General features: G+C 31.2%; 2 protein-coding genes across 5 annotated transcripts; one reads left to right on the top strand and one right to left on the bottom strand.

Moving 5' to 3' along the window:
* The first annotated feature begins 15565 nt into the window (after window positions 1-15565).
* On the top strand, window positions 15566-38802 carry LOC148614243 (uncharacterized). 4 transcript variants are annotated; one of them, XM_088588217.1, is made up of 11 exons: window positions 15566-15885; window positions 19077-19280; window positions 28546-28617; window positions 31206-31277; window positions 32030-32098; window positions 33671-33733; window positions 34847-34924; window positions 35232-35365; window positions 36099-36173; window positions 37217-37440; window positions 38407-38802. In XM_088588217.1, exons 2-11 carry the CDS (start codon window positions 19087-19089, stop codon window positions 38539-38541), a joined length of 1116 nt encoding a protein of 371 aa, XP_088444343.1. In that variant the 5' UTR covers window positions 15566-15885; window positions 19077-19086; the 3' UTR covers window positions 38542-38802. The 4 variants fall into 4 exon arrangements, with proteins under 4 accessions (XP_088444343.1, XP_088444344.1, XP_088444346.1 ...); XM_088588218.1 differs by lacking the exon at window positions 28546-28617 and having other exon boundaries at window positions 15573-15885; XM_088588219.1 differs by lacking the exons at window positions 15566-15885; window positions 19077-19280 and adding an exon at window positions 27288-27971.
* An 18083-nt stretch (window positions 38803-56885) lies between these two features.
* On the bottom strand, window positions 56886-62671 carry LOC148614242 (uncharacterized). Its single transcript, XM_088586172.1, has 3 exons — window positions 62614-62671; window positions 58317-58402; window positions 56886-57259 (listed from the first exon to the last, which is right to left on the bottom strand). The coding sequence occupies exons 1-3, from the start codon at window positions 62667-62669 to the stop codon at window positions 56901-56903; spliced, it is 501 nt and encodes a 166-aa protein (XP_088442298.1). The 5' UTR covers window positions 62670-62671; the 3' UTR covers window positions 56886-56900.
* Between the last annotated feature and the right edge of the window lie 9418 nt (window positions 62672-72089).

The raw sequence follows: 72089 nt of genomic DNA, 5'->3' as shown, positions 1-72089 counted from the left end.
AACAGTGCAACCAAGTCTGAGATCATTAATAAAAAAAATGTTTACATGTAATATTAGACTAGGAGCTTGAAACTAGTATTTCTATATTAAAAATTAATTCTTTAAAAAAAAAAAAAAAATGACAGTTTATGTCGATTGTGCCAAAACCCTGTTGTCCGCTATTTATTTTAGTTAATCGGATTCCCTGGGATAAATCCACGATGATATATATATATATATACTTATAACTTAATTGCAAATACATTATGTATCGGACTTCATTTGTACATAATTCAAGAGGCAATTTTCGCTCAATTAAAGATAGCGTGGGCAGCTTCTTTTATCTTTTCACGGTTAGAGAATCTGTTGACACAGGTGTGTTCTTGCAAAGATATTAGATAGTTATACACGTAGGACTTCATATGGTGCAACATGATTATTTAATTATGAAACAAGTTGCAGAGTTTTTAAATCAGGAAAACAATCAGTTTTAATCTACCACAGTGGTATAGTGTAAATGTTGCATAACAAGAACATTTTACAAGATGTTTGATATGTTTTGGGGATAAACAAAATTGTCACGCAAAATCTCTCACATAAAAGAGTTGAAATCAGGGGAATCTCCGCTATACCGACTGCCAGGGTTTACAAGACCTAAAGTTAGGGAACTATCCCTCATATGGCAGTTTTTAAGCCAATTGTAAAACTTTGTAGTCATCTAAATATATGCATGCGGTTTGTTAAAAAGTGGGATTATATGTGTAATTTTAAGTAACTTTTGAAAATGAAGTACATATTTATTTTCATTAATTCATAAGTTACAGGCCCAAGTAAAACGCATTTTTTCAAAACCCACAACTATTTAGATATATCCGGGGTAGAAAAATTATGAATATTATGTGTTTAAAGTGGCTCGAATAAAACGTTAATTACAATATAGAATAAGTGAAAAATAACCATTTTTAAAAGGTAAAAAGGAACTACATAAAAAAGTATAAATTAAAGTTACAAAATTGACAAAATGACAATATGTCGTGAAATGTTAAAGGTATACCTAATATTTAGATATTAAAAAGTATCTTTATTCAGAAACATATACTTCAAATACAACAAACATTCCCAATTTAAAATAAATTAAGATAATTTCCAAACATTCTAATGTTATAATGAATGAATAACTCATGTCGAGACTAATTAGGTTGTTGGGAGCTTTGAATTAAATTGTTGAAACAGTTTAAGACTTAGTCGAGACTGGTTGATACTAAGTCGAGACTATTCGAGACTGGTAAGACTGTTTGGGACTGGTCGAGACAAGTTAAAACTTGTGAAAACTTGGTCAAGACAGGTCAAGACTGTGTTAAGACTGTGTCAAGACAAGTCGAGACATGGTCGAGACTAGCTAGTTGAGACCAATTTGGACAAGGTGAGACACGGTAAAGATAATCCAAGTATTTTTCAGACATATTTAGAAAAGTTAAGACAGAGTTAGCACAAGTTAGAACACAATGTTAGAACGAGACAAGACATGAAATCTGTGTGTGTGTTTTTGTGTTTTTTTTTATTGTTTTTGTTTTGTTTTTGTTGCTTGTTCGTTTTGGTTTTGTTTTTCTATGTTTTTTTTTATATCGCAACTGGGGGCTATTAATTAGCATCAACTATTATGGTAATTGATTGAAGAATAAAACACAACATTCAGTAATATATACGTTTTTGTTCCATGTTATAGTATAAACTGCAATTTTTCACAATTGAGGGCCTCGATACTGCCATTGGTATCTTAGGTTCACTTTCGTATTTTTTTTAAATGTTCAACATCCTAATGATCAAACAAAAAAGAAACAAAACTTTAATATGTCGCCTGACAATAATGTCAAGTCATCCGTACTCCTTTTCAACGGTGGATAACTTTAAAATTAACGGGCGCTAAAAAATTCTAATATTATGATTTTAAAATGATAGTTGTGATTATATTGCCAAAGAAAGATAACTTAACTTCACTAAAATCTCAATTTCAAACACAACAAATTAGTTATGTAACAAGTAAACTCGGACCTCATTGCTTTTGTAGCTTAAATTTCTATTACATTTCTTGACACTCTTCAAATATTTCAGGTTGCATTGTCTAGAAAAAATGAAAATGTAATATTCATTTTAAACGTAAGACATGTTTTCTGTGAATTGAGTCTGTTTTAATGAATACATAAGCTAATCATATCTGGTGTTGTAAAATACAAAAGACACATAACCGAAGTGCACAAAGAAACTCCACCCATCCACTGCTTCCAATCACGTAAATAAAAGGCTGTATAGTAATCGTTGTGATTATGTAAAATACAAACATTAATTACACCTGTTGCTATGTTTTATTGAGCTGCATCTGAATATGATAACTTAGAAGTTCTAAGTAGTGACCGAATGGTCAATACCGATGATCTGGTATTCTCATAATTAATGTTCACTTCCGTACTCATACAAATAAATATGTACAAATTACTTATAAAAAACAGATTTCTTTGTGCTTTACACTGTCGGAATAAACTTTTATAAGCACTATTAGATCAAACTCAAAGACAGATAGAGACAAAATTGTAATCAAGAAATACTCAGACGATAAAGATCGAATTAGATGCTTAATCTGATACCGAGAGAGAATTTCTTATATGTACGGATTTTGAATTTTGTGACTTTGCAAATTTCAGTAAATTTATATATTATATAATACAATTCACCAGTTTGAATACTAGGCTAATAAATCCCCTTTAGTCTACCAGCACCAGCATCAAAAGCGGTTTCTTTAAATAAAGATTCAAATCAAATGATGTCCCAAATTTCGCTATCCTGAATTATTTTTTAAAGGAGTAAACCTTCACAATCACCATTACAGTCCAGTACAAAAGAATATCGATGAAATAAAGGAAAGCTTAAGTACACAATATGATCTTATCAAATGATATCTTACATCATCTTTTGATAATACATGACTTTTCTGACATAACCAATTTTCGTTCTAGCACAACGTATTGAATATGAAACATATAACTTCAGGAACATAATATATAATACAGACGAAAAAATTCAAACTGTGTATTTTGAGATGATTTTGAGATAAAGGTCAGGGTGAGAAATAGACTTAAGGCTATTCATTTTTTTTTAACACACACAGAATCCAATTGATACCAAAACATTTTCGGCAGCCATCATTTTAGGAATGTTTTGTGGCAAACCTATACAAAATGAAACATTGGACTGTCTTGATCTTTTTCAGGTATTAAATTTAATTTACTTTCATATCAGTTTTCATTTTCCATTGTACTTACAATTGTTGACCCCAAAAATCAAATCAATAGGCCTGGCTATAATAAAAAAAGATTGATTAAAATTGTAAATTTGTTATTATTTTTTTATCAAATTGTACGAAACTGTATCTTATATCTTACATCATTGTAATAGACAAAAATATTTTCCTTATTGTTATGCAGGAAGGTTTAACGGACGAAACACTTTAACGGAAATAGAAATAAGTATATCCCAAGGATAAAGACTAGACTTTGAAAACAGACAAAAAACAAACAAACAAACAAACAAACAAACAAACAAACAAACAAAAAAAAATCAACAAAACAATATGAAAATAATCAAAATCAAAATGAATAGTCATGATTTTTCCGTTGATCTTTAAGTTAAGGTCAAGATAAGGGTCGGAAGTGTCTTTTGTGTGAAGTGTTGGGGGTGTAGATAAGATGTATAAAATGACTAAAACAAGGATTGTGTAAAGACAATACGTCATCTACATAACGGCAACTCAGATCAAAGAATCTGCCTAAACGATGCTTCTCCATAACAGTAAAGATAGGTCTGGATTTAGCGAATCATAATTTGTTCCCTGTAGAATTCTGACCGTCTGTTGAGAAATGCGTCCAACATAAAATGGGCAAATATGTTGTCGATAACAAAACATTCGAGCATTCTAACAGCATCTATTTTGTACAAAATATGAGAAATCTCTACCAAGTATTGCGTTTTTATATGTCGGTGTAAAGTCTTTCTTTTGTAGGAGTATCAAGTTTAGTGTGTTTAAGTGTCAACTGAGTATGAGAACTAGCAGTATAAAGGGTTGACATAGTCTTGGTGCTATTATATTATGATGATAATATAGCATTACTGGTTTCCATAAGATCTCTTTAATGTTTTGAGTATAAACTGTAGGTTGATACCATTTCGGGAGTAACAAATGCCGTGGTAAGACTTCAGACCCCATTTCACAGCTGTGGATATGGACGTTAATGTTTTTGGAAGAGGCTTGGCAGTAAATTTTGCTGAACTAGCTATGAAGTGTTGTTTGTATGAATTCTTGTAGAGTTTTAGAATCCAGTACATGAAAAGTAGATGACAATTATCGTCCTTAGTAGGTAGAAAAAGTGTCTGTGATAATCGATATCCAAAATGATTGCCACTAGTCTGTTGCAATGTTGAGGAAGGTTCAGAAACTGTTAACATTAAATAATTTCAAATTGGTGTGAACAATAAATCACAGATATGTTCATGTTAACACCTAGCAAAACATTTCATAGAACGGTTTATTTCTAATTGATGCGTCTTTTATGAATCCGTTTCCGCTCGAATATTGCTTCCCAAATTTCTCCGATGAATTGTTCATCATAAACGTGACATGTGGCTTGAAAAATAAGGTTTTTTATTTTATACTTCGTACTTGCATAAACCTTATATGTGTTTTTTGTTGCTTTCAAATAAAAGTGGGTATGGGGAAACTTACGTCAACACCAACTGTTAAAAAACCTGTTGTTGGTTTTTGACTTGACGATCCCCAATTCTGAAACAAGTTCTCATAGTACAAAAGATAGATGGCAAATTTAGAATTTATTGATTTCTTTGGTTGTTGTCGGTAATTACTGTAATGATTGCCGATTCTTGAATACGTTCTTATATTAGATTGATTCAATGCATTATGTTTGAAATGCCTGTTCCAAGTCAGGACCATTAATTGCGGTACTGTACTATATCTGGGACGATGTGTATTTTTAAAAGAAGAACAGAATCGACTGCAACTTTTATTGAGATGTAATTGAATTTGACATAGATATTTGTTATGGCCATTTAATCCACTTTACTGATTGATTAATTGACCCATTCAATTGTTTATATACAAGTATTTCTTGACATTTGTCTAGTTAATGGGTATAATTCCTCTGACTTGTTTTATTACTTATTTTTCACCGAGGTATTTTATGGTGCGAATAATGAATTTGTATGTTCATTTGATTAACATTTTCATTGTTTATCCCTACGTTTTGTTGTTTTAAAGATAATTAATTTCATAATAATACATGTATGTTCTTTTAATTTCTTTGTTAGTTGTTTTTTTACCCCCTTTAGTACATATAATTCAATTAGTGATTAACATGAATTATAATAATTCTTAAGTCATATAATGTCCTAACATATTCTCCCCTTTCTCAAAACTAACAATTGTAATCATTAATGTCTAACCACCGTTCTATCACAGTACCAGGTGCAGTGGTGGTATAATTTCTGTTTTGCCAGGTTTATTTTTGACTTGATTTGCTCATGGATCGGATTAGTGTTCGTACAGTTTGTTTGTATTCTTATTTATTAAAAAAAAGGTATTGATTTAGCTAGTCCTTTTCTTCAAAGTTGCACATTGAAAACTATGAAGGATATCCACCTTATCAGATAACAACAAAAACAATAAATGTGGCTTATGTCTGCCATCCGCCCACTTTTATAATTAAAAGCATTTTCTTTATGAAAGTTCAGAATGTAAAGGAGATATTTCCGAACAACGACGCTTCAATTTAACAACCCAGTTCCCCTTGACTAAATTTAAAAAAGAATGATTTGCATGCAACGAACTAACAAAATGGCTTTCGAAACGCAGATTTGTTTTACCTGGAAGTAGCTTGCTGCAGTACTAACCGAAAAAAAACGCAGAAAAAAGTGTTCTTTGTATAGTTAATTGCCACCCGACTCGGTGAAAAAATTCCAGCATAATAATAACATATCGAATAAACATAAGAGATAGCCTGACTATCTCATCAAAGAGCTGTTTCTTATAGCAAAATATTCTTGTTCCAGAAGCCTAATTGTACAAATGTAAGATATCTAGCGCGGTAGTTACGGCATAACATATAAGTTGTGATATGCGCAGTTGCCTACCGGAAGTTTCCAAAGATGAAAGGAAAGTTGACAATACGGAATGAAAATTCATCGCGTTTGACGTATATTTGGGTCAATAGTTTTTCTTTACCATCGATCTTTAAGTGTAGGTCAAGACATGAGGCTGACTTCACGGTGTCCAACAATGATTTACCAAAAATAATAACAACGTTCCCACCTTTTTTAAAGTGATACTTCAAATTCCAGCAAAACGGGTTGTCATATGAAAAATGAAATTAAAAAAAAAACCTGGATTTATCGAAACTCAATTTATCACTGAACGGAGATGGCTCACAAGGAAAACAAATCACCCGTTATACGCCCCACTTTTGTTGAATACGACTTTATCTTACTTGACCTAGATTAAACTAGTAGCCCATTTATGATATTTTGAATGGACCGCCGTTTTTTCCGTAACTTTCAGCGGTAGGGGTCAAACATATTAATATCATAGTTATTTCATATTTATGACTAAAATTCTGTTGAGTGATATACAGGAACAAATATATAGAAATGACTAATGAAAAGTCACGATAACAATTAGAATTGTACAGTGTTGAGTACAAAATATCAAAAATTAATTCATACAAACAAAATAAACACATAGTTATACGCCCAAGCACTATGTTGACGGATTCTCATTTGTACAAGGAGCTGGGAACACATTGTATAACTGCAATATATAAAAAGGAGACACTATTGTAAAACCCCTTTTCATATTCGTTGCTTTTCATTTATGTTAAAACCATAACATTTAAATAATAAGCCAAGATAAATTCAAAATATAAAATTGAATTATTAGCCCACACCCATTCCTCCGAAACAGGAACACAAAACGAATATATTACAATAATGAAAACGAGCTCATTCAATAACAACAACAAGAAAATAAATTATTGTTTCACCTAGGTAGAGCAGAGTTCAAAATGATTCAATTATATTCATAAAACATTCTTATATGTCGGTTATTGATCTTACCTCTTTTACCAATTTTATAGCAGTAATAGGCTTAAATAAAAATGATGAAAACTGGTATGAATATAAAACTGTAATTACCTATTATGCACATAATCATTATAATATATATAAATCATAATGCAGAAGAATATCTATTTAATAAGTGTTTTGCATGTAAAACATCAAATGAAAAAAAAAATAAAAACTGAAATATTGCTTAGTTTGTTATCATTTAAAATATAAAAATACAACTTTAGAAATACATGGGCAAATATCAATTTGTCAATGTTAAAAGGGGCTCTGCATGCTCTATAAATATTTTAAAAAATGTAAACAATTAGATGAATAATTGTGCAACACATGCCCATATGAAATTGAATCTATTTAAATTGTTTTTTCAATGCACATGATTATAGAATAATAAGTTATTTTATTTCGGAACAAATACATTTAAAGACAAGATCAAATAATGAACTTACCCCTTTTTCTTGAGTCTATCTTGAGGCCATCTTTTATAAATTTTTGAATATTGTTTCAGTCAATTTTAAGGTTGGACACAGAGTTCATTTTCGAGCGATTATAGCAACATATTAATTACTTATTGGAAAATATTGGTTGTGACACACATAATAATCCATTAATTGTTCAATCAACATGTAATTCTAATTTCTCTACTTCCTCAAACACACATTTTACATACTTGAATTTTCTGGGTTTTGGAGAGTATTTTCATAGTAGGACCAGTTTCTTGATGTTGTGGATTTTGAGTATTTAATGATTATCTACCGAAAGTTCAAAATGTCAACCTTCACCCACAAAAGTAAAAGGTAATGTATAAATTTGTCTAAGATTTGAATGATAAAATAAACCTCATCTACACACACAGTATGTTGTCGCCTAATGTATTAAAATCATTATTATAAAATGAAGCGTGCCTTAACAGAACCAGGCATCGAAATCACAAAAAAAGTCTTAAGTGTAATGTTGATCTTAAGTAATGACGTCACAACCTAAATTAGCATGATGACGTCATAATTTACGATCAATTGCACACTTTCTGTGACATCGACGCCTTGATAATAAGACTAACCTGTCGTTAAAACAATACACGTTTTCAAATCCCTATATATCAATTTATATGTATTTCAACTCTTAGCCAATTGTTAAGTCTAAAGAAGGTTATGTTTCACTGTGCCAAAATTCTTGCAGAAGTAGATTGCTTTGATTTAATACGAGAGTATAATGCTATATCATATAAAATTGAAGAACAAATTGGCTAAACAGTACATTTGACACATGTTTGAATCAAAGTTTATTTTTTGTGCTAAAACGTATCATTGAGGCAAACACAAGCGTTACACTTTACAATTTCCGATTTATATCATTTTGCAGAAAAGACAATGATGATTTTTAACGATTTCTAAAATCATAGACAAAATTATTTATTAAGTAGGTTGACTTTTGGACAAACGTTTGAAGGCACAATTAGTTCATATATAATATACATGAATTAATTAAATAACGTACCAAATATGTACTACGCATATATTTCGTTCAGGCCAAAATCTACACGGATTGAGCCAATAAAGGTAATCGCTCATCGCTGTTAAAAAAATGGACTTTCTCGTTATCTGCCGTTATACAAGATCTACAGCAAGGAAACTGATTGGTTTTCCGTGTCATAGTGTTCCTTTCCCCTTTCGTCTACTTAAGACGGGAAATGTTATGAGCAACTTAGTGTACTTTTCATTTCTTTGTTTTTTGTTTTGTTCCTTTCTGTTTTGTTTTCTTGCTTTGATTTTTGTTTTGTTTTATTTTTATTACTATTTTATTTTATTTTCCTCTTCCGTCTGCACTGGGCAACGAACAACTGGGCGGATGTATATAGAAAGCAAAGGATGCTTACCCTACCAGTGCACCTTGTCCTTGCTCCGAGTTTTTAGTTGAGTCCGAGTTTCTCATTTACCTTTGTTACTTTGTATGTATTATATTGATTATTTTATGATATTTATTGTGGGTGTATGTTTCCCATGTCTCTTTCACTAGATTACATTCTTTTTATTCCCGAAAAAGTATATACAGAATGACATTGTCCCAATGACTGTGAATGTTAAGTTCTGTTCAAAGCAGACACATTCATCACTGCATTACTGCATACAGACCTCCCTTTGCAAGTACGCACAAAATCTAACTATGAGCCTAATATCAAGATATATAACGAAAAAGTGTGGTAATACCGAGTGTATGCCTAAAACAATTATTAGACCACACAAATAATAAATAAAATAAAATACTAATAAACAAAAATAAATAAACTAATGTGGTTTCCATATACAATGAAGACAACAATAATAGACCACTATAGCATTGCAACTGAAGATAAGGAAAATAATACAGCACACAAAAAGCTTCAGCACACTCAAAATAAAACCGAACCTAAAAAAAATGACAGTAGTAGATCAACTGTGAAATGTATACGCCATATGTTGGAGATTTTAGTATTTTGATACTAATATTTGTAAGCCATAAACACATATTGGCATAAAAACTTTTATTTCAGAAATATTCGCTATTCTCAAGCATTCCTGAGATATTATTTTCTGGAACACACGAAATGTTTCTTGGCGGAACACGATAGGTCATTCCAGCCACCTTTTGATTCTTCTACGGCGCAATGCTCATCATTATATGCATTATTCGGTTCACCTGGATACCATTTTGTGAAGCGTGGCGGTTTCATGGAAGTTGCAGTAAGCCAAAGACCTTCTTTAAACATGTCAGTCAGTCCAATCCAGAAATGATTGACTCCTATTATCAAAAAATAAGTTTATCATTAATATGGTATATCACAACGTCCGTGTTTACAGAATATTAATAATTAATTAATTAATTGTCATCGTCATGTGCAGAAAAAAAATGAAATGAATTCACGTGAATCTGACCAACAAATATTTTTTTTTGCTATTATATAATGATTATTTTAAGTCTAATTTATAATTCAAATACCTCTTCAATCTGGTACTACTCCATAATCTGAAGGGTCTCGAGAAAGACGAGTCGAAACTATTCATTGAAATATCCAATTAGACTTACACTTAATGATCGTTCTGGAAAATGTGCAACAACTCAAACGTCACAAACCAATGCGATAAATATCAATAAGTAGAGTCAGGGCGTGTGCGAATACTCAAACTATTACATTTCTTACAAATTGAAAAAAAGTTTTTATGAAATAATTATCGAGGTAAATTTTGTAAACAAATATAAAGATTTAATTACTTAAAAGTCTAATAACGAACCCAAGATTGATTCGGAATCAGGACTGGTGGCAGGATTCTTAGTCCCCGTATAAGTAAACTACCAATTATAATGGTTTAATCTCATAACACAATGGTTCTGAAGTCTTTATAAATATTAGACGCTGTTCATGCAATTAAAAATACCCACAAAATACATTTTAATTTCTCATTCAGGAACAAATACGGTTTACATAACCAGTCTCGGTGTTTTATTCAGTTGTCTTAAATTTAAGATGTAAAATATATAGACTGTTTATGTAATAAAATTTTCGTTCCTGATTTGATTAGTTCAATTAGAAGTTGTGCGTTCGGTTGTTTTTTAAAAGGAGATATTTGTTGAAATGTAAGTAATAAATAACTATCATTACATAACAATATTCAAACATTTGCAAAATGTTTTATTTGTTCGGTTAGCATTTCTCTCTCATTGACAATGCATAAATGCGATCTGAATAAATATTAACATGCATTTTTTCATTGTGATGTTGGATATTCCGCGGTATACTATACTTTAAGAGGAAAACATTAATCTACGGTCATATGTGTCATGCCAATCTTATATAATGCCATTTTCAAGAATAAATTTCACTCAATGATTGTATCATAATGTAATGCATTCGGTTGGCAATGTATAAACTGATTCTTACTTAATTTCATGTGTTAATGAAATGCTTATAGCAAACTAATGGTATCTGCAAGGCAGTTGTTTTTGTTTATTGATTTTTCAACTCCAATCAGCCACATCGATATTATATATATATTTGTAATGTCGCAGAGTTCATGATCTCTCGAAAAGGATCATACATTAGTATTTTTATTGTTTCGTTAAATGTGTCGATTGTTTTCACTCATAGACAGGGGAAAGAAACACGAAAAAATCAATGATTGTCCATTCCATACGCAAATTGTGAAGCTTTAAATGAACACCTGAGGGTGATGAAGAGTTTGTGGTTTTATCAAGTATAAAAATAATCCGGTTACAATTTCATTGATTATCATGATGATATCTGAAAATAAGGATACACGACTATTTTATGGGGTAAACGTTCCACTATTCCAATTCAATTGGCCTATCCCCCCATCGCCAAATTTGCTATGCCTCATACCCCATATATTATTATTCATCAGTATATTAATATAATTCATTATAAAATTATTAACGTATAGCAGTGCCTAAAAACCAGGTAAAAAATATAATGGGTGATTTCCTGCCAGAATTTTTACACTATAACCAGTCAAAAACCTTTTCGATATATATATCGTCACATTCTGAGACGTTTGTATAATATTGATTTGTTGTGACATGCATCATTAATTTGATCCTCTATCCTACATAATAACATCTAAATGAACTGTCCCGTACTACCATACATCGTGTACTAAGTTACAGCTCTAGATTAATCCTACGAGGAGGAATGACCCTGCCAGCGAAAGCTATATTTTTATATAGCCTAGCTGACCGAGTATATATATATTCGCCCTTGGCTTTTTGGGTGAATACGATATTTTCCGACGTTAGTAGAATTTGTTTGGTTGAAAATATTGATTAAGTTATGAGGCATTTTTTATATATATATATATATACAGGAGAGCATATTTTTTTCATTGGAAATCATTCAGTAGGCCTCATAGAAACTGTATTAAAAAATAAAAGTGTAATTGGAAATTGCCTACTGGAGATATTAACACTCCGATTTTAGTTATGTTCTAATAGAGAAAAAATACAGGTTACCGTCAGAATTTTCAACACTTAAATCAGTCAAAATATATTTCACGATAAGTAGCAGATGGAAGGACATGAGTATAGTTTCATTAATTTTCTGATAATATTAATTATTGATCACCCTTGCGTGTCTTTTATGCAGAACCATATTTAATGCAATAATTAACGATTTAATCGTTGTTAATCATCATTGAGTACCATTGTGTCTCATTCCCTTTTGTTGCATGCGTCATTTCAATTTTTTCATTGCCTAAGTTTCCATTGAACCCCTGACAGGGAACTTTTCCCAAATATAGGGTCTTTAAAAAGAAGGTTTAACTTGGTATCTGACATACAACAAAATTGTTTCAAATACCTCAACTCTCGATTGAACAAGCATTGAAAACTAATTTGTTCAACGTGTCATACTTTTCCTTTCATCTTCCGTATACCCTGGACTTGACTCTTTGAAAGCAACTTGGCGGGTTTTTTCTAAAAAGTCAGAGGACGCTTCCTGAACCGGTGCTTCCGGCCCATGCTCTAAGTTTTTAGTGGTGTCCAAGTTGTTGATCATTCACTTTTGTTACTTTGTATGTATCATTTTAGTTACTTTATGTTCTTTATTGTATTTGCCTGTTTTCCATTTCTGGTTTTTGTACCTAGATTACATACTTTTGATTTCCGCAAGAATCTTGGTTCCCTTGATTAATCTTTCACTTTAAATTCACTTTCATGACTAATTTATGCTGGCCTGTCCAAAACCTGTTCCGATTTGACTGAACGTCTAGCGTTAGCCTTAGTTGCGATGCTCAGTATTATTTTATCCTGACCTTGACACACGATCACCACAAAACGCAACACTTTTTGAAAGTCGGGTCTTGGATTTACATATTTTTATTGCATTTAGTTTTAGAAGTACTGTTTATGCGACTGATTTTACCTATTTTATCTGTTGGCAATTTTATGCTGCCATTTGTATTGAAATATATCAGAAATAATATACCATAATGGAAGCGGGAGGTTTAGCGCTATAAAACCTGGTTTAACCATCCTTTCATTTTGAAATTACTGTACTAAATCAAGTCTTGCACGATACATTTCAAATTAAATGTCTGCGTAATTCGGCAAGCTCTTAAATAACGTATGAATTGTGATATGAAAACGCCATACCCAGGTGCTGAAGGGATGTTGCCATAGTTGAAAGGAAATTTGACAATACGGAATGAAAAGTCATGGAGTTTCTCGTGTTTTTCGGTCAATAATTTTCTTTACCATCGATCTCTAATTGTAAGAGAAGATATGAGGCTGACTCGACAGTGTTTTTAGTATCCTTTATCTCAAGCTCTTTTTTGTAGATACGATGTGTCAAATCCCGAAACTAGAAATTGCAAACACTTGAAGATGAAATGAAAATGCGGAGACGTTGCAAAATGTGTAAACCGTTATGTCGATAAGTTAGTTTTTTGATATCTTGTTTTACTAAATTACCAAGTACACAATTAACAATGACGCATGCTATTGATACAAATATAATGATTGATGGTAAAAAGAATAAATTTGAAACAATATAAGTAATACAAGTGGAATAGCAATAATGCATTAAACATAGTATGATATGTGAGTCAAAGTCGAACATTAAAATTACATTTATCAATATCATTGCATGATACGCTGACATCTGTTTCAAAAAATCGAATTAATTTGTACATGAAGTTATTAAAGCAGCTAAGAGAAGGAATGGATTTTATATGACAGATCATTAAGTTATATAGTATGGATTTGTTGACTACAACGAGGCATTGAAATCCTTTACACATAAACACATTACAAAACAGAAAAAAAAGGAAATATTGAACAACTGAATCATGAGTAATATGTATGAATCTTTATGGACATGGTTAATGTATGTTTTAAGTAGCTTTTAATTTTATGGAGTTTTTTAGATTTAGTTACAAGTATAACTTTTATAGATATATTTCAGTTAAATATTAAGAATGCAAGTTAACTATAAACGCAATTCGGAGGTAGTTAAGCACATTTGGTCGCTTTAGCCGATTAATTGACCACATGTATTCCTGGTCCATGCCCCCAGTTTTTAGTGGAGTCCGTTGCTCATTTGCTTTTGTTATTTTGTATGTATGACTTTAGTTACATTATGTTCTTTGTTATACATGTCTGTTTTCCATGTCTGGTCTTTGTTCATGGATTACATTCTTTTGATTATCGCTATAACCTTGGTTCCCTTGATTACCCTTTCAAAATCATCTGTAAGAGATTTTTTTTTTAATAATTTGGAGGGAAATTAAATAAAATAATATGGATAAATATTTAACAACAAAAAGGTATATATTTTAAAATAGATGTAAATAATATTGAGAATCAAAATGACCTATTAATTATATTTAAATAGAATTTTCAAAACAGCTTCACGAATAATGTCCTATGGGGATAATTCATGTTCACAATTTTATGACTTTACAAGTCTAGACGCGATCTTACAATATCTGGGAATTTTCATACAATCTCAAATGATCCAACAAAGTCTGATAAACTTTTACACCTAAGCAACAATCTACCGCTAACATCATGCTTCCACTTCCCAGCAAATGGGCATAAATCTTTCTTGTTCGTTCTTTCTGAATTGTTTAAATGTTTTTGTCATTGTTCATTGACAGTGCATTGAATCTTTTTTCTTTAAAAATTAATTATGAATTAGATACATCACTTAGAATGTACACATGCATATTAGTTTTAAGAACAACGATAACAATTTAATTAATAACATGCATAATTAAGTAAACACGAAACCGATTACATATTTAAAATAACCGTACTCTCTATTTTACTCATTTTTTTGTTTTTGTTTTTTGTTTTGTTTTGTTTTGTTTTTTTGTTTTGTTTTTTTTTAGCTAAATTATCATTATGATAAAGAAATTAATTCAGCATTGAAACTTTCCATCAATATAAATTTAACTTACCAAGAAGTAACATTTGTTTGTGTTAGAAAGATCCGTACTTAGATATATAGTATCATCACTACATTTGTGTATAAAATTAAAGACACATACAAAATCAAAATGTTTAGATGTAAACATTACTTTTCCTCTGTATTTAGAGAAAAATACTTGCACCAGTGTAATATTTAACCTTAGGGCCGATTCTATTAAAAATAAAATTGTAACAATATCTTACGCGATATGCTAGTTGCAAGTACAGGTAGAAGATTAATTATACATGTACATTTAGTTACACCTAACATCATTCCCCAAGAATGTATTCTGAAGTAAATTAACACATGTATAAAAGTATGTACATAAACTTATCAATTCATCAAAGCACAAAAACATTTGTGAAGCCTCTGTTTAGCTTTTTATTTAAATTGAGTTATGATCAGTGTTAATACACCAACATTTCTTATGATATCTTAAAAAATTTAAAAATATACAAGAATCGTAAAACTAACACGAAGCCTTTTGAATCAAGCCACTTTTACGAGTGATTTGCAGGTGATTTATGATTGGTTGGAAGTAGATGTACGAACGATTATCTTACAATTCATTTAGAATAAATGTGTTTCACGAAATTTGGCTCGATCATTTACGATTTATTACGAACAATATACGAATAGACATGATATTGTTAACAGTAATTGGGAGTGCAGTGCAAATTGTTACAATTTTGGTTCAAGATTTTTACAGATAACTACGATAACCTAACGAGAATTGCGATTTGATTACAAGGGTCTTACGCACGGTAAGGATTTTTTGATAGATTTGCATTTGGTTATATAAATTCAAGCCGTATATCCTCGTATTTTTGACAGTTGAACATTTGTCATGTTTACGAATGAAGTAATTCAATATTATTCTTAAACTTCTGTTGACTGCAGACTGACACGACAACCCAACCCTCTCCGTCTTGGACAAAGTATTCGTATATATTCAAACAGTGCTCACTTGAATCCGTTGATCAATCGAAATCTATCCTAATGTTTCACAAACAAATCGTAAATGAATCGTAATAAAAATCGTAATAATCGTATAAAATAGCAAACCAGAATGTTTTTGCGAATATTATGAGTTTTAGCGATTGGTTAACGATGCCTTACAAATGGTTAGGAATGGTTTGCGAGCTCTTTACAAGTAAAACTATAAAAACGAAGATTCATGGAGTTTCTTGTAAATATTTTGACATGTAAAAACACATCTACTTTGGAGAATCGATATAAATGCTTGCAAATGTCTACGAGTTATTAAAATTTATGTACGAATACCGTCGAGTTAAAGAAAAAGGTTTGCGAATGTCTAAGAATTGATTTTTTGTAATGGATTCGTTAGAAAAATTCGTGTATTTTTTCGAGTATGCCCTCACTCTTATGATCTGATCCAAAGGGGAGAAAATCGTTTAGCTAGATTCTTTAATCTCAGTTTCCGCCATATAGATGACGTATATTTGTTAAACAGTACTAGTTTTGGGAATTGTATACAACACATCTATCCAAAAGAACTTGAGGTAAAAGAAAACACATACACTGAGAATTCAGGCTCATATCTTGACCTAAGAAATTTATTTTTGTAATGGATTTGTTAGAAAAGTTCATATTTTTTCGAGTATTCCTTCACTCCTATAAGGCTGACTTAATAGCTTGTCTGATCCAAAAGAAGGACAATCGGTCGTTCAGCTAGATCCTTTAATCTCAGTTTCCACTATAAAGATGACGAATTAACCGTTAAACAATAGTAGTTTCGGATATTTTATACATCAGATCTACCTGAAAGAACTTGAGGTAAAGGCAAATACATACACTGTGAATTCAGCTTCATATCTTGACCTACACTTTGAGATCGATGTTCAAGTAAAACTATTGACCCACTTCACGACAAACTTGTTGACTTTCCATTCTCGTATTTTTAACTTTCATCTCATTTGAGGCAACATTCCTTCAGCACCTGCGTATGGGGTTTTCATATCATAATTCATACGGTATTCCAAAGCTTCCCGTAGCAACGCAGACTTTTTGTATCGCGCCAGACTTTTAACAGTTAGGCTTTTGGATCAGTAGTTATGTTGCAATAAGATTGAAGTCATCACTACCAAAGATTTATAGTCGTTATCATAAACTCGTGGATCATTACGGTGTATCCATCTGCATCATGAATACTGATTTGTTCAATGTGCAATAGTTTTCCTTTCCTCTTTTGTGTGCCCTGAACTTGATTTTGTTATGAACAACTCGGTTGGTGTTGCTAAAAAAGCTGAGGTTGTTCACCCGACCAGTGCACCTGGTCCATACTCTCAGTTTTTAGTGGAGTCCGAGTTGTTGCTAATTTATTTTAGTTCCTTTGGATGTATTATTTTAGTTATTTTATGTTCTCTTTTGTGTTTGTTTGTTTTCCAAGTTTGGTCTTTGTGACTTTATTGCATTATTTTGATTTCTGTTAGAATCAAAGGTCCCTTGATTACTCTTTGTAAAGCTATTATCGGTTATCATCGAAATGTTAAGTCCCAGTCCATATAAAATTCAGATGGAAAAGTGATTCATGATGTTAAAAAACCCACCGAACAGTATACATTTGCTATATTTTTACATAACAATAATCATTTGCGTATTAGATCTGCGCTTACAAAAAAATCTTTTATTTATTTTCGACGAAATCCAACCAAATCAAGAAATATAATTCTTGCAAAGTGCTTATTTCGTGTACATTCTATATAAATTTTATTTCAAAAGCGTAACACCAAAAAAAAAAAATAAATAAATAATTAAATAAATAAATAAAATAAAAAAAAAATTAAAAATTAAAAAAAAAACAAGACTGGTTACGTGGTCTAGATATGTATCTGATTCTGAATAAGAAATATAAGTAAATGTAATGGCTTTAATAAAAACAGGTTTTTTACATTAACAACTTCAAATCAATGTAGTTAGTTGAAACCTTGTATTGTTCGTCAAATAGGCTTCTATAGTTAATGTTGTTGAATTTAAAAAAAAATAGATGGAAAGTTTAAATCTTACTTTTAACCATGTTTGCCCAAAAAAGAAAATGTAAAAAATCATTTTTCGGTGCATGTTTTGAACTTTGGACAAGGTAATAAGTTCAACTTAATTGACTTTTCATTACTTCCATTTTAATATTGGGTAAATAAAAATAGACCCTCTACTGAAGCTTTTTTTCCTATGAAAAGTTTTAGTGCAATACGTGATACATAACCTGTACTTTGGATGATAAATGGTAGTCATTTGCCCCTCCACGCCCACCCTAAAAAAAGAAACAGAACCAGAAACTTGTCTCTCTTTGTACTTTCCTGTTTACTACGTATGTAACAAATCTTTAGCATATGCTCAGCTTTGTTGGATTTTCATAATTACTCTACTGTTCATTGAGCAATTAATTCAATTTTCTTTGTTTTCTTTTTGTAGATAGTCCTTTCTTAGTGTCTGTGATTCCTAATAAACTTTGTACAATATTTTACGTTGTTGGCGTTTTGCTTACTCTAATTTTTAAAATTCAGTCTGCATACGATTTTACAAGGTGTAATTAATGGTTAATACAGCAGGAGTTCATGACTTTATTTGATTGTAAAAGGTTGTGGTATTCACAACAAAGTCTCGAAACACTTCTGACGTGATAAGAATTAACATAATTGTGTAAATGATATATCACAGCATTTGAAACTAGTTTACTGTTCTGTTTATTACCTCAGTAAGTCATTTGATCTTCAACAATACTAGTTTGCTTTGTAGTTCCATTTTTCAAGTTTGAACATAAAGCGAATAGCTAAACATGATTTCAGGTTTGTTGAAATATAAAGCCTTCGGTTTATCTCCTATATAGAAAATGATCTATCAATATACATTGTTTCTTAATTTTTAATGTCTAGAAATGCCATATGTTTTTTGTTTATTTTCAACTAAGGTCATTCTAATATTGTTTTCTTTTCAGAACACATAAAATGATCTTGGATAAATTATATGCACTAAAAATTAGTTTTACGTGTACCATTCTTGCACTCGGACAAGTGATCATTCCAAAATGTCCACCTCCTAATGGGAATTGGTGTGACCCGTCGTACCTACATTACACTTGCGTTGGAAATAAGATAAACAAGACTATTTTCAATAGTTTGGTGAAACACCTTGAGTGTTTGTAAGTACCTATGGAATGATACTACTTTTTAAGAAATCTGTTTCTTTCAAAAATACAAAGAATACGAAAAACTACTCTGATAATAATTTATAAGAATTTGTATGTCAAACTTTTGGAAATGGCAAATTGTTTGCTTCTTTATATTTTTTATTGATATTATTACTTATAAATGAAATGTTAGATGCTTTAATGCTTTAAATTTTTTATGAATCATCGTAACTAAGTTCAATCCATGAATAGGCAGAAACATGTACAGGACAAAACAAATAGTCCTCACTACATATTGTTTGTTCTCTGTCATATTGTCATATATATGTGTATTGTGTTATTTTCTATAGCATTGTTTTGCTGATGCAATAAAGTCTTCATTCATTCATTCATTTATTCATTCATTCATTCATGCATGGTTGTAAGAAAACAATTGATTTGAAAATAGAATTTTTTAATTTCTTATTTCGACTTTTTTTCCTTTGATAAATTTAACTTAAGAATGTAAATAGTACGATACAGCGTATTTTCTAAACTAAATCATTTTGGGGACATCTATATCAATAAACTGGGACATGAATTTTATATGTAGAAATAAATCGGGAAACATAAATAACTCCGTCAAATCAGTATAGATCTACAAAATGGAAAATTATTACACAGATGTTGAAGAAAGTCGGAACACCTTAGACATTCTACGTGGTACATGTGTTTGGTTTAATTTGACTAAAATTGAGTATGCGTCAAAAACTTGCCAACAAGTTTAAGGATACATATTTATTCTTGAAAATGTTAAAGTTTTCCAAATACGATTTTTGTTGATTTGTGTTAGGGATACACATATATTTCAAACCAAATTCTTGAAAATTAATATGTTTTGCAAATTAAATAAGTGCGAACACTTAAAATATTCTTAATGTCTTACATTATTGCTCAAAATGTTAACTGTTAAAAATATGAAAAATGGCAATATTAGTATCTGGTTGGTGGTTTCGATACACATCTTTCAGTCAAAAATATTGAAAATGACATATATTTGCAAAGTGTATGTGTGCGAACAATTTTAAGATACCTATTAGTCTAAAATTATTGTAGAAAATGTTAAAATTACCTATATCATTATTATGTTGATGGCTGTGATACATATTTTTCAGACCAAATTCTTGCAAATGAGATTTTTTTGTTTTTGTTTTTGTTTTTTGTTTTTTTGGCAAATTAAATAAGTGCTAACACTTTAATATATCTTTAATGGTCTTACATTATTGCTGAAAATGTAAAAATTGGTATAAAAAGTATCATGTGTGTGGCTTTGACACATGAATTTCTATCAAAATTTCTCAAAAATGACATATTTCTGCAGATTGTAAGGCTCCGATCTGATTTCAATAATGGTGCACAATTATTGTTGGATTCAATATGCAATATAAAATTATGAACTGTAGATACCACCACTGCAGAAAGAACATATTTTATGCCGTTGTAAATTAAAACAATTTTATAGGAGGCGGGTATTTAACGTGATTTCTCAAGGAATAAATGTTGTAACTTAGAGCTATACGCATGAGAGCAGAGTATAGACGAATGTGGAATTCCATCCTCTTATATAATTATCTAGTAGGAGTAATACTGTTGTATCACTAGTTAGATTTAAAAATACTGGTGTCATTGTTTAATTGTCTCCGATCAGTATATAGAAAGGTTGATGCTGTATTTTAGGGATGTTTGTTTGTTTGGTTTTATTTTTGACAGTAAGACAACCATATGAAATTACGATTTCCTGTATATCATATTTTTAAGCAGATTCGAACAGATTCGGCTGTACACTAGTACTGTACGTAGGATTGTTATCTTATTTATTTATAGTTACAGGTCTATGGTTGTGCGGTACTAAAGAAAACTATAATATTCAAATAAAATATAAAAAAGGAAATCTGGATGACCTTATAATTACATTTTAACTTCTGAAATTAACTTTACAAAGTATATCATGATTTTAGTTACATTATGTTCTTTGTTGTGTATGTCAGTTTTCCATGTCTGGTCTTTGTCCCTGGATTGAATTCTTCTGATTACCGCTATAACCTTGGTTCCCTTGATTACTATCTCAAAAAAATATTTCACTTTTACTTAAAAAAATAATCTTGTAAACACATACCTTCAGTAACCGCAATACCTTTTAATCTTATAGGAATGTATCAAGGACTGTATATAATATACCCTTACTACTTGAGGTCGCTATTCCATGGTCAATACGTACATTGTAAATGTAATATTCTCAAGCGAATACTATGTAATAACTTTTAAATCCTAGCTTTTCGCAATGACAAATTTCATTTTAAGAATAAAAGGGGAAATTAGATGAGTGACACAACGTACATGTATGATCTAGGTCTTTTCTTTTAAACATCAAATTTGTCGTCTTTACGGTAATATGCTGGTCGGTAACTATTAATTTCTAAAGTGTTTTGTTACGTATCCATTGCTTTCCACAAAAATTCACTAGCTCAGGAGCAAACATTATAGGAGTTATTAATTACAAGTTATTTCAAGTTTTATGAAAATAAAATAAAAAAAAAGAAGAAAAACAACAAAACAATACATTTGATTTAACTCCAAATATGGAGTGGTGGGTAGGGTCGGGTAATTTAGTATCCTGTGGCGGAGCGCAAAGGTTCCTACTCCGATTAAATACCACACAGGGTTCTGTAACGTGCGAGGAGCGTTGCCTAACGATCCCAGAATGTAACATGCCAGGCTTACCCAATGTAAAAGGTTCTAAGCACTATTAAGGCGACTTTTACGAGAAGCCTGGCGCTGCTGTCGTCTATTCTTTTGACACGTATACGGATCCGCACGGGGCTAGAACTTGTTTTAAAAAGACAGACATACCCCCTTTTAGGTTACTGTACAATGCTATTATCTTAGTAGTTTTCAAAAAATGAACACTTTACTTACAGGCATCATTGTAAAACGAAAGTAGAATGCATCGATATATGTGCCATCATTCGAATACTTAAATTAAAGATAAAGCTCAATTTTGTATTAATAATTCGAGAGAATATTTGTATAGATATTAAAAATATTTTGCTAGATGTTTAATATAACAATGACACAAAAAAGTACATCTTTTTTAATAGGACTACTTTTTTTTTTCTTTTTGTTATTGAGTATTTTGAGTTATTGACTTATTTCAAGCCGTCGTTGGAACTGAAGACACTATCACAACATTTTTTAATATTCAGTTATGTTCTTTGTTGTGTATGTCGGTCTTTGTCCCTGGATTACATTCTTTTGATTACTCTATGACCTTGGTTCCCCTGATTACTCTTGCAATACAGTATTTTGTTTGGTTTGATTGTTTGGTTTGGTAGAGTGTATCATCAATCAATTCCGGAATGGTTTCGATTTCAATAAAAGTTTTCAAGATCATCCCTTGATTACTTTTTTAGGAGTTTAATACTGTGTTACAATTTATTAGAGAAGATCTATCTACTTAAGTGTTATAACATTAACTGTCTAGCTTGCAGAAAAAAAAAAAAAAAAAAAAAAAAAAAAAAAAAATTGTGTACCCCCTCCCCAATTGCCGAAAAAGATATATCCAAGCCTTTTTGTTTGTTGTACATGTATACTATTATCATTTCATTTGTTAATACTTCAAACTATCATTCATACTTCTGATAATATATACATGAAATCAAACAAATTGGCCCGATACCAACCGTTCCTGCTGCTGCGTTCCTGCTTATTCCACTACAAATACGTGATGCTACTTCAACAGCTAATCATTTACATACTTCTATGTACCTATATCTCAATTGCATGAAGATTTATTGGTATCTTAAGGAATACGCACCTACTCTTCTAAAATGGAACCGAATTGATTGCATATTGAACTTTCACATGGTACTAAAATAATATGCATAGTTTCAAAGCAGTTATAAATCTGATTTGCATAATACTTCGCTACTTCGCGTGGTGGGGTATACAAAACCCAAGATCAGAGAAAAAAAATATTTAAAAAAATATTTGATATGAACACAAACAAAATCGGGAATGGTCCTTGTTATGGTTTTATGGATGATATAAACAGCGCGCAATTCGATTACATCTACGTGTCCGTAAATATACGTACACGTTTACAGACAATTTCGTTCAGTTTTCAAGCAGTATATTTAAATATGAAATATTGTATAGGATTCAAAATATAATACCCAATAAGCGGGGTCTAGGTTAATAATAATGTGGGAGTGCATTTATTTTTTCCTCATTTAAATAAATCTCAATTGCATGAAGATTGATTGGTATCTTTGGGAATACGCACCAACTCTTCAAAACTGGAACCAAATTGATCGCATATTGAACTTTCCTTGTATTGCATGGTACTAAAATACTATGCATAGCATAGTTTCAAAGCAGTTATAAATCTGATTTGCATAATACCTCACTACTTCACGTGGTGGGGTATACAAAACCCAAGATCAGAAAAAAAATGTTTTAAAAAATATTTAATATGAACACAAAAAAAAAAAATCGGGAATGGTCCCTGTTATGGTTTTATGGATGATATAAGCAGAGCGCAATTCGATTACACCTACGTGTCCGTAAATATACGTACATGTTTACAGACAATTTTGTTCAGTTTTCAAGCAGTACATTTAAATATGAAATATTGTATAGGATTCAAAATGTAATACCCAATAAGCGAGGTCTAGGTTCATAATGATGTGGGATGCATTTATTTTTTCCTCATTTAAATAAATCTTCAAACTAGGACTATTAAAAAATATGTCACATATGTTACACAATTATGTAATTACATGTATGCACACGTAGGTACTGTTAAAATTTATTTAAGTGTGTTTACCCCCTTTATAATTGAGAATTTAATCTATATAAACCAAAATAATGGGCATTTGGTAAGAATCGTCTTTTAAAATAAAACCAGCTGTTAATACCATATGTTTTTTTAGACTTGACATGTATACATTTTTTGGTATGTAATGAGCGCCCCTTACGGAGATCTTGATTAGTACATATTTGTAAGTTCTTGTGAAACCTGACCGAAGAACTTCTACAAATATTTCCTGCTGCATGTAACAACCAAGCGGCTGTGTTAATTTCCTGGCTAATTCTGATGTAACGTACTCTATGTGAGTCTGAGGGTATTTAAACATGCTGAAGTAAGCCAACGTACCAAAGAGCGAAACAAATCAGGATTTGACCCCCCTTTGATGTAATATGACCCTCCCCGTGATTTTGCAATGTTTTAAATAAATGAGGTCTTTCACATATGACTGGTTTAATAGGTATACAGTATATTATAACAACTCTTTAGAGAAAAGTCGATCAACATTTGACAAAAGACATTCTTAATAATTAGTGTGTTTTATTTTTTAGTGGTTTCCTTGTTTTTGTTCTGCATGCTCGCCAGGGGAACGCTCTTCTAACACTTTAAAATGTATATTATAGTGTGTGAAATATGTGAGTGTTTAGAATAAAGAAAGCCTATGTAATTAAATGCGATTAATTAAATTCATTTGGAAATTGAGAGTTAAATAAACATCTTGCATTTATTGCGATGGCGACTCGATTGGTGTGGTAGCACGTGCGGCTTCTTTTATCTTTGCACGGTGTCGGCTAACAACTTCTATTATCTGCAAACGCATTTCGCCGGTGCAATCTTTTATTTGATGACTTTATAAAAAAAAACTGCATCAAAAACAAGTATACGATATTATAGAATACGGACATGGTTAATGGATGTTTACTGGAGCTTGTAATTCTACGGAAAATTTCTTTTGGAATAACCTTTATGGATCATATACAATGTAATGTATTTCAGTCAGTTTAGAATGCAAGTTAACTATAAACAGAATTCAGAGGTTGTTTAGCGCTGTCAAGTTTTTTTCTACAGTTACCCGATAAATTGATTACACGTATTCAATAAGATATGTTAAAGTATACGATTTTTGTTTTAATCAAACGGAGGCATACTGAATTCACAAAATATGAAAAAAAAATATTATAACAACAAAATGTTTACTTAAATATTTTTTTTAAATAAATGTATTAATAATTTTAAGAATCAAAATGAAAAACAAATTGTGATATTTATTTTTTTAAATTACACACAAAGAACATTATCTGTTGTCGCACCTGCTGGCATCGATAGAAATAAATTGTAAACGACCGTTTGTGCAACTCATACCCCCACTTAACGAGTGGACACCTCGTCGGTCCGTCTGTCGTTTGGGCAGGCCAAATTTCGTCGGCTCCCAATATGGCTTAAAAGTTTTTAAATTCGGTGCTAGGCTTTACCTACAAAGGGCATACGTTGTAAGTGATTTTGGATTCTCTCCGATATCCTGTCCGGTCAGCCTTTTCCACATTTCACCTTTTTAAATTTTCACTTCAAGGGCTCACAATTGATGGATTTGTTTTAAATTTCGTTGGTGTCTTTATATAGATGGAACATACATACGACCTTTGGGGTGATGTCTGATATTAACTTCCTGTATAAATGGAGATATACCTAGCGCGACAACGCATGTAATCTTCATACTCGAAATGTAATTTAGATCCGACCATCAAATGATATATTTATTTATAAATATTTATCATTGTGTACACATGCAAACAAGTCACATTTTGTTGCGACCACTGACTTTAGAATGAGCGTTTTTTTTTTTCGTTTCTTTTTTGATTTTTTTTTATTAGTGCGACTGAAGTTCTGAAATAATACCTCATTACTTATAGCCAGATTACTATGTTTTGTCGAGCATTTTCGTACAGATGGTTAAATAATTTTTTTACAATCGTATGTTTAAAAATGGGGAGATGAAATACAAATACTTATTAACAAATACCCGTTATAATTTATTTTTTATCTGTTACTTTTTATTTATTTTCAAGAATCAATTAAATATTACCATATATGATAAACATTCTGTTTTAACTGTACGCTAATTTTATACTCGTGTTAGCCTGTTCACGTTCAAAATTGTACAAAATAACGCGTTTTTACAGGATTTACCCAGGGCCCTAGCATTTTCTCTTTACGAAAGGCGCCACCTACACTTGTGAACAATTTAAGCTGCAAAACAAATTACACATTTTAAACAAAATTAATGAAAATTTAACTGGAACATCACCGAATTTAACCGAGAACAACGTCGAATTTAAATACGCGGTGTATCCTAATTTTATCGTACACACCGAATCTTTTCGGGAATATCCGAATTTTAAATCGATACCCTAATTTAAATATTTTACTCTAATTTTAACGGCACACGTCCGAATGTAACTCGGAGTATCGAATTTAATATGTAAATCCTAAAAAATAGGTATTTCATATTTAAATTCTGTAAAACGTGAGAAATTAGGCATTTTTCATGATCAGTGGGCCATAAAATTTAAAAAAGTTTATCCCATACAGGTACTGTAATGTATAAAATAACGAATGTTTCGGATTGGTCAATATATAACCTCGTGCATCATTTTTTTCCTGATTGTTTACCATTCAAATTGATAATTTCTACTATTTAAACATAAAAAATGGTTTTAGATTTAATAGAATTATCTATACTCCATGTACAACATCTATAAGCATTGTATATGAATAATATTGAGAGTCATTGCATCCACATATTTTACTAAATGTAGTATGTTTTGACCAAAAATATTGACTGATATCGTTGATAACTTTCAATTGAAAAGAAACCGTTGTAGATATCCTGTGTGTTGTATTGAAATTTAGTGACAGATGTATCTATGATTCAACATTTTATTTCATTCGATATTCGCAATTGCCATGTTTCAATTATCTTTATGTGTATACGATAAAATTGATCCATATACCATTGATAGACTAACATAGTAATATATATTTCAAACAAAAAGATATTTAAGTAGTGTTTCAGCTAAGAATCATGCAATATGTGATTCATAATTGGAAAACCTACATATTTTATTTTTTTATATTTTTGTTTAAAATGTTATATATTAAATTATACACGACTTCATAGGTGATATGAATTATAGATTTTGTACTAAAGAACTTAATATTAATTAATACCTTATATTTTATGACTCATCGTAACTATATTTAATCAATGAATAGGCAGAGACATGTAAGGAACAAAACAAATAGTCCTCACTCATATTACACTACATATTGTTTGTTCTGTTATATTTGTCATATATGTATATTGTATTATAGGTGACATGAATTATACATTTTGTACTAAATAACTTTATATTAAAGGAGATGACTCTGTAAATGACACTGAAATGCAATAGAAACTATATTGAATACTCCATGTGACTTGTTGCCTAAGAATAGAGAGATTGGAATGAACGATTATACATTTCATAATATAGACCTATAATACAACTTAATAACAAATATAAAAGTGTTTAGCCTTTTTGTGGGTGTATCATATATTACAGAAATAGCATGATTCTGAAACGGATACAACTTAATATGGAAAGGGGTGCATTATATAAATTAGTTTTGAACAAAAAATCGAATTTTATATTTCCTGGTTACATCTGTAATCAAAACGTTGCATTATTGGTACTTAACGCTCTCGGAAAATAGATCTATCGTGTATCACACAGCTTATATTGTGTATCATTCTTCGTATATCGTGTACTGCACATCGTATTCATTCAGTGTATCGTATATCGTACATAGTACAGTTGGTAAGTTAACACGATCCGAGTTCTGTATTCGTCTTTTTTGTTGTGCACTTTACAATTAATTTGTGGTTTGGATTGAGATATTGCTTTTGGTTAGAATATCGCTAATTATGGACTTTTTCTTAGAACAATTGTATCACAAATCTGTTTTCATATACATTTTGTATTTGCTTTCAACATTCAAAAAATCTTACATGAAACGCCCAGTTAAGACAAATAAAAAAATGAAATGCAAGAATAAATGCTAGATAGGGAAAACATATACACACACAACAAAGAACATAAACTTACAATATGTGTTACATGAAAAGAAACAAAATTAAAGGAGCAACTCGGACTCCACTAAAACTTGGTGCATGGGCCAGGTGCACCGGTTGAAGTAAAATGTGCTTTCTCGGATTTTATTGATACTATATGTGTTACTTTATTGAAAATAAATTAACGTCAAACTATGTTGACTTTTGTAATGCAAGAAACGTCTTTCAATGTAAATAAGTATTTCTCTTTGAATATGTTATAACAACATGAAACAAAGACATATCATACGTTGACTCATCATTTTCTAATCTATTTCGAGGGATGTAAATTCGCATGGTATCAAAAGTTTATCAGATGATTCTTTCGTGGGATATTCGTTTCTTCAATTTTTGTGAGTATTATGCAATAATCTTATTTTATTGTTTTCAGTTTGTTGTTCATTAGTTGTGATTTTGTAAGCTTTCTGGGCATATTTTCTGTCATGTAAGATGTACATTTTTTTATTCAAATCGTGTCTTACAAACAAAAAAATGTCCGGCGTATTCAGTAAAAATATATGAGCAGAAAAGACCTATAAGAAAAAAGATCATTGCAAGGCCATCACCCTTTCTTTTTTTTTACCAAAATGGTTCATTTCATGGTATCGTGTATGCACCTAGTTTTTATAACACAATCCGCTGAATAAACATCAAATTAAAATTACAACGCTTTGGTTGTCCACGAATTGAATCTCTCGTGATTGAATAAAATATGATAATAATAAGATAAAATAGAATAAATAAATGAATTAAAAGATGTTTAAAACCGCAAGGGGATTTTTTTTCATATTTATAATGACGTATTCTAACAAAGTCAAATGGAGAGAACTAAACTAATATTTCTATATACTGAAACATGCTAAACATGCTTCATACTTTAAAAAAGTCCTCATTCACCGAGAATTAATAAACGGCTATTGAACACACTGAACTGACATCCGAGAGGACAACTGAACAAACTAAACGCTTTACTGACATAAATGAACAAAACTTGAGTACAAAGCACAGAACTCTTGCATTGAATCACTGAATAAAACTGAAAATATTTTTGTTCAGTAAATTCAGTGTATGTTCAGTAAATATTTGGCTTACTAGTGTTATGTGACTACAAACTATAAAGGATTATACAATGATTCCATAACACGTGGTGTTTAATGATACATTATCATTATGAAATTTAAAAATATATATTTTTACTACTACTACTACTACTACTACTATCAATAACATTAATCATAAGTGCAAAGCCAACACAGCTTTTGTTATCTTACAATGTCATATAAAGTACAGAACCATTAAAAAATAAGTAATAAAGAGATGTGTCCAAATAATTTTACAAAACTAGTATTAGTATTGCTAAAATGATTCGAATAAATCTGATTATTCAAAATTATCTATTTAATTGCAATGCAAAATTACCCTTTACTATCAGCTGAAAAAGATCTATTTTTTCAACACGATTAGTAAAAAATATGTTTGTATGAAGAGAGTTGTCTGCAAAAAATAATGTTTGCATGAATACAATAATCAACAAAATGTTGTAAGTGTGTCATTTTCTGCCTGTTTGTATCTTTCAGGAGTACTTAAGTAGCAGTCCAGCTAAGAATCATACAAAATGTGATACATGGTTGGAAAGCCTACATATTTTTATTTTTAATATTTTGTTCAAAATTCTTAGGTAAACGAAAAAAAAAATATGTGGTGTTTTATAGAACTCTTGTTTATAAGTGATAAAAAATTATACAGAATGCACCATAGAATTCCAAATTAACGGACATAAATCTATAAATGTAACTAAAATACAATAGAAAATGTAGAAATTTGCAATGTGGATTATCTCCTATACTCGACGTCACATACAACTCATTTTAGAATTGAAGCTCTACTTTTTAAACCGTTGGGACTTACCGCTAGAGTTTCTCTCTTTTATTTAATATGAAGATAGTTCGCATATATGCATGACGTGTTAGTACCAACGAGTCGCTTATTAGCTTAAATCATGCATAACAAATCCTTGCGGGAAAATCCCATACTAATATCCGCCATGTTGGTTTCTACGGGACTATTTGTTTACAAACGAAGTTCGTAAGTTCCCGTCTAATTCCGGTGACAATCGTCTGCTTGACGGTATTGTACGTTGTTCGCGTAAAATAAATCCGAGATATCCGAAATGCATTCTGGGTTCTTCGGCTTTTGGACAAACCATTCAAACGTAAACAACATCTCCTAGCAACTGTAAACATGGCCGACTTTTTACAAGGTAAATATTGGCACCGACAATTAAAATCTGACCGGAATTTAACGATTCAATGTTTAGGGAGAAGCCGTTTAGCTAAACGAATGAGCAAGTCATTTAACACAATTAAAACGGCGATAGGTGTCCATTAAGTCGTAGAAAATATTTTTATTCAAATTTTAACAGTATGTTATTTATGTGACGCCGAGTATAAGAGCAAGCAGTTTAGAAATAATAATTATACATTTCATCAAATAAACCTACAAAGCAAAGCAACTTAATAACAATCATAAAAATGTATAGGCTTTTTTAGGGTGTATAATGTATCACTAATTAAAACGTTTACATAATTCTAACAAAGACTACTACTTCATAACAGTCATATGGCTTGTTAATCTTGCGTTCGATTTATTTTTTAATTGAAAAAAAAGGAATAGTTTGAACATTATTCAGTATTTGTTGAAATCTTCGTCAGTATCATGTATACTATTCTTTAAACACGTACCTTTTAGAAATTGTATGTATGTTTGGCTAATTCCTTAACAATCCTATGTCACAAATGTTTCAAACATGAAATGATACTACGAATTGCATTGTATGGTTGGGAAAAATAATGAAATTACACTATTTCAAAGCAACGGACGAGTCACGATCTGCATGATCCTTAACATAAACCTAGCAGATATTTTTGTTTTATTCATTTAGAGATATATCCAACAATAGTATCTTAATGTTACCACCAAATTTATTTAATGAAAGCTATTCATTGAGAGCATTGTAAGTATGATAACTGAGTATGGTTCTGAACATAATTAAAAGCTCAAAAAATATATACACAAATGTCAAATGAAAAAAAAAAAAAAAAAAAAAAAAAAAAGGAAGATACATGATAATACGAGAAAAAACATCTCCTTAAGTAAAACCTTACTTCGAGAAATAGTATATTTGGACTCTTAAAACACGATAGTAATAAAATGATCAAATGAAGAAAATTATTCAACACATAAAAATAAGATTTAAAGAAATGCAGAACTGTATCATAGCGTCATCTATTGATCAATCCATATACGTAAAATATCCAAGTAAATGGCATAGATATGGAAAAGGATCATGAAACAAACCTACATATACAATGTAGCAAGCTGAATAAAAAGGATTACATATTAAAAAGACTAATGATGACGAAAACTACACATAATTCAAAAACACTATGACACAAACAATAAATATGCGACCAACAGCAATATGGGAGTAGCAATTAAAAAACAATATATTAATTGGTGCCATTTTTCACAAGATTCATAAGTGTGGAGAACGGCACTTATAGGTTAAATAAACTACTATCAATAAACTTAACATCTTCTCTACGTATTGTAACATGTTAAATTAGACATCTACGTCAACAAATCGCTAGGAAACTTTCCTAGTTTCTATATAGGTTTAATCTGGAATGATACATTATATTTTATTAAAATTTGTTTTGCGAAATGGTGAGAGATAAAGTTTATATTGTTATTGTTTGTATTCAGATCAATGGCAAACAACAAAATTAGATCTGTACCAAATGGGTTATTTGATAATACAAAGCTTGTTTTTCTGTGAGTATACTTAGTAAACATTTTCACGAAAAAATAATAATAATAATAATAATAAAAAATAATAATAATTAACGCAAACGTTTAGCAAGATACAATGATTTAGGTGAAGTATTTAGGATTTTCGTTTTGTCTTTTTTCATCATAATCTTCTTTCCAGTATTATTTTAGCTTTGTTTGCTTTAATGTTTTTTGTTTGCTTGTTTGTATTGATGTTTTATTTACACATACTCCTTGCGTACATGACAATGCTGGTGTCTACATGAGCCCCGCTCTCGTGACCAAATTGCACATGTGCTGAGTGTATAGGCAATATGCAAATGTACACACAGACGAATTAGTCCACGGTAATACGTTTACTTACGTGTGTAAATTTGCACTTGGTAGGGAACAGGTGCAAATTTATTTTTGCACATGTGCAAATGTATTTGGGTGATTATTTTGAACATGTAAAATACACGCAGATAAAAAACAAAGGGTACCAGTTTGCCCTTTTTAAAGGCTTTATTTGTAACTGTATCGTATTGGTTATTCGAAATGCCAATGGAAAAAAATCCGGGAAAATGATGATGTATTGATATATATTTTGTATAGGATAGGTCCAATCTATTTACTTTTAGGGTTATTAATGATACAACAATTTTGTTTCGACGGGCTAAGAGACATCGATTTATTATTCAATTTTAAATTTAGGACATTCTAATGAACCAATTGATATTTCGACGTGCACAATTTCGGTTTGTAGATTAGGAACATTTTTTTGTTTGTTTTTTTTTTCAAATATCTTCAGATGTTCTTTATTTATGTATGGTAGTTCATCGAGCTACCATAGCGTATGGCTGCTCGATACGTGTCGGAACTGTCACAGAGAAGAGGGTTTAATTGTCGACATTCAAATTTAGTCCCACCACACGTTTTGTTTGTTTGTTTCTGTTTCTGTTTTTTTTTTTTTTTTTTTTTTTTCTGTAAGAGATATATGAGTGATTTGTAGGTATCCACATGAAAATAATTATTTAGAATTATGTATTGTCATTTTAAAATCACCAATTAAATAGATGCTGGTTTCAGTTTGCAATTAAAATAAAATGATTAAATAAAGTATTCAAAAGCACCTTTAATTCATGATTATTCTATACTATGGGAACATAAAATCATATATCAAAATGAATAGTTTAGCTTTCTCAAGTTATGTGGCCACCCTCTGTCTAGACAGACAGATGTTGTGGTTTAAAACACTTAAGTAAGTGCCTCATTATTCTAACCGAAATTTGATCTTTAATGCGGGATGAGTCGGTGTATTTCGATCCAAAAATGCCTAAGATCTTATCAATAAATGTGCAGGTTTCATTCCTTACGATTTTCTTGAAATAAATTAATTTGTTGTATGTTTTTTAAATCGCATGTCAACTGATTGGTTGCATTCTTCAGTTTGCTGTTGTTTTTTTTTATCTATATTTATATTTTTGTTTGTTTGTTTGTTTGTTTTATTTTGTTTTTAATGAACCTTAAAAAATTAGTACATATATTTTGTATTATTATACATTATATATTATTATAATTATATATTCATTTCAGAGATTTACGTAACAATAGACTCGTCACACTGCCCCCCAACCTTGGTGTAGATATCCACAAAGTGTATGTTACTTTCATGTAATTGTTGGTTAATTGTACTACATTGCTGCAATACTTTATAATTAATATCATTTTTACATGTAGACAGACACTAATTTTAAAACTGGGTTATGTAATGTATCTTCACTAAATATAAGAAAATATGCAATATCTCCCACCGATTTTACAATAAGTCGTTTGCTATGAGTTGTTTATAAAATGAATAGTGACGTCTTCACTTATAATTAGGATCAGTTTAACGCTTACCATTCTTGTAAAGTTTGTCTCTTGTTAACGTTAATATATCTTATCACGTTGTGACAAATGGAATATCAGATCTCTACAATGACAACTTTTGAACGTAAGGTAGAGCTATTGATGACACTGTTGTAATTTAACTATCGAAATTCTGTAAATCTGATAATCCAGAGAATAGGATAATTCGAAATTGAAAAAAAACATGAATCACAACAACAGATTCATTGACATTAAAAATGAATTCAAACCAATCATTACTTTGAACGAAAGCATTACATGTGAGCTCATATGTATTGACACTACCGGAGAAGCTTAAAGTCCGTGGAAAATAGAAAATATTAAGAAGTTGTCTTTGTAAGAATCATGCAGAATCTGAAAAATGTAATACACGCCCAAAAAGGCTACATATTTTTATTTTTGTAATTAAGTTGTTTTATGGGTCTATACTGTGAAATGTGTAATTATTCATTCAAATCTACCAGCTCTTAGGATATAAGCAACATTTAAAATCCAGTAGATTCTATTGTATTTCAGCGTCATTGACAGAGTTATCTCCCTTAATTTTGAAATCTACAGTACATTCTATATAATTTTTATCTCCTAAGAGCACAGGTTATATGAAAAACCACATGTTAATTTCTGTTTACTATGACATTTCAAACTAAATATAAAAAATAAAAAAATATGTAGGCTTTTTACCCATGAATCACATTTTGCATGATCCTTAGCTGGAGTGCTACTTAAAAGGTATAATATATTCACGAATAATGACCAATTAAGGCACAATTTTATATATTATTTTATCTTATTTTTTTATTTATTTATTTATTTATTTATATTTGTTTTGGTTTTGGATTAATATGCTTTTATATTTGGAAGGTTATTAACCGGAAATCGACTTCATTTCCTACCACCGGATGTCTTTGATGAACCACAAATAAAAGGAGGCTTATACATGTAGGTATCGGAATCATTCAATCATGAAATAAAATAACTTTAAAATTTTGATTTAAACATGTCTCGGAAGACATGTAATTTATTTTGGAAGTTGTAAATTCCGACGATTATATCTGCACATATCGCATTACTCATGCACTTCCCATTTGTTTTTATTTGAAACAAAGTATCTATCAATTCAAACAAATGAAACGACTTGAATAAGAAGGAAAATAAAAGTGTAATACAATCCTAAATGGGTATTCCATATAACAAGGAGGTACTATCGAATATTTGAGTATAGCGTTATTTTTTTCTAATATTTAAGTGAATGTGACCCATGTATTAGCTGTGATTGTCTACATGTTGGTATAGATGATTTGTTATATCAGCTTCCATACTCATTAGTTCGTTGTTTTGATGACATGGACGGCGATCGCACTGAGATATTCTTCTGCTCAGGTAAAGCTTTCCTTTATTTGGTTTCAACACTAAATGTTCATTCTTGATTTAAGAGATAAAAAAAATGAATGAATGAAAATGACTTCGACTGTACCATCTGTGAAGGTGTAATAAAAGGAACCAAGTTTCTTGCGGAAATCAAAAGTAGGTCATCCTAAACAAACTAATACAGCATTGTAATTCATTACTAATTATCTTCGAAAGTTTCGTTAAGTAAACATGTACATATATGTATAGGCTAGTGTGATGAAAAAACATCACGTGATCTTAAAAAAATGAAAGAAAATGTATAAATTACATTCTTAAAAGACACCTGAACAAAAGGACACATTTACTGAAGTGTACAAGTAGTGAAAAGGCTTATCCATATTCTTGATGTTTAAATAACTTGATATCAAATGATTCCTTTTATATAATTCAAAACGGTTACTTTGTTGAATTTACAAAAAAAAAAAGAAAACAAAATAAGAAAATAAAATAAAAACAAAAACAAACAACAAACAACAAAAACAAAAGATAGATAGAGATATGTTTCTTTTCAACGATGCCAGTTAACAAACATGGTGAATTTTCTTCTTTTTATGTGGATGCTGGTGTGATTGATTGTAAAGGCATATTTATTGTAAAATTCTGTACATTCATCTTAAACTTAAGTTTATTTCAAGTTTTTTTTTACAATTATCAGAATATAAATGCTAAATTTTCAAGCAAATATGTTTTTTCTTACTGACAGACAACCAATTTATTACTCTGTACAGTCCAGGGGAAGACAACCCTCGGTGTCTTTGTCCTACAGTAACCTCATTAGGTGAGATCCTTCTCAACGATTTTTGATTAAAAATAAAGGAAATGAAAAAACAAACAAACAAAATAATTAATTGGCAAAAATTTAAGATGATTTTTTTTAAATTTGGAGGTAATTATAGAACAGAATATTACTATTAGTATTTCTTATGATCAAAACAATGTCTTCAGTTGATTGTTTTTTTCTGAAATGAATGGCTTAAATTTCTCAACATTAAGCCACTTTTAAAATAACAAGCCATTTGTTTAAACTTTTTATCTAGTTGTACATTTTTGGTTGTAATATTTTTTGTTATTAAGCACATACTATTTTTATATATCACCGCGAAGGGTAATATATACAATAACTGTATACTGACTCAAAATTTGGTCGTTACACTGACACTATCTCAAGGCTCGGTCAAAGTTTATAAAACAAGGCAGTTTTAACATTAATAAAAACGTTCTTACATGCAGTAAGGGTGACGATAACCTAACAACTTTAAAACTTGTAAAGTTTGTGATGCAACAACAAAACGCTATGTCCGGTCAGTGACAATATATTATTTGTTTAAAATAATATACGGTTTCTGCATTTTGACTGCTGAAAAACTGATGCCATACTTGAAAACTACTTTATAATTTCTATTTTTTGTAAAAATAACAATAAAATAATCCAAAATAATAATATTGTTTATTCATAGCTACAAAAAAAAACAAGACAAAACAAAAAAAAAAACAAAAAAAAAAAAAAAAAAAAAAAAAAAACAAACAAAAAAAAAAACAAAACAAAACAAAACAAAGCAATACAAGAAACAAAAAGCAACAAAGTAACAAAAAGTTTACTATTACGTTTCCAATATTATACAATGGCCTTATCATCATTTGTTTATAATAAAACATGGTTTGATCGATTGATACAAACTCCCCACAAAATGATCTATTAAAATAGGTGAAAATAAAATTGTGTTTGATACGAAAGTCATCATCTAGCAAATGACACACCAAGATATCTCACAATTCTCAAAAATTGACAAATATTTAAAGGACTTCCAATATCTTCCTCAGACCCAACGACATTCGCAACAGAGTTACTGATACTATCAAAGGAACCAACGAATATCACAGGAGAAACAACTGATTCAATAATTCTCTCGACTGATGCAACTTTATCTGGTATTGTAACAACTTTTGTCGTTGCTTCTTGCGGTTTGTTGATAGGTTCCGTTGCCGTCCTGGCGATGATACATGCTCTGTATGGATCTATGAGCACTATCGGGTCAATACCAAAGGTAGGGCGGTTACTTCATTTTGTCGAAAAGTAGTTTTTTATTTGAAATTGTCGTTTCTGTGATGATCATTTGTTTTAGTTTCATAGAAAAAGTGCAACTCATCGCATCCTATTGTTCTTCGAATTGAGGTAAGCGATTTGATCCGAAATGATATAAGACTTCGGCAACATTAACTCTTCCTTTGATGCAAAAGGCGTGCATATTTATATGAATCACTAGTGCAGTATTTTTGTTTCAATATGAGTATGCTTTTCGCAAGAATGACCGGTTTTATCAACTTAACGTAGCCTTTAATCAACTGTGGAGAAATATAAATATTTTATCAAATTCCCTTTTGTACTTCTCTTCGCTACCCTTGATGTTCAGTCAGTAATTACCCCGTACAGGTCCGGGTGTTAAAAGAACAGGCCGGCAGCAGCGCTAAGCTTGTCGTATAAGGTGACTAAATAGTGCTCAGAATCCTAGCCGGGGGCTAGGACGTTCTGCCCACAGAGCAACTGGGATGTGTGCCCCAGGTTACGGAATGGGGTACCCCTGGAGTGTTACATGCTGGGGTTGTCAGGCTATAATACGGAAAACCTGACCGCAAACCATAGTGGTGCGCCGTATTGGGAAAGATGCTATGTTCCTCGCACGTTAAAAAACCTTCTGTGGTATTCTCCCGGAGTAGGAACCATAGGGCTCCGCCACAGGATGCTAAATTGCCCGACCCTACCCACCTCTCCCTATTTCCAGTGGCAATCAACATTTGTCGACCCCATTGTCCTTGTGTCCCATCCTTGTGTTTCATTTCATCATCATTTCATGTTCATTTTATCATCAATTTCATGTTAATTGTCTGAATATAGCTGAAATATTGCTGTTCGGACGTTAAACCCCAACAAACAAACAAAACAGTCAGTAATAAGCACAACAAATTAACAAATTTCTTGACTTCGTATTATTTCGATTTTTTTTCATTTTCAGAAAGAAACGAATGAATCAGGAAACAAAAACAGTGAAGGAATAATTGACTTTATCGTGCAAGTAGAACCTTATTGTAATGTCATAAATAATCATTTTCTGAACTTTCCCCCAGAAGGTTATCAGATATACCTCTGATTATACATGTATACAAATAGAAAGGACAATCTATACAATCTAGCATAAGCACTAGCATAAGCTATGTGTGTGTAACAGATGCAAATAATAGAGACTAATTTACGCTATCAGTAGCAGAATGACTTTTGTAAATTTTTAAAGATAATTGATGTTGCTGTTTATTACATTCATTTAATTTGCACCAGAGTAAAATGCTGTATAACTATCAGACCCAAATTAAGTGTTTTGTAGCCAATATATCAAAATAAAAGACAAACTTTATGTTGTGTTTAGTCACTATATAAAGTGCCGATCTGACACCTCTCTACTTCTATTTCTCCTCAGAATCCTCTAATTTTACTATTACAAATGGTTTCAAAATCATATTGATTATCTGATTAGTATAGCCATCTAAACATTATTAAGTATAAGGTGTTATATTATCTTTTTTGTAGTGACTTGATATAAAATTAGAGGGCTTAATTCAATAAGATTGTTTAATAAGCATTATGTTCTACAATATATCCAGTTTCGGTCAATATTAGTGACACGTGTAAATAAATACAACTTTCGTCAATTGCGGGACAACAGTACACCCAGTTGAAAGTAACTAACTTATAAACTGCACATTCCACTGCCCTTTGGAATTGAGGTTTGAGAGAGGTTCATTCTTTTTTGCGATATTTATGTGATAAACTACCTGTTCCACAAAACAGAATACTCATGAATTGCTTCCCATAAAAAAGGAATATGAGACAGGAATACAGATATTGTCCGAGATGTAGGCAAGGTGTAAAATTCGATTTTCTGTTCATGTTGTCCATTTCATGTGATATTGCCCTGGCAATCAGCTTTTATGTAAATTGCATTTAAGGGTCATTTACTACACACACTAATATACATAAATATATATTTATACGTCTCATAATGTGGCGACTCTATTCACTACACTGCTCCATAGGATTATATTGATACATGGAAGAAAACGCAAGCAAAAAGGGGTTTGAAAAATTCCCAACGATGTTAGAAATGTCAAATTTGCGTAAGCAATATCTTGTCGTTCTCTCTGTGGGACTCGAATTTTGTACCTACGCTATATAAAAATATAACATCACTTGGCCGGGTCATAGACTGTATCACTTTGGTCCGATGAAAAAATCCCAAAGATGTTAGAACTGTCAAATTTGTATATAAATTTCTGGTCGTCACATTCTGAGACGTTGTATGATATTGATTTGTTGTGACATGCATCATTAATTTGATCCTCTATCCTACATAATAACATCTAGATGAACTGTCCCGTACTACCATACATCGTGTACTAAGTTACAGCCCTAGATTAATCCTACGAGGGGGAATGATCCGGCCTGCGAAAGCTATATTTTTATGTGGCCTAGCTGGCCGAGTGGTCTAGGGCACTGGACAGTGCAGGCGGTGTTGCCATAGATGTCACAGCGTTACGAGTTCGAGTCCCGCGGAGGGAACAACCAAAAATTTGCTTCGCAAATTTGACAGTTCTAACATTGTTGGGAATTTTTCAGACCCTTCTATAAGTTTACGTTATCTTCCCTGCATCAATTCGATCCGATGGAGCAGTATAGTGAATAGAGTCGTCACATTCTGAGACGTTGTATAATATTGATTTATTGTGACATGCATCATTAATTTGATCCTCTATCCTACATAATAACACCTAGATGAATTGTCCCGTACTACCATACATCATGTACTAAGTTACAGCCCTAGATTAATCCTACAAGGAGGAATGACCCGGCCAGCCAAAGCTATATTTTTATATAGCCTAGCTGGCCGAGTGGTCTAGGGCGCTGAACTTAGTGCAGGCGGTGTTGCAGTTTGACAGTTCTAACATCGTTGGGTATTTTTCAGACCCTTCTATATATATATATATATATATATATATATATATATATATGTGTGTGTGTGTGTGTGTGTGTGTGTGTTTCATGTTCATTGCCTTCCATATTTTCATCTGCTTTATTGTACTGATTGTATTTTATATACAAATGATTCATTGATGCATCATTCTTTATATTAAATATGGGGCTACAATAGTGTTGCATTTTACATATACTTTAGAAGATCTCATCGATATAGGATTTGGCTACCTATCTCTATGTTGCGGTATTGAGTACTTCTTATAAACCATTTTCATTTAATTTTCAACGATTTGATTCTAATATTGCTGATAAAAGGTTACACCTGCGATCACATGTACACATTTTTTAATTTAAACTATTTATATTTATTTGTATTTTTATATTAAAAAGCACCGAGTAATCATTTTTAAGTAGCTTAAAACAATACGTATATTATAACATTTTTTAATCAAACAGTGGAAACAAAACTTTCATATATTGCCCGACAACAAGGGCAAGTCATATTCTTTTTCAACGGTGGATAACTTTGAACCTAATCTGCAATGAATTTCTATTATTAAGATGTAAAAATGGTAGTTGTGATTATATTACAAAAGAAAGATAACTCAACTGAATTTAGTTAAAATCTCTATTTCAAACGCAACAAATTGGTCATGTGAAAAGTTATTTCGAACATTATTGCTTTTGTAGCTTTGATTTTTGTACAAAATGACAAAAAAAATTGACAAAATGGAAATGTGTGATATTTGCGTTTTAATTTTCATGTTAAAAAAAATCATCTGAAAATGATCAGATTCCCTAGGTGGTATCTATCTAAAACCACTGGGTTGCCAACATTTATAACATAAGACATTTTGCTAAGAATCGAGCCTGTTTTTATAAATACACAGGCTAATCATCTCTCGTGTTGTAAAATACAAAAAAGATAATTGTAGTGTACAAACTGCACATAACCAGCGTTTCCGATCACATACATACATGATATAGCCTCAATAATAGTCATTGTAATAATGTAAAGATGAAGAACTAATTAAACGGTTTCTCTATTTTATGTCAATTCATCCGAATTTAATAGCCAAAAATAATTTATTTTATAGGGTGACTTTGTTGAATAAACGTTTTGTAGTTTACATTTCTGATTAAGAGACAGAAAATTGATATGAATAGATTAATAAGTAACAAATATAGTTCTAAATGTGATATTATTAAGCAGTCAATGCACATTGACGTTACAACTTGATGACCATCAATAAAAAAAATAGTAATCTTTCGAGGCAAGGAGTGCAATTCAATATTCACATTACGAAATTTAATTTATGACATACATATGAGCCATCTCCATCCATACCATTGTCGTTCTTCTACTAATAAAAACCGCGAAAGTACTGCCGAATTGAATGATACCACTGATCCGGGGTATGCAAAATAAATATTCACTTCCGATAATTCTTTAAGGTACTCATAAAAAGACATATATACCAATTACTTTCGGAAAGAAAATTTGTTTTCGAAGAAGCAGCTTACTGCAGAACATTCCAAAAAGAAAGCCAAAAGAGTTCCTTGCATAGGTTCTTATACAACTGACATTTCCCGCATTACCATTACATATCGAATATAAAAAAAAGCACGACTATCTAGAACACTCAGTTCTAGTGCTTAAGTAATTTAATATCATCAGTGACTTCTTGGCACGGTTTTTTGTTTGGTCTTTGTTTCTTTTTTTGTTTTTTTCGGTTAATTAGCTAAATTTACCCAAACCTAACCAAACTTGAGACATGTTAGCACGGTTTAGAGTTATTTATGAGAAGCTATCACCAAAAAACAATCATTATTAACAAAGATAATTGATAACTGATTTTAACATATATCATAATATGATTTTTTGTTCAAGATAGAAGCCGTTCTAATATTGCAAATATTCCAGAAAAAACATCAGAAAGAGGAGATCTTTCACTACCATATATGATTACGTGCAACACAATATAGACTTACTAAAGCCTCTTGCAAACTATGTAAAATAGTCTGAAACTGCATGTTGAGTTCTCCTCATTTTTATAATATGATCTTTCACACTGGCAGTTCAGATCAATTAAACAAGATATCCATTTTGCTGAAAAATAAAATAAAATTCGGGCGATAGAGGATTATGCATTGGTTCTATGTACTAGTACTTTCTTATGATATATTAAGGGATTATTTTGATGAAGATTTCGGAACATCACTCGCATAGTGAAGAAGATTATATTGGCAATTGCTTGAACTATCAAATTCATATCATTATGTTTCGGTTCTTTTAATAAATTTGCCTTTATATATATAATTTTGTTTTGTTATCAGTTACGAACTTTGAACAGTACGAACTCTATTTATCTTCACAAAAAGAAATAATGGTAAAATATTTATATATAAAAATGAACATTACATTTTTATTTGAAAACAAACATAGAAACAATTATTCAAAAACTTTTGGTTGAGATGTTTTATTAAACTCTTTCCATACGTGGTTTTACTTCTTGCAGTCAAAATCTATGTAACACATGCAATGCTTATGAGCTGTACATTCCAAAATCCACTGGATTCTTGAACAACACAATGCTCATTTTGGCCGTAGTTATTTGGTTCCCACGACTTCCATTTAAAAAAATATTGAGGTGTTATTGAAGTTTCTTCATCAAGTGGGCTTCCACAAACATGTCAGTAACGCTAATCCAAAATTCATTTACGTCTGTGAATAAAACATGCATTTATACTTTGAGTGTTACCAACTTATAGATTTACCATAACCTACATACTACAAATCGAATATTGCAATAATTGTTTTACACGATATTGGTATTATGATAAGGAGAAATACAGTTGAAAAAAAAATTACAGCTCTTAATCATTATAATGTATTTTGTAATGAAAAATGACTACACACGCTATATGATATATACACATATTATTTTAAAGCAAGATACATCTTCGCAGGCCTCTGATTTTGAATTACAAAGTTGAAACATTAGTACTTTTATTGACGATAATTTCTTATGTTTAATATTTTCATCAGCAATCACTTCGTGTTCAATGGAAAACCTGTGATGTTAAATGCTTTAATATTTCATCAATAGAACATGAAATTCTTGCACTGATGACACCACAGACTAAACATTTAGATTAATTGAAATTTTATTTTCTTCCAAGTATTGAACACGAATCCAAAGAGCAATGCATAAAAAACATGAGTGAATAAGTGGTCTTTTATTTAAAAAAAAACTCATATCTTAGAAAAGAAAAGAATTATTAAATTTATTTAAAAAAATAGGGAAGGACAAATTAACCTATGACCTTCGAATCACTGAATCAAATTACAATATGAGGAAATGAAACCAAATATCCTTAGCACATGTGAAAATTACTAGACTGGCAAACAAAACAAATATAACGCTTCTTGAAATTAAAACAAATAATATTAGTCATTTATCATTATCATATAAAGTAAAATGTATTTTATTTATACTACGCAGACATTTTGTATCGCAGTAGAACTTTAACAAATAGGCTTCTGGAACAGGGTTATGTTGCTACAAGATTGAAGTCATCACTATAGAAGTTTCATGATCGTCATCATGAACTCGTGGATCGTTATGGTGTATCCATCTGCACAATGAAAACTGATTTATTCAACGGGTCATAGTTTTCCTTTCCTCATTTGTCTACCCCGGACTTGACCTTTTATGAGCACCTCGGCGGGTGTTTCTAGAAAAGGAGAGGACGCTTACCTTACAGGTGCACCTGGTCCATGCTCACAGTTTTTAGTGGAGTCCGAGTTGCTCATTTGCTTTGGTTACTTTGTATGTATGATTTTAGTTACTTCATGTTCTTTGTTGTGTATGTCTGTTTTCCATGTCTGGTCTTGGTCCCTGGATTGCATTCTTTTGATTACCACTATAACCTTGGTTTCCTTGATTACTCTTTCATACGGATTCATGATCTTGCTGTCTTGCCTTTAACTTCACCCTCTAACAAAGTACATATGCCACACACAAACAATAAAAAAAATATAATATTCACTGTGATTCTTTGCAACATCTGTCACGGCGTTGTATTCTTCTATGTCATCTACCTCAACTAGACTTCCCTGATGAACAGTGCAAAAACTCTGAAATTTAGTACGGTTTTTGTTTGTCTTAATGTAATTAGACAAATAATCTGAAATTCAATAGACAAGAGAAAGTAAAAAAAATAACATAGATGTAGACATCATCTTACACACAAATAACTACTTGTTGTTGTTTTTTAATAAACAGGTTTGATAATAGACGCCAATGGCTTTTTATAGTTCTTTTATAAATATCCAAATATTAACTTTGCAAAATAAGGAGAAATGTTTAGCAACAGTTGCATATTCTACTGCAAGTGTGATAGGTTAAAAACATAAATATGCAAAGACACAATTCTAAATTATCTTAGTGCTTGGTAACCCCAACACTATCGATGCGGTCAAAAAACTGATTGAAAAGGAAACTCACTAATGCAGAATAGAAATCCAGCTTATCCCGGTTGAAATAATAGCAACGACCGTTGACAAACTGCCACCCTCTTGCACACTCCCAAGATAGTACACCTTACACAATATAATAGTTTAATATATTTGAATGTGAAGATGATCATCGACTTATTTTAATCTGCGATCATTAAAGAACAAATGAAGTGCCAATTGACTTGTAAAATTTCCCCAAAATCGTGTTTAGACATTAAAAAATTATAGATGTAAACGAAATGAAATAAGAAATTTTGATTAGTGTTGGAAAGTATTGATGTTCATCCTATCGAGGCGATTAGAGACCAATGAAGATTTATCAAAAGCAATCACAGAGTTCCAGATTTATTAAAATGAGGCCTCAAATTCCAGCAAAAGGGGTAATCATTTGAAAACTGTTGTCCTTCTTTATTATATTAATCCTGGTGGAATTGTTTAGCAAAACGTATGATTTTCCGAAGCTCCATTGAATACTGAACGCAAACAGTTCATCAATAGAAAAAAAAAATGGTGCGAATCCATTTTATATTGTAAAAATATAAAAGCATTAAAACCTATGATATTTCAACTCTGTATACTTCTATTCCCCATACTCAGCTAACATCCCGGCAAAAAACATTATACATCTACAGATACTGTGAAGTCAGCCTCATATCTTCACTTACACTTAAAAATCGATGGTAAAAGAAAACTATTGACCAAACTTTACGACAAACGTGATGACTTTTCATTTAGAATTGTTAACTTTCCTGTCATCTGTGGCAACATCATTTCAGCACCTGCGTATGGAGTTTTCATATCACAACTCATACGTTATGCCAGAGCTTGCCGACCTACGCAGACGTTTTGTATCGCGCAAGAACTTTAACAAATATGCTTCTGGAACAGGGTTATGTTGCTACAAGATTGAAATCATCACTACAGACGTTTTTATGGTCGTCATCAAGATCGTTGATTGACTTTTTTGTGAGCAACTCAGCGGGTGTTTCAAGAAAAGCAGAGGATGCTTACCCTACAGGTGCACCTGGTCCATGCTCCCAATTTTTAGTGAGTTGCTCATTTGTTTTTGTTACTTTGTATGTATGATTTTATTTACTTTATGTTCTTTGTTGTGTATGTCTGTTTTCCATGTCTGGTCTTTGTCCATGGATTACATTCTTTTGATAACCTTTATGACCTTGGTTGCCTTGAATTTTATTTCAATATCTTGCGTAGTAAAGCATAAAATGTATTCAAGTGAATATTACTTACAAATAATTTGGTTTTTTTTTGTTTTTTTATTTTTTGTTTTTGTTTTGCTATTACACAATGCTTATTTTGTCAATTTTAATTCATTATTCAAATATTTCCACAATTTGGTATAATTTTATGGTCTGAAAGTTCTGAAAAATCGAGTTATATCAACACTATACATTGAAACATCAAATTACACGAAAACTTACCCAGGTAGCAAGAACCTTTTTCGATATATATTATTTTGCGTTTATTGGTAGTTTGCTAAAACAATTTCAACAGAACATTTTAAAATCGATTTTTAAAACATTTTTATTTTTTTTACAAATATTTTGATAATGTTTTTGAAACATTTTACTGTTTTTTAACTTTTGATTATTGTCTCATGATAAATAAGTGTCTCTGTGAATTAATTGGTATGTTTATATTGTCGAACTTTGTATAAATAAGTGTATTTTGAGCGTAACAAAAAAAAAAACAAAAACAAAAACAAAAAACAAAACGTCCTAAATATTAACCCGGTCACTACCTTCGCCAACGTTTTCATTTAAACTTTACGTTCATTCCTACCAAAACTTGGTACTTTTAAGTTATGTGTCAAAAAGAACAACTATCTTCTGAATGAATATGGAAGTTTGTTGTCAACAGTTTACAATGATATTAAAGTGTGTATTTTCTAACAGTTTTGCATTATAGTGTATGCTTAAACCATTTTCCATCGTCATGATATTTATATGAATATTGTGATTATGTTTATGAGTACTTAGGCTGATATTTTGCACTGAATTTGACCAGGACATTTATTTTGAAACATTACATGTTATTTTCAGAATTTATAACAATACTTCATGTCCTACATGTGTGGAAAGCCAGATTGACTGAAACTTTGAAACATTTACACTATACATATTGTCAAAATTGGGTTCATAATATTGAACATGTTCTGTTAGTTTTGAATATTATGATGTTTTGCATATTTATGTTGTAAAATTGTTCTTTGATTTTGTTTATTGTAGACTTTTACCCTCTCCTAGCCTTTGGATCGAGTTAATAAAGTTCACAGTTTTGATTATATAATGCATACCATTTTAATTTATTTTTTACAAGATACACATGATCTCTATTTTTTTGCAAGAAATAAGGTTTTAACAAGAAGCTCATACCTAATGATTTAATCTTCCCAATAAACCAAGCTGATTATATTTTTTTATAAATTTTATATAGTAATGGCAATCTGATTGCACCATGACAAGTGATCATGGGTATTGTAGTGTATCTTCTAGTGTATCCGTTCATTCATTTGACCGCAATATGCACTCACTGTTTTACAATGTACATAAATCAGTAGCAGATTCAGAAAAGGTGGGGAAATATGGCTTTGGGGGCTCACTACTAGTAGTATCATTAATTTTCTATAAAATCCAATTATTTTTTTTTTCAAATATGTGGAGGACCCTGGGTCCTCTTCAATCCACCACTGTTTTTGCTAAACTTTATTAAGGTTTTCAAAATGGAACACATGTACAAAGTTTGGTTCGATAGATAACCACTTCCTGTTTGAAGAGGACATAGATATTTAAGGTGTACATAGCTATGCTCACCACAATTTCAGCTTAAAAATTCAATTTATTGTTTTTCAAAGTGTAAGTAAAATCTTGATACAAACAGCATGTTTTAGTCCAGCAGACAATATCATTTCCATTGACACATACATCTGGTGCAAAAAACAAAAAAGCAAGTAATATGTAATTGATAGTATGTATAATGTTTTCCTTTAGCTTTAATTATAGCTACTGTATGTATGTATATCGTGATTTCACCATTAATCATGTACATCTTTTTTTTTTCAGGAAACCAAAGAACGGAAATGGACGCTGCTTGAGATGGCTGAAGATGAAAAATTTGACTGACAAAACCCTTCGTTGAAATTTCGTTTAGTTTGTTGCTACATCTACAAAATATAGAGAACTCTGACCTCATATTAAACCTGTTGTATGTGTATGAGATTTTTGTTTGAAATATTCAAAATTTAGATTGTTTTGAAAAAAAAATATTGAAAAACATTATATAACAATATAGTGAATGGTTATTGAAAACGCTATTACAGTCCTTAAACCGATCCACGCAACAATATGACAGATCGATGACCGATGACCGATCTGATCGCAGTTTTGTTGTGTAAAATTACGGAAGATCTGTTTGAAATAAAAGAAAGGTGAAATACAAGTATGAATTGATGTTTAAATCTATTACATTATGTAAATATGTGTAAAATTGACAATGAAGACAATAAAAACCGTAAAATAGAGTAACCTCTTTGTGGCCACGTGATGCGATCACCGGTTTAACTGATCGGTTCGACGGATCGATGACTGATCGGAAACTGGTTGGTGACCGATGACCGATCGCAATTTTTGTTCAGGTACTGTATATCATTTCTGCAACCATTTTTACGTTTTAAAATCATTTCTGAAAAAATGTTTTCTGTCTTTTTAAGGAAACATTATAATAACATTATAATGAAAGATAACGTTGTTATATTGATCGTACCTTCGAAAATGTATAACATCAACTCAAACTTCACAAAACCATGCGTGAAATATCAACAAGGAGAGCCAAAGCGTGTGAGAATGCTTTAAATAATACATTTAATTTCAATTGCAAATTGAAATAAGTTTTTTTTATCAAATAATTATCCAGGTAAATTGTGTACATAAATATTAAGACTTAATTACTTAATAGTCTAATCACTAATTCAAAACTAATTAAGACTCAGGACTAGCAGCAGCCTTTTTTGCCCTCACATAAGTAAACTACCAATTATATTATAATAGTTCAATTTTATAACACAATGTCTTTCAATAGCAGTCTGTATAAATATTATACAGGCGCTGTTCATGCATTTCAATTAAAAATACCCACAAAGTACACTTTTATTTCTCATTCAGATCCAGTTATAGATTACACAACCAGTCTCAGTGTTATATTTATTTGTTGCATATTTTAAATGTTCAACATATATATTGTATATGAAATTCACATTTTCAAAAGAATTTTCGTTCTCGATCTGATTAATTCAATTGGATGTTGAGTGTATGTTTTTTAACTGAGATAAATGTAAGTAAAAGGAACTATCTTAACGTAACAATATGGAAAACATTTACAAAAGCATTATTTGTTCGATCAGTAATTTCTATCATTGATAATGCCGAAATGCGATCTGAAAAAGTATGTACATGCATTTTTGCATTGTGATGTTGGATATTTTTCGGTTCACTGTACAGGGAAGCATTATCCTAAGGTCCTGTGAGTCATATCAATTTGACATAATGCCTTTGTCAAGAATAAATTTCACTCAATTAATATTAAATAAAGCTATACACTCTGTTGAAGTAGGAATTGGTTCTTACTATATTTCACGTGTTAATGAAAAGTTTACATCTGAATAATGGCATCTGCAAGGCAGTTGTTTTTGATTATCGATTTTTCAACTCATCAGTCCATCCTCTATCCCCCATCGCCCAATTTGCAGTGTCTCACACCCGATATATTATTATTCATCAATACATGAACATAAAAATTATTCATTATTAAAATTAGTAAAGTATAGATCTGCCTAAAAACTGAAAATTTGGTTATGTTTTACTACAGCAAAAAGAAAGGGGAGATTATCCTACAGACGTTTTACACAATAACAAACAATAACAATTTCAAGATATATAGAAAATCATATTTTTTATTTGATAGAAAATCATTCAGTAAGCCTCATAGAAACAGCATTCAAAAATAAAAGTGTAAATAAAAGTTGCCAACTGGAGATATTAATACTTCGATTTTGGTTAATTTCTATGACAGAAAAAGGACAGGAAACTTCCATCCAGAATTTTTACACTTTAATTAGTCAACATATATTTCCCGATAAGTATCCGATCAAAGAACAATAACATAGGAACAGTTTCATTATTTAGCTTAAGATATTATGCATCCCCTTGTGTTTATAAGGCAGAACCATATTTAACACAAAAATTAACTATTTCAGAGTTGTGAATCATCATTGTGTACCACAATAATAACCATTTTCCCAACTCAAATGTCCAATCCCCTTTGTCGCATGCTCCATAGCTCCATAGCTCCATAGCTCCATTTTAATTTCTTTATTGGCCAAGTTTCTATTCAACCACTGAATGGGAACTTTTCCCGAATATAGTTTTTTTTTTGTTTTTAAAGACGATTTAGCTTAGTATCTGACATACAACAACATTGCTTCAAACTTTCGATTTAACAATCATTTAAACTTTGAACTTGGATTAAACAAAATTTTCATTTTTACATGAAAACAAACTATGATTATTCACACTCTTGCTCCTGGCTATAATCAATACAAAACGGTATTGGCCCATGTGAAACATTTCAACTAGATCTCCATGACAAGCACTACACAATCTTTAAAACAATAATTAAAGGACGATGTATCAATCACTACGAACACTTTTTTCAATCATGTTCAATCATGTTACATAAGAAACAAGCATAAAAAATACTAATGTGTTGTGTTAAATTTTTCCATAATGCAAAACTGAAAACGAAAACTCTGATCGCAAACTTAAATAAACTTTCGGTTGAATAAGCATTGAATGTTGTACTAATAACGGTGCACGTATTCATGTCATTTCTGATATAAAACCAGGTAAAATATGTTTCACAATATATCTAGTATTATGATAGTAAAACCACCAAAACAGGGCCTAAAAGTGAGATGCTTAAAAGTGTGCCATGTCGATACACCGTCAATAAGGTACATAAACCCTACGTCTTTTTTTTAAATGAAATATTGTTTTAACTTCTATTTCTTATGTTACATTTAGGCATAATGCATATGGAAACCATAACACTAAGAATATTTACCTTTGCTGTGTAGAAATCAACTTTATTGAGACTGGCATAATAGCTTTGACCGTAGCCCATAGATCCATCCTGTGGGACATTTGCAAGCCCGTAATACCTATAATATACAAAAATGTACATCTGAATATTAAAACGGAATTACAAGAAGTATAACTAAACAAAATAGCAATGTTCATTACGGTCTTTCACATGACATTAAAATCATTTTCGACTTGTAGAATTTCTACCATGCCAATTCTTTTAGGAATTAGGAAACGTTATTTATATATAATTTTGAATATTGTGAATAGTTCTACATAAATGGAGGTAACAAAGTAATAAAAAAACACAACGTTTAAATACATAAAATTAAGAATTGAATAAACACTCCATTAAATGTTCTGCTTCGAGTATGACAAGAATACAATATCTATATAAAAAATTGGACTATTCCCTAATTTACTGGCATCCAAAAACACTACGCAACCTTAACTCATATTAATCCATATACCAGAATCAATTAATCATCTTGAAACTTTATGAATCGCAATGTGTATCCAATGTATAGAATGAAAGGTAGTCGAATCGGGATTGTAGTACTCGAACAAGAAATCTTTCCGATTCTATGGTATACGAGTATTGCTTATGGTATAAAAAGAAAGTTTACACCCTTCAAGAACTGTAGTTATCACGGTTCTAAAGTTGGTAAAGGAAACGCTCTATTTCCTGTTTTCTATTTGATTGATGTGTTGATAGAATGTTGCACATTCTAGAATATATTAAAGAAATAATTTCTTCTTGTTTAATGTGTAGTATGCATAACAAACTGAAACAATTTTCGCATTATTTATTTATTTATTTATTATTATTTTATTTATTTATTTATTTATTTTTGTCACAAAAGGAAAAGTCTGTAGCTAGAAAGCTCAAAAATACAAGTTTGATTAAAAAGGTAATTTGGATTTACTTTGATATAAGTACTGCAATTCAGTTAAATGTAATGTATTATGAACGAAAAACAAATAAACTCACCTGGTTCAATTATTGATAACATGCAACATAAAACATGAACATATGATGTGTAACATAAATCAAGAGAATATGAGAAATTAAACCCAAAACCAAAGAAAAAGACTAAATTCAATAGGTATGTGTCTTTTCCTAGCTAAGCTCATTGAACACGGTAATGCCATTTTCTGTGGCTTGATTTTACTGTCTAAATTACAGTATTTTGATCACCGTAGTTTTTTTTATTTTTAGTTTTATCAATGCTGTCGAAAATGATTTCATCATTATAGTATTTTGTGAATGACTTGTTTGTGTTGTCATACGATGAATTTCCATGATTTTGCTGTTTTATTTTCCCGCAGAGTGCTAGATAATAGTGATATCAGACCATGGCTTGTAAAATACAAACGAATGATATAAAAAGTTTGCTGGTGCCATTGGTTATCGTGTCGCCTTGTGTAAGAAAAATTTATTTGGTTAAAAAAGAAAACAAAACCAACAGTATGATCTTTCAAATGTTGTTCCCTATAACAAGAAGTGACGTCATGAGCGAAAAATAGGTAGTTTTCGCGACAATTGTCAAGCGATGAAATATTTCATAATAATCATTCAGAGAAAAGTTTAATGATTCTCGAGAATTGAATATTACAAACAAAATATCAACTCGCTTTATTTAATTCTTAGAACAAATCGAATCCCTTATGTTATATTGTGCATATATATATGTATTTGAAATTAAATAACATATGCATTGCACGACTATAAATTGGTAATCTTGGGTCTGTTGTTCAACTTGTTATTAAAATTATTGTGTTTTTAATTTCAATGAGTTATTAAAACTTAATTTAGTGATTAGTAAATCAAATGATTAAATTTTGTTGTTCAACTTAATTTAATCATTACATTTGTTAAATCATTGTATTAAATTTTAATTGCATGATTAAAATGCAAGTGCATCACATGATGCACTTAAAATATCAAATCTGGCACTTCCTGTTACTTTAATATAACCAAATATTGATATCGTTTTGAAATATTACATTTTTCGGTTACAAAAGCAAGTAATAAAGTTAAATAAAGTTGCAAATGTACCAAGACTCTTCTCTGAATGGTTTTATAAAAACTTACACCTTTTTCATGGTCTTGCATTCAAGACAATAGTATTTCATATTATGGTAGTTAAGTACATGTTATTGAGATTATATTCGCTTTAACTTACTAAAAATAAAACTTATAACTTTTCAAACTTTGTTTACATTGTTACAAGGTCAATGAGAGATAACTGTTTACCTGGGTCTGACTAAAAACATGATTTTGTCCCTGATTCATTATCACAAACTGTGTAAATGGTGTTTTAATTATGTGAATAAAGGTTTTATTCAGGTCCAATGGGTGGATTAAATTTAATGACATGATTAGCATTTTTAATGATTCATCAAATTAATGACAAGTTGAACATTAAGTTAATTACATTCTTAATTTTAATCAACTAGTTAAGGTATTTTAATTACTAATTAAGATTAATGACAAGTTGAACAACAGACCCCTGAATTTCAGATTAAATAATTCAACAAACTAAACTCACTACAAAATTATCGATACATTTGCATGTTAATATATTTGAAGGTTGAGAGACGAAAGATAAGACAATATTATGCCAACAATAAATTTCGAACCGCAAATATAGAGTGTGAAGTTACAATGGGAATGGAGCATCAGTGAGGTAATACATATGTAGATGCTTGGAAACACAACATTTAATACATAACATTGTTTTGTCGGAGTTTTGTTTGTATTTTTGAAATGACATATGCAGTTAGCGGGTGATTACCTGAACTTTAAATGCAGGCACAAACGGCCGTGTCCCAATGGTCCGTATCTCAGCGATATAATGATATATCGTTGCAGTATGAAAATTGTCAATATTACTTGAGAACAATTAGCTCGCCCATCATAGATTAAGTCTAAAATCATATTAGTAAAAGTGCTTACCTGCCTAAAATTATTCCAGATATCATTTCATATTGACAAATATTATATTTCTAACAAAATATTATAGATAATGAATTTTCATAATGTCACCAAATTAATTTTCGTAAGTTTTTACGTGTATAGTTATATGAGTAAGGCACAACCTACAACCGAAATCGTACATTTGTATACGTTTTTCTTGTCATAAAAAATATGAAGATAGATGAAAGAGTAATCAAGGCAAACAAGGTTATAGCGGTAATCAAAAGAATGTAATCCAGGGACAAAGTCTAGACATGGAAAACAGACATACACAACAAAGAACATAAAGTAACTAAAATCATACATACAAAGTAACAAAAGCAAATGAGCAACTCGGACTCCACTAAAAAACTGGAAGCATGGAGCAGGTGCACCGGTAGGGTAAGCTTTCTCTGCTTTTCTAGAAACACCCGCCGAGTCCAGGGTAGACGAACTAGGAAAGGAAAACTATGACACGTTGAACAAATCAGTTTTCATGGCGCAGATGAATACACCCTAACGATCCACGAGTTATGATGACGACCATAAAACCTCTGTAGTGATGACTTCAATAATAATAAGGGAGAAATAAAATAGCTAAAATGTTGTCCATTTTAAATAGTAAATAGTTAGCATACCGGGTTTACTGCAAATGTCTACTTTTTTATCTTTGTGTTTGTTTGTTTGTTTGTTTGTTGGTTTGTTTGTTTTGTTTTTGTTTTTTTTATATCCATATTTTATTTTTGAAACAATTCAAATTTAAAGGCTTCAAATTAACTATCTTGGCCCATTTCTGCTGGCCTGTTTGATACCTATTTCAGTTAGACCGAACGTCTATAGTTAGCCGCGCATGCGATACTCACTTCTATTTTATCCTGACCTTGACACACTTTCCCCACAAAACACAAGACTTTTTGAAACTCGTTTCTTGGATTTACATATTTTTTGTTTGTATTTTGTTTTAGTTCTACTGTTTTACTACTGATTTTAACTATTTTGACTGGTGGCAAGTTTTGGATGACATATGTATTGAACGATACCAGAGATAACATCCGATAATGGAAATTTAACGCGTCATAAAACCTGGTTTAACGAAGCTTTTCATTTAGAAATCCCTGTACCAAGTCAGGACAACTTCAATGGTTTCAATCTTTCGGGTTTTTACCTTGATATCGCCATTTTTACAACACTTAACAAAAATTGCACAGGTTGATAAACCTAAAAAGTCCACACAGAAAATAACCGGGCACCATACTAGAATGACGCATAATAAACAGTCAAAATTGAACTCAATTGCCTTGATTGGTGTTTAATATAAAGCCCTTGTGTAACATAATCGCTACAAAACTGTTGATGGTATAATCATTCTGTGCACGTTTTGATGCACATTTTTCAGAAATTAGATGACCATTCTTAACAGCCTTTCTTGTGGACCTACCATGGATTAATGGACAACGAGTGCATAGATGCATAAATAATTCATTATCTATCTTTTCTACTGCTTTCTATATATTAGTAGTTAATCAAAGACATTTGAAATCTATACGATCCGCTTTATAAGTTAATTAGTTATATATATACTAGAAATAATTGAGTTTCTAACAGTAATGTAGAGTAGGGTGTAGTGTAGCGTTTGTTGTAGAAAGACCAGTTCTAGTCTTACTAAAGTTCAGTGTAAATTTACCGAACATCTCGATGTAGCTGCTAACTCTCTCTCTTTTATTTGTTATGTTTTTATATATCTATAAATGATGTATTTAATAAAACATTGAACACTTATTAACTGTTTAAAAACTATGGGTTATGCACCACTTGTTCTAAAAATTGCAAACATGGTATTTTGTAATAATTTTTTAAACTATTGTGTCGATATGTTAGTATTTAATATCTTCGTTTTTCTGAAAATATAATGCCAAGTACGCAATGAACAATGACGTATATTATTGATACAAAGATAATTATTATGTACAAAAGAATCAACTTGCAGCAATACAAATCATTCAAGTGGAATATCAATAATGCAATAAACAAAAATTAAAATTGCATATATCAATATCATTGCATGATGCACTGACTTCTGCTGAAACAGATCAAGTTAATTTTTTAAATGAAGTTATTTAGGCACCTACGAAACAAAATGAATTTTATATGACAAATCATGAAGTCACACCGATGTATTGGAATCCTTCACACTTAAACACATCCCAAAACAGAACACAAATAAAGTAAATATTACACAATCATTACTGAATCATTAGTAATATGTATAAATCGTTATGGACATGGTTAATGTGTGTTTACGGAAGCTTTTAATTCTATGGATTTTTTTTAAAACTAGTGTAAAAGTATAACTGTTATGCATATATTTCAGTTAGATATTAAGAATGCAAGTTTACTATAAAAAGTAATTGTGAGGTAGTTCAATTACCCGATAAATTGACCAGATGTATTAAAAATCATCTGTGTAAGATTTGTTTTTTGTTTTTAATCAAACGGGGAGGGATATGAATAAATTTAATGTGGATAAAAATTTAACAACAAAATTTTTATTTTAATAATTTTTTTTTTAAAATAAATGTAAAAAGTATTTAGAATCAAAATGAAAAAAAAAATAATGTTGATATTTTTTTTTATTTTAAATGTATGTAAATAATATTAAGAACCAAAATGACTTATTAATTACATTTATAGAGAATTCTAAAACAGCTTATTATGGACCAATATTGTCTAAGGGGGTAATTCATGTTCACAATTTTATGACTTTACAAGACTAGACGCTATCGTACAGAGGTTGATAAGAGTGGAACAGGATAAAAAAATACCAATGATAACAATTATAACATTTATTTAATCCTGGTGAAGGTTCTATCTCCTACCATGGTATTCCGTTTCAGGTTGACAGTATTGGCCATGGTTAGCCACTGATACGTTCCTGTTATTGTTTGGTCTTTTGACGAAAAATATGCTGTCAGAGTTCCTATCATGTTAGGTAGTGAGGTCGTCAGTGCTAAGTAATAATTGTCATTGTACTCTCTATACCGACCTATTGTTCTGTATGAACCATTTGCATCAACGAATTCACCAGACACTGTTCCAAGTTGTGACGAATTTGTGTCACTTTTACAACTTAGCAACAAATTACCACTTACATCATTATTCCACTTCCCAGCAAATGGGCATGAGTCTTTCTTGTTCGTTGTTTCTGGATTGTTCAAAAGTTCCAAAGTTTATACTTCATTGTTACTGTATTGAATTACCATACTAAGATCTTTTGTCTTAAGAATTAATTATGCATTAGATACACTAATTAGAATGTACTTATGCACGTTACTTAAAAGAACAAGGATAAAGATCTCTTTAAATACATGCATCAATAAGTAAAAAAAAAACCAAGCAAACAAAAAAAAAAAAAAAAACAAATACAAAAACAAATTAAAAAAAACAAAAAAAACAAAAAAAACATTGACATATTTAAAATATTTAAATTACTTTCTTTTTTACTCATTGCTCTTTCAAAAACCAATGATTGTAGTGATAAAGGAGGGAACTAAGCATTGAAATTATTAATCATATCTGAAATTATTAATCATATTTTCCGAAACTACACAGACTTTGTGTATCGCGCTAGAACTCTAACAAATAACCTTTTGGAACAGGGTTATGTTGCTACAAGATTGAAGTCATCACTACAGAAGTTTTATGGTCGTCATCATGAACTCGTGCATCGTTATATACACCATGAAAACTGATTTATTCAACGTGTCATAGTTTTCCTTTCCTCGTTTGTCTACCCCGGACTTGACGTTTTATGAGCAACTCGGCGGGTATTTCTAGAAAAGCAGAGGACGCTTACCCTACCTGTGCACCTGGTCCGTGCTCCCAGTTTTTAGTAGAGTCAGAGTTGCTCATTTGCTTTTGTTACTTTGTATGTATGATTTTAGTGTTATTTGTTGCGTATGACTGCTTTCCATGTCTGGTCTTTGTCCCTGGATTACATTCATTTGATTACCGCTATAACCTTCAATATACAAGTAAATTACAAACATTAGAATGATCAAGAAACAGGATTTTTTTTAGAAAGATCCGTACAGTAACCTAACTAAATTTATGTATAAATTTAAAGATACATACAAAATCAAGCACCATATTTAGATGTAAACATCTCCTTTGTAGTTACAGAAGAATACTTGCACCAGTGTAATATTTAACGTAAGCTCAGATTCCACACAAAAATAAAGTATCATTAAACAATATCTTACGCGATATTTTAGCTGCCAGTACAGGAAGAAGAAGAATAATACATGCACATTCAGTTACACCTCTCATCATTCCCCAAGAATATAATCTGAAGTAAAATAACACATGTATAAATGTATGTGCATATATTTATCAAATCATCAAGCGAAGGTATATTGATGAAGCCTCTGTTCAACTGTTTTATTTAAATTGAGTTATGATCAGTGTAAATATCTCAAACAGTCTTATGAGTCCTTACAAATCTCACAAATATACATGAATCGTAAAACTAACACGAAGCCTTGCGAATAAATTCATTCTTACGAGTGATTAGCGAGTGCTTTATGATGGGTTGGGAATATGAACGATCACCTTACGATTCATAAAGAATATATGCAATTCACGAAACATTGCTCAATCATTTGCGATTATTCATGAGCAAATACACTGATAAATATTATGTTGTTAACAGTAATTGCGTGTGCAATGCGAATTGTTACAATTTGGTCCAAGATTTTTACAGACAATTACGATAACATAATGAGTATTTATGAATATTTACTAATTTAAATATAAGTTGGTTACGAGGTTCTTACGAACGGTAAGTATTTTTCAATAGAGTTGCATTTGGTTACATCAATTCAAGCCATATATCCTCGTGTATTATTCAGTTGAATTTTAGACATGTTTTACAAATGAAATAAGTCAATATTATTCTTAAATTTCTGTCGACGGCCGACTGACACGACAATCCAACCCTCTCCGTATTGGACAAAGTGTTCGTGTATATTCAAACAATGCTCGCTTGAATTCGTTGATTAATCGAAAAATATCCTAATGTTCTCGCAAGAATTCGTAAATGAATCGTAAAATAATCGTATAAGAGTAATCAAGGGAACCAAGATTATAGAGGTAATCAAAAGAATGCAATCCAGGGACAAATACCAGACATGGAAAACAGACATACACAACAAAGAACATAAAGTAACTAACACCACAAACACGAAACATCAAAAGCAAATGAGCAACTCGGACTCCACTAACAACTGGGAGCATGGACCAGGTGCACCTGTAAAATAAGCGTCCGCCGCTTTTCTAGAAACTCATAAAAAGTCAAGTCCGGAGTAGACAAACAAGGAAAGGAAAACTATGACCCGTTGAATAAATCAGTTTTCATGGTGCAGATGGATACTAGTACACCATAACGATCCACGAGTTCATGATGACGACCATGAAACTTCTGTAGTGATGACTTAAATGTTTTAGCATCAGAACCCTGTTCCAGAAGGTTATTTGTTAGAGTTATAGGGCGATACAAAAAAAACTGCGTAGTTTCGGCAAGCTATGGCATAACGTATGGGTTGTGATATGAACACTCCATACGCAGGTGCTGAAGGGATGTCGTCACAGATGAAAAGAAAGTTGACAATTCTGAATGAAAAGTCATGAAGTTTTTCGTAAACATTGGTCAATAGTTTTCCTTTACCATCGATTTTTAAATGTAGGTCAAGATATGAGGCTGACCTTACCATGTCTGTAGTATCCTTTATCTCAAGTTCTTTGGAGTAGATGCGATGTATAGAATTCTCGAAATTAGGATTGTTTAAAGGTAATACGTCATACATATAGCGGAAACTCAGATTAAATGATCTAGCTAAACGATATTCTTTCTTTCGGATCAAATCAGCTATAAAGTCAGTCTCATAAGAGTGAAGGAATAGGTCAGCAAATAAAGGAGCACAATGTGTTCCCATTGGAATGCCGATCGATTTTTTAAAAACACGTCCACCACACTGGACAAATATATGTCGATTAAAATACATGCATTTTGTTAACGTCTTCCTCTGTATATTTGGAAAATAATTTGGAATTATTTCTTACAATGTATTAGGAATCTCTACCAAAACCTATACATTTGTATGTAGGTTTTCCATCTTTTTTTGAAAAACAACGTTGTATAACGTTTTAAATCGGGATTTTAACAGAATATGGGAAATAGAAGTATACAGTGTTGAAAAATCATAAGTTTTAATGCTATTATATTCAAATAATAGTCTTGAACTGATTGTTTCCAAACGATCTTTCGAATTTTTCCGGATCCACATTGAATTAATACCACTACGGGTGTAATAAGTGTTGTGGTAGGACTACAGACCCTCTTTGACAATTGTGATTATAGAAGTAAAATGTTTTGAAAGAGGTTTGGTAGAACGTTTTGCAGATCCAGCTATGAAAGCTATAAAATAGCAAAACGAATGTTTTTGCGAATGCTTTACAGGTTTTTGCGATTGATTAACGATGTTTTACAAATATTTAGCAATGGTTTGTGGTCTCTTTACGAGTTAAACTATAAAACATTTTTGACATGTGCAAACACATCTACTTTTATGCATTGATACAAATGCTTGCGAATGTCTACGACTTATCAAAATTTACGACAAAAGATTGAGAATGACTAAGACATTATTTTTTTGTAATAGATTTGTTAGAAAAGTTCGTATATATTTTCGAGTATTCCTTCCCTCTTATTAGGCTGACTTTGTAGCTTGTCTGATCCAAAAGAAAGAAAATCGGTCGTTCAGCTAGATCCTTTAATCTCAGTTTCTGCTATAAAGATAACGTTTTAACCGTTTAACAATAGTAGTTTCGGATATTTTAAACATCAGATCTACCCGAAAGAACTTAAGGTAAAGGAAACTTCATACAATGTGAAATCAGTCTCATATCTTGACCTACACTTTGAGATCGATGTTAAAGTAAAACTATTGACCCAGATTCACGACAAACTTGTTGATTTTCCATTCAAAATTGTCAACTTTTCTTTCATCTGTGGCAACATCCCTTCAACACCTGAATATGGTGTTTTCATATTTCAATTCAAACGTTATGGCAGAGCTTGCTGTAGCATCGCAGATTTTTTTTTTATCGCGCTAGACTATTTACAATTAGGTTTCTGGATCAGGGGTGTATTACTACAGGATAGAAGTCATCACTACGGAAGATTTATGGTCGTAATCATTAAGTCGTAGATCGTTACGTTGTATCAATCTGTACCATGAAAACTGATTTGTTCAATGTGTCATAGTTTTCTTTTCTTCTTCCGTCTGCCCTAGACTTGATTTTTTTATGAACAAGTCGGTAGGTGTTTTTAGAAAAGCAAAGGACGCTTACCCTACCAATGCACCTGATCCATCCTTTCGTGTTGCTGCTCATATACTTTAGTTCCTTTGTATGTATTATTTTAGTTATTTATGTCCTTTTTTCTGTTAGTCTGTTTTTCTATGTCTGGTCTTTTCCCCTTGATTACATTCCATCGAATTCCACTAGAATCTTGGTTTTCTTTATTACTCTTTATTAGCAGTTACAATCGAAATTTTGAGTACCAGTACATACAAAATTTAAAACTTTTCAATGGAAAAGTGATTTATGATGTAGACAAACCCACCGAACAAACGATGATTTTTCAGTCTAGACACAATGTATATGCTGTATTTTTACATAACAATAATCATTTTCGTTTTCAGATCTGCGCTTTTAAGAAAATCTTCTACTTATCTCCGACTAAATCCAACCAAATCAAGGCAAATCAAAATAAGATCAATCTTGCCAAGTGCTATCTATATAAATTTTATCTCATAAGCGCAACACCAAAATGGAAAACTAAGACTGGTTATGAAGTCTAGATATGTATCTTATTCTAAATAAAAAATAAAAGAAAATTTAGTGGCTTTTTGATATTCATGAATCATCTCCCGTTTCTATGTTTGTAAAGACTCTACTTTTTGACTAACAAGGCGCTGTGTATATATAAGTTTTCAACCGTAAAAATCTTGTACAATGTTACTGGAATTTAGCTGCGCAACAGTAACAACATACAGTGTCTAATATGTACTTTACAATATTGTACGTTTTACCAGCTGCTCCGGTGATATGATATGTATTTACTTTACAACATTGTATGTTTCGCTAGCTACTCCGATGATGTAATATGTACTTACTTTACATTGTATGTTTTACCAGATACTCTGGTGATGTAATATGTACCAACTTTACAACATTGTATGTTTTACCAGATACTCCGGTGGTATAATATGTACTTACTTTACTACAGTGTATGTTTTACCGGCTACTTCTGTGATGTAATATGTACCTACTTTACAACATTGTATGTTTTACCAGCTACTCCGGTGATGCAATATCTATTTTTCAGATTTTTGTTGAACTTGATTATCGATCGGATTAGTTTTCGGTAATTTTATTGTTAACCTTTTTTTAAATATTTAAAGTTTTCCATTCGAATAATTATTCCGAAAAACTTACCTTCCGTTATTGAGAAACAAAATTTCTACACCTTCTATATCTAATAAAGTTATCATCTGTGACAATATTTACATGACAATCTTGTTTTAGATATGTTTGTGAGATAACGATAAAATATGATTGCTTCATATTTTTTTTCCTTTTTTGTTGTTGCTGTTTTTACGTTTACAATTATTGTTCCATTAAAAGATTATGATCCATGTTGGTAGCATTTTGCTATCAACAATCATATTAGTTTCCATTTACATGAAACGGTGAAATATTTAAAGTCATAGATGTATTTGTACATGTTTTTTTTAATCATGCATTTAAATTCTTTAAAAAAAAAATCTTGAATTATATTTAATTTTAATTTATCGTATAATTGTTCGTAAGAAGGCTTAATTTTCAACAAAATTCTCGATTTGTATTTTATGCAGGTATGCAAACGACAAGGAAAACATACTATTCTCTTTCAATAAATAAAAACTTGTAAAATATTACTACAATAAAGGGAATAGATTTCATTCTGTTATCTATTTTTAACTACCTAGATACAATAATGCTAGATAGATTGACAGAAACACACCAAACCGTAAAACCACATTTTCTACTTGATAGTTGTCATTTTGTCAAAGCATTTGATTGTAAAACATTTCAAATATATTACCACTTAATAATTATGATAGAATTCAAAGATTACCATCTTTATGTGAACATATTATTCAACATATGTTCATGCTAAATGATACGTTAAAGTACAACAACAGGACTGATATAGACAGTTTTACATGTGCATTTATGATATTAAAACAGGCCAAATATTTGTTTTATACATGAACAACTTCAAATCAATGTACAGTTGTAATCCTGTATTGTTTGTTATATTAACTTCTATAGTTAACCTTAAAAGTTCTTGAGATTTAAAAAAGAACATTTATGGCAATTTAAATGTTAACAAAAACGGAAACAGAACCAGAAAAGGGCGAAAAGGAAATGGAAAAGAAGTATATTTGAGCGCCTCCTTGTGTTGACGCACTTCCGCCCAGGTATAGTCAATACAAGACTGATACCAGGTGGTATCAGCTTTGAATATTTTATATCATGTCTTGTCTCTTTGTACTTTCCTTTTTATTTTATATGTAAAACATCTCTAGCATAGGCTCGTTGGATTATCATAATTCCTGCACTGTTCATTGAGCATTATACGAACAGTTGGATGAGTTTTGCACTGATTGGTGTAATAATTCAATTTGCTTTGTTTTCTTTTTGTACATAGTTCTTTCTTAGTGTTCTTTGAGTGAGTTTTCCTTAAAAAAAAAACGATGTACAATATGTCGTGTTGTTGGCGTTTTGCTTACACTCATTTTTAAAATGCAGTTTATATAAGATTTTACATGGTGTAATTAATGGTTACTACAGCAAAAGCTCAGGACTTAATTTGTAAAACGTTTTGGCATTCACAACAAAGTCTCGATGCACGGAAAGACGGACGGACGCACGCACGGACATAAGTACGGACGTACGGGCAGATATTTGAACGGACCAAAACATCAAAGATCCGCAACTTTTCGTTGGATATAACAAATAAGTTTCTTTGATTGTAATAATTTAAAGTTAAAGCGTTGATACCTTTATATGGAAGTATATTTCTGTCATCGTGATAAACAAAAGTCGCGAAAAATTATCTCGGAAAGTCGTGATAATTGGAGTATTTTGTCGACATAAATGACAATTTTATCCCAAAAAGTCACGATTTTTCGCAAAAGTTACGATAATTATGTCAGTCGTTCACGATAATTACATTATTTATCGCAATTTTAAGAGAGCCGACGACAATTTGTGCTTTTGACATAAAATATTTTCACGATAAATTATGATAACTTTTTATCGAAAATCATTGCGTCAATTCTTAAATTTTCATTGCTTCATATCTACTTTTTTTAACTTGAGTTATTGTAAATTAATATGACAAATTATGGAAGTCTACTTCTGTCATCTTTTTTCCTTTTAACATGATTAAAAAAAATGTCAATAGATTTTTTTTCACTTATTTATAAGCTTTATTGGATGGCATACGATTAAGCAACTTGAAACATTGATCATTACATATTGACATATTCAAGATATTCAAGATATTTTATGAAATTATACGTTTATCTTTATATAGACTGGTCCACTTGGTTGTCATGGTCCGAAATGTCTTTTTGTCGAATTGTCCGGCGCTGGGAAACATTATTGTTCTTATAATTTGCGAAACGGAAATCTTAATAAATGCAGTTCCATTATGGAATAATAAAGGTTACAGAATACCGATTTAACAATTAAAGACACTATCTAGAGATCTTCACGATGGATGTCAACTTCTTGAAAGTCCAGTCAGTCTATCATTAATTCGGATTGCAGGAATTCATTGTTATCATTTCAACGATATTATATTCTGATATCTTTATAAAAAAGCAAAATACCGATGTTAAAAGAATATGCGGTATACGTGTTTCAAGAAGCATCCTCTCACCATCAACAAATAGAACAAATACATAGGAAGACCAGAATCAAACATTGTTCTCCAATTAGTACTCATAACCTAACACATCCTTTTTCATAAAAAGATAACAAGAATAGAACCCACTCGAAAATTAATTATCAATATTTACTTGAATGGGTATGCCATAAGGATATTTCATGGGTTGCATACAAATGTGTTTGAATAACGGATTTTTTCTAATCATAAACGAAAAGTTAATAATTTTGAATATATGTATCTATACAATAATTTAACCGAAAGAAACAACTGATGTTACATACATCTAGAAAATTAACCAGTTACCGACTTCTTATTGTTTCTGTAATGTTGAGTTACCGGCTTCCTCGACCTTAGTAACTGTCATATTTAGTGATTAATCAATCAAGCGATCGTCAAATACAACCAAGAAAGAGACTTTTTTGACTGACTTTCACATCCAATTTGTTCAAATGATGAAGATTGATGTTTCATTAAACGATCTAAGCTGTAGATTGAAGAAATCGACCCTGCATGTTTTCGCATCTGCCATGTCGGAACGTCGGTAAATGCAGTTTTCGTAATCATTTTATCACCAGTGATTATGGTCCATAGTGTTCTGTAGAATCAAAACAGTAAAACTCTACTGAACGGACAATTGCGAATACAAAGTGTTCATCCCAGTACAAATGTAAAACATAACTAAGAAAAACCATCTTGAACTATTGTTTTAGCTGAAACGTTGAATTTATTCCCAAGAGACTGATATCTAAAGAATAACATTTTGAGGGACCGTTTGAGACGCATTTTATTGTAACTTGGTCGGATCTAAAAGCATATCTCATAGATAGCGATGATGGCTCAAGAAATCAGAGTAAAACGTTCGTGTCGCACCAATGGAGAAATAAACATCCCATGACCTGAAGGAGAGAAGATATTACTTCACAAGTTAAGAAAATTGATCATTTTAGAATTTAAATGTTCGTAGATTTTTGTAATGAGAAGAACACTTTCGTCAATTTCGAGGTATAAATCTACAAAGGATGTGAAGCTATTTCTGTTGGTTTTTAAACACAAGTTCTGGCGGATGGATTAAAGGGGTACACTTTGCAAAGGAGGTGTTGTCTAAGGACGGGAATTTTGTTTGAAATATCTATTGTTGTGATTAAAGCATTTGACATCCTTCATCGTTTGTTCCTCACGAGTTCCTAAGGAAATTCAGTTTCGATTAAATAATAAAAAAAAAACAATTCAGCAAGGAGATTTGAACCAATCGGTATGCCTACTTCTTGTTAATTATATATTTCTCTCCCTATATGACAAATGATATCGAACGGACGATGTCAAGCATGCTGCACACATATTTTTAGTGTAGTTAACTTTTCCTGTAGCTGATGATTTTGAAAAATATGCAAATTCCTTGCATCAGACAAACTCTTTTAAACGTGATTTTAGTTTTGTTTTATGCGGGATGGTAGTATAAAGTAGAACAGTCTAATGTTTATTAATAACAATCTTGACGAAAATCAGACAACTGGTGTAATAATTATTGATGTTACACCGGCAACATATCTTCACGTGAATTCACAGGATTTTCCCCTAAATTAAGTTAAAAAGTTTTGTTACAGAGTTCACATGAAATTCAAGTGAAACGAGCTTTCACATCAAATTCAGTTTTCACACGAAAATCACGTGAAATACATGCTAAATTGACGTGAATGCTATGTAAATCTCAATTCACGTGAATTTCCCGTGAAATATATATGCCTGTGTATGTTTATTTTTGCTACATGGCTCAAAACTAATTTTGATAGCGAAATTATTTCAATCGCAAATTTGTCTACAAATAAAATGCACCAGGTAGAATACTTGGAATGACCCTGTTCCCAGATACAACATTTTAACTAAATTTTAATGATTTTTAAAATATTTAATAATATTTTATTTCAAAAACCTTCTCTTCTGAAATCGTCATCATATTGTACAGAGACCGTTTGTGTTTAATTCTTAGGATATCATGTGCATAAATATTTGGAATATACAGCTGCGAATGACGAGGCAGAACATTAAAAATTGGAGAAGATAATTAACCCATAGGGTTTTAATGTGAACCTTGAACTTTGTTGGCAGCAATAAAGTTTTAAAATTTCGATTGCCAACGAATAAGACTTGGAATAAAGGACAGTCATAGGATCATACAGGCTAAATTAGAATTAGATTCCCTCAGTAGTTCTTGAGAAGATCCAAAAACTTGGACCAACCCGAAACTTAAAAGTCCTATGGCGGCCAAGTTTTAACGATTCATTACAAAAGTAACACTCATAATAAAAGATAGACGAAAGAGATTCTCGAAAGGAATATCTGTGCCATGTTTGAGTGCTGGTAACTTGTGTTGAGTGGTTCCCAAGAAGTGAAATATGGAAAGAACGACGGGCGCAAAGTGTTGGCAAAAACTCAAATAGATTATGACTGCATTATCGGTCTTTGTATCAGCACTCGACTCGTATCAGCTAGAGAGCTCAATATCATATCAAAGGTTCTATTATATTATATTAGCTAAATAGTGTCTTTAATTGTTGAATCGTATTCTGTAACCGTTGTTATTCCATCATGAAACTGCATTCAATTAAGATTTGAATTCACTTGAAAGTTAAAGCATATATCTGTATACACGTAAAATATACAATGTACATCAAAGTTACATTTTCTGAAAAGATTAAACATTTGTTATTTAATTGTCGTCTAAGATACCGATATGGAAAGAAAATAGAGTAATGTTCATCACACAATAATAATAGTATAACCAAAGTGAAGTAATGCAAGTGCAATGGTATTTTCAATGTCTGAGGTCTATAGTGCATTTTCAATAGCAGCGATAAGTTCAGAAAGACAAACATAAAGCTCCAATCCTTCTTGCATAATTTTTGGCGTCTCAAGTTCATACTGGTTAGTATTTGGTAAGGCCTCAACTAGCTTAATGAAATCGTCACTGCAGCCAAATTCTGGATAATATAGAGTATATTCAGTAGTGAACTCGTCCAAAGTTTCTATGTCAAATGGCACGAAATAGAATAATCATGTGTTACGTAAAGGTAAGGCTGGTAAAAAAGTACCGTTGGTATGCCTAATGAAGTAGACACTTGATTCTGAAAACGAACCCTATGCAGATTCCATATGTGTCTAAACGTGCCTAATTGAGTTTGGAACAAGGGTAGGAATACAAAGCAAACACATTCTTTCTAAAAATGGTTGCTGGTATGAAGATAACCTGTGATTTTTTTCCATACATCAGAAAAAGCTGTACGAAGACTTCCCCAGAAGCGCTCTATACGTTGGTTTGCATTTGATTTCCCACATAGATATGAAAGATGTGACCCGTTTTGATTTGAACAGGTATACAAGGCACGCTGAATATCTCTAACCAGTGTAATTTCCGTACCAGCATCTGCTTCTATGCATTTAGGAAAACTTTCAACTTCTCGAATGTATTCTAGGTAGAGTCTTCCAATTAATTTTGGATTGTTGTTGGAATATCCAGCCTTTAACCAAAGTATTCTTCTCGAAAATCCGTCAATAGCACCATGAATGCACATACCATAGGGTTTCAGTTTATCATTACCATCAATATGTATATCTATGCATCAACAATTTGGTCCCCTGTTATAGTAATTGCGCCTATGTAACCTTCTGTGTACTCTTAGATTTACGCCTTGGGGTCAACTACACCAAGTGCCAGACGGAGGGTTTTCTGAGTAACTCGAACACCATATTTTACATTCATAATGACCCATAACATTTTATATCCGCAATTTTTGTATCCATTTCTTTGTAAATGTAGAATGACTGCAACAACAACAAAGTATGCTTCACAGATATTTCTTTTCAGATTCAGTCGTCTCATTACTCGTTTTACTTTTGAATGGTTTACCATCTTTCCGTGTACAAAACATGAAAAACCACGGATGTCATCAATTTCATAATTCAGTAGAAAATAATATTTTATCAACTCTTCAAGTGATATATATATATATATATATGCTACCGTTTCCATTATATATGTTTGCATTTATTCCTGTAATATAAAGATATAAAAACATTGAAAAATAAGTGGATATTTGAAGAAAACATCCTCTGGCACTCAAGTTCTATTACAACATATTGAATTAGGTTGATACGAACAAATAAGGCAAACAAAAACAGTAAAAATAAATTATTTTTTTAGCGATGGGATAAAACATCCTCTGGCTCTCAAGTTCTATTACAACATATTGAATTAAGTTGATACGAACAAATAAGGCAAACAAAAACAGTAAAAATGAATTAATTGTTTTAGCGGTGGGATCAGATTCAAACGCTCTTGAGCCCCGTGCAGGTCCGGGTGTTAAAAGAATAGGCCTGCAGCAGCTCCGCCACAGGAGGCTAAATTGCTCGACCCTACCCATCTCTCCCTATTTCAAGTGGCAATCAAAATTTGTCGACCCCATTGTCCTTGTGTCCCATCCCTTTTTCATTTCATCATCATTTCATGTTCATTTTATCATCAATTTCATGTTCATCGTCTGAATATAGCTGAAATATTGCTGCTCGGACGTTAAACCCCAACAAACAAACAAACAAAAACGCTCTTGAAGCTTGAATCGCTAAAACAATATCAGCCTTGAATGTTACTGACGCTCCCTTGGTTGTATGTTTAACTTCACAGTTATCACTACAGAAGTTTTGTGACCGTCATCATGAACTCGTGGATCGTTATGGTGTATCCATCTGCACCATGAAAACTGATTTATTCAACGGGTCATAGTTTTCCTTTCCTCGTTTGTCTACCCCGGACATGACTTTTATGAGCAACTCGACGGGTGTTTCTAGAAAAGCAGAGAACGCTTACCCTACCGGTGCACCTGGTCCATACTCCCAGTTTTTAGTGGAGTCCGAGTTGCTCATTTGCATTTGTTACTTTGTATGTATGATTTTAAGTTACTTTATGTTCTTTGTTGTATGTGTCTGTTTTCCATGTCTGGTTTTAGCATTCGTTTGATCACCGTATAAATGGCATTGATTGAAAGCCAAACCAGTCTCATAAAATATTCGCCAGTTCTGATAATCAAATACAAATCGAATCACTGCTTTTTCAAGATAGGGTTGGCCATAAAAGTCTGTAGTATGGCGCCTAGATGTTTACGAAAATTACGTAATCAATAATATCCTTAATTCTTGGGTCATAAAAACAATTCGATAAAATGAATCAAATCGTAATAAAAAACATAATTAAACTATACCAATCGAACAGAATGACCCAAAACTAAATTGAATAAAAGAAATATTTTAAGACGTTTCGCAAATTATAAGACCCATAATGTTTCCCAGTGCCGGACCATTCGACCCAAAGACATTTCGGACCATGACAACCATCCTTATGAATGCCGGTCATTTCGGCCAATTTATATGAATGCACTGATGATACATAATGCAAAAATGGCAAAACATGTACTCAATTTGTTTCAATGGGACCAGGGATGCAAAGTACCATGTGAATTCATGATAATCCTTTTTTTGAAATTGAGCAAAATCTGCCGGTTGACTGGTTGCATATGTGATAGTGTGTAAATATTCAGAATTGGTATTTTGGTAATTTATATTTGAATACTTATTTGTAATTTGAACTAATTTTATTATATTGACTTTAGTTTGAAATAAAATCATTAATATATTCATATGAAACTTTTGTCTTTATTTAACATAGATTAATTACGGATTGTAATTGATTATGAATGAGTATTTTACATAGATGGACTTTGACAGTTGACAGTTGACAGTTTTCGTCTTGATTATTGTTCACTCTTACTATTTCTATATGGTCAGTTTTTATTCTTGATTTAGCCGCACACTCTATACTATTTCATTGGTCATATCTCTTTTAACAATTTATTCCATTTGAAGTCCAGGTAGTTCCGGATTTATGTTCAAGCCGAACACACGTATCTGATTTCTTCTGTTGCTTTAATTTGCAGTTTGATATTTTATTATTCATGTTTGAGGAATTCTACAGTTAATTCAGGTCAGTTTATTACTTTATCTTTACATTTTCGGTCATTATTCTACTCGATTGTATTATTGATTCACATCGTTTTACGCACGGGTAACTTTCCATTTTCCATGTTATTGTAGTCAGAATGTGTATTGGGCGAATGGTGTTTGAATTATGTAAACTTTTAAACGTAAATGTAATTTTCTAACGGGCATAATATTTAAGGTAAGAGTTATTGATTTATGCCTGAATTAAATAACTTGATTTTAAATAAACGTAATGAATGACGAGCGACTGAGCGTAATGAGTCCGAGAGTAAATGAGTAAATTTTTAGATTTTATAAAATACTTTTGAGTTACATTTTTTATTAAACTTGTCTAAAGCAGACATGAATTTCAGTGTATACAAGTCTGTGCAAAGTAACTATACTTTAATATTTGTTGTACAGGTATTATGGCAGATTTGGTAATCTACTTTATGATGTAATAAATATCTCAATGCACAATTTCCGTCGATTGTCAATCAATTATATCACTATTCTCCTTTCTTTTGTATACAGCATCTGTCACCAACTTTTATACTGCTATAAAGTATGCCAGACGGAAAGTTGGACGGATACCTATCGGATCCTGACGGATTTCTTGCTAAACAATACATGGATTCCCCCAAGTCACACTGGAATTTCCATTCCATTTATACACTTGGACGAAAAATCAATACTCTGTATGTACATTGTTGTCTAGAAGTCACTTTGGAAGGTTATAAGACGTATCGGGAATGTGTGTCGGGAGCTGCATAAAGCCGTTAATTTAATTCGTGACCTCTTTAACAATGTCATTAAATTTTAGCTTATCTTAATCGATAATTTCACTGTATCCAATGAATGATTCTCGTTTAACTTTATTTGTTCCATCTAACAGCTTTTATTCGGTTTTAGTACTCGTGAGTGTTACTGTCTTCACATCTTC

Source organism: Perna viridis, chromosome 6 (assembly GCF_037379345.1).
Source record: "Perna viridis isolate PV_CMFRI_1.1 ecotype Kerala chromosome 6, ASM3737934v1, whole genome shotgun sequence".
NCBI classification, from domain to species: Eukaryota; Metazoa; Mollusca; class Bivalvia; order Mytilida; family Mytilidae; genus Perna; species Perna viridis.
The sequence above is the reverse complement of the archived record's forward strand: the minus strand, read 5'-3'. Positions and strand labels throughout refer to the sequence as shown.

What these genes read in the sequence shown, in the direction of transcription:
- LOC148614243 (XM_088588217.1), top strand. Translation starts at nt 19,087, where the DNA reads ATGATCTTGGATAAATTATATGCACTAAAAATTAGTTTTACGTGTACC. An exon ending in AGCTATTCATTGAGAGCATT is followed by an intron (nt 31,278 to 32,029) that starts GTAAGTATGATA and finishes GTTTGTATTCAG; the next exon opens with ATCAATGGCAAACAACAAAA. An exon ending in GGTGTAGATATCCACAAAGT is followed by an intron (nt 33,734 to 34,846) that starts GTATGTTACTTT and finishes TATATTTGGAAG; the next exon opens with GTTATTAACCGGAAATCGAC.
- LOC148614242 (XM_088586172.1), bottom strand. Translation starts at nt 62,669, where the DNA reads ATGATAACTTTATTAGATATAGAAGGTGTAGAAATTTTGTTTCTCAAT. An exon ending in TTGTTTCTCAATAACGGAAG is followed by an intron (nt 58,403 to 62,613) that starts GTAAGTTTTTCG and finishes ATTTTACTTCAG; the next exon opens with ATTATATTCTTGGGGAATGA. An exon ending in ACTGGCAGCTAAAATATCGC is followed by an intron (nt 57,260 to 58,316) that starts GTAAGATATTGT and finishes TGAACAATCCAG; the next exon opens with AAACAACGAACAAGAAAGAC.